Source organism: Camellia sinensis, chromosome 5, assembly GCF_055761805.1.
Source record: "Camellia sinensis isolate YWXY chromosome 5, ASM5576180v1, whole genome shotgun sequence".
Classification (NCBI taxonomy): domain Eukaryota; kingdom Viridiplantae; phylum Streptophyta; class Magnoliopsida; order Ericales; family Theaceae; genus Camellia; species Camellia sinensis.
In genome coordinates, this window is record NC_138965.1 from 11,006,564 (window position 1) to 11,078,652 (window position 72,089).

At 34.8% G+C, this 72,089-nt stretch overlaps 4 protein-coding genes across 5 annotated transcripts; 1 reads left to right on the plus strand and 3 right to left on the minus strand.

Annotated features, from left to right (window-relative positions):
- Positions 1 to 4,429: 4,429 nt before the first annotated feature.
- Positions 4,430 to 7,943, minus strand: HPR (hydroxypyruvate reductase). The gene is made up of 13 exons (XM_028200382.2): positions 7,532 to 7,943; positions 7,345 to 7,428; positions 7,114 to 7,254; positions 6,790 to 6,911; positions 6,594 to 6,675; positions 5,923 to 5,995; positions 5,756 to 5,847; positions 5,575 to 5,649; positions 5,372 to 5,479; positions 5,199 to 5,276; positions 5,010 to 5,054; positions 4,735 to 4,849; positions 4,430 to 4,645 (listed from the first exon to the last, which is right to left on the minus strand). Exons 1-13 carry the CDS (start codon positions 7,652 to 7,654, stop codon positions 4,623 to 4,625), a joined length of 1,161 nt encoding a protein of 386 aa, XP_028056183.1. The 5' UTR covers positions 7,655 to 7,943; the 3' UTR covers positions 4,430 to 4,622.
- A 14,523-nt stretch (positions 7,944 to 22,466) lies between these two features.
- LOC114260299 (chloroplast protein FOR GROWTH AND FERTILITY 2) lies at positions 22,467 to 32,317 on the plus strand. Its single transcript, XM_028200381.2, has 2 exons — positions 22,467 to 22,949; positions 31,240 to 32,317. Exons 1-2 carry the CDS (start codon positions 22,668 to 22,670, stop codon positions 32,080 to 32,082), a joined length of 1,125 nt encoding a protein of 374 aa, XP_028056182.1. The 5' UTR covers positions 22,467 to 22,667; the 3' UTR covers positions 32,083 to 32,317.
- A 1,642-nt stretch (positions 32,318 to 33,959) lies between these two features.
- On the minus strand, positions 33,960 to 46,637 carry LOC114260298 (CDP-diacylglycerol--inositol 3-phosphatidyltransferase 1). 2 transcript variants are annotated; one of them, XM_082868252.1, is made up of 11 exons: positions 45,349 to 46,637; positions 45,170 to 45,259; positions 44,164 to 44,248; positions 43,996 to 44,045; positions 43,363 to 43,402; positions 43,113 to 43,157; positions 42,962 to 43,027; positions 42,695 to 42,809; positions 42,548 to 42,604; positions 42,351 to 42,449; positions 33,960 to 34,340 (listed from the first exon to the last, which is right to left on the minus strand). In XM_082868252.1, the coding sequence occupies exons 2-11, from the start codon at positions 45,228 to 45,230 to the stop codon at positions 34,281 to 34,283; spliced, it is 678 nt and encodes a 225-aa protein (XP_082724378.1). In that variant the 5' UTR covers positions 45,231 to 45,259; positions 45,349 to 46,637; the 3' UTR covers positions 33,960 to 34,280. The 2 variants fall into 2 exon arrangements, with proteins under 2 accessions (XP_082724378.1, XP_082724377.1); XM_082868251.1 differs by having other exon boundaries at positions 45,415 to 46,633.
- Positions 46,638 to 68,138: 21,501 nt separating this feature from the next.
- On the minus strand, positions 68,139 to 69,847 carry LOC114260318 (putative BOI-related E3 ubiquitin-protein ligase 3). The gene is made up of 2 exons (XM_028200411.2): positions 69,016 to 69,847; positions 68,139 to 68,897 (listed from the first exon to the last, which is right to left on the minus strand). Exons 1-2 carry the CDS (start codon positions 69,286 to 69,288, stop codon positions 68,355 to 68,357), a joined length of 816 nt encoding a protein of 271 aa, XP_028056212.2. The 5' UTR covers positions 69,289 to 69,847; the 3' UTR covers positions 68,139 to 68,354.
- Between the last annotated feature and the right edge of the window lie 2,242 nt (positions 69,848 to 72,089).

A 72,089-nucleotide genomic window follows, 5' to 3' on the forward strand; every position in this document is an offset into this window, starting at 1 on the left:
TTAAAGCACTGATCAATAGACCGTGCTACAATTTAAAAACAAGGTATAAGAGCCCTACTTCGGCCTCAAAAAGCTGGTTCTATCTCGGTTCATCGAAAGGTTTGGAAGCTCGGTTTGGGCAGGTTGCTCGGTAGACCGGTTTAACGTCTAGGGGCAGCTTTCTGAGTTCGGTCTAAAAACTAAGAAAGTTGGTTTAGCCCCAAGGCCTAAATCGGTTGCAGAATGAATAAAGTTACTTCGGTTAAGCCTCTAGGGGCAGCTTTCTGAGTTCGGTTTAGGAACTAAGAAAGCTTGCATGACCCCAAAGAAAAGCTTAGTTCGGTTGAAAACCGAGGTTCCTAGTTTGGTATATTCAGATTTCGTTCTTATTTCGGCTAAAGTAAAACGGAAGGTTATTTTTTGAAGCTACTGTTGTCTCTACAAGTCCTAGTTCGGCTATTGACTGAAGTGTTTTACCAATATTAGACAAACAGTATCCTAGTTCGGTTGCTATGTGATTTTGGATCTAAGACTGGTTTTTCTACATAATAGTCCATACACGAGTTCTTACTAAATTTTTCAAAAGAGTACAAGAAGCAAAGCAGAAATGGAGGAAAACTGTTTTGCAAAAACATAGAAAGTAAGACACAAGAACATAGAACATATACGAAAGCAAAAACAAGGAAGGAAAAAAGATTTACTTACCAGATTGGAGAGAAGGGGACTAGAAATGAAGACAGTGACTGCAAGAGAAGAACAAAAACGCAGGTTGACAAGGCAGAGGCACGAAGAGAGAAGAATGTGAAGAGTGTGAGTGAATGATTCAAGATGAAGGGATGTTTTGTGAAAAGGACGAGCGGCAAAAAGTGGCGGGAACTGTACAAAATTTTCGTAGGGCGGCGTGACAGTTGGCCACGGCCTATCAGAGCTTGCCACGTGTCACTGGAAAAGGAAGCGTTACAGTCGCTGTGATTGAAGAGACGTTTTGACCGGACATAGTGAAGCCCGAAGTAAAATTAGCTCGGTTGGAGAGCCCGAGGGTTTTTCGCTCGGTTGGATAGGCTAAAGGGTTTTTAGCTCGGCTGGAAAGGCTCAATAAACTCTAGCTCAGCCCGTAGACTGATAATCCCAATCATGCTGAGCAGATGGAATTAAGGGGCAATTGAGAGGGTCTTTTTTGGTAAAAAATTGGGCCGAGCTATGTGATGGGCTTTGTGGCCCAAATTGCCAAGGGCTAGGTGAAAAAGGCTGCAATGTTACTCCAGCCCAGGAGAGGTGTAGTTACTCCGGCTCAAGAAGGGATAGTTGCTTCGGCCCAAGGAAGAGTAAAGCTACTCTGGTCCGGAGGCAACTTGGAGTTAGGCCGGTCTAAGAGTTAGTCCGGTCGCAGTATGTTATGGTTAGGCCGGTCTCAGAGTTAGTCCGGTCGCAGTATGTTCAGGTTAGGCCGGTTTCAGAATTAGTCCGGTGGCAGTTTGAAGTAAAGTCCGACCTTGCATTTAGTCCGGTCGTGACATACTATGGTTAGGTCGGTCAGAACTTGTTACTTGGAAGTTTGATCTAAACACACCAAGGTTGAATAGGGGCAGCCGAGGTAAGGAGTTAGAGGAGAAGACCGAGCTAAGGACAGTTCGGCCCTCTGTGGCTCGGCATAGCCAATTTTACTTCGGTCACATGGAACCTTACTTTTTGGAGAAAACCATCCCACTTGGTTTAAGCAGTGGGGGAGGGTGTAAGAGGATAAGCATTATCCTTTGGAGTATGAATCCTAGGAGGACTCTGCATGGAGAAATACAAGTCCTACCAGGATTGTGCCACGGGAAACTTATAAAAGCCCACAAACATCACTTTGGAGGAGGTAATTGAACACAATTCTTTCTGAGAACATAGAGCTTTATCTATTTGTCAAGTTTTCTGACTTAGGCATCGGAGAGGTTTCCGGCACACACCCGCCGGCTAGCTCACGTTTGTGTTTTCAGGTGATAAAGCGACGTCGTACGGAGGAGCGTGGACTTGGTCAACAGGATTATATTTTTTGGTTTTTAAATCTAACTCTAAAAATAATAAATAAAAAAGATGATATATGCTGGTTGGTTTTTGTTTTCAAAAACAAATATAGATATAACAATACAGAGGCATACAGACCATGTTTGGTTTGAATTTTTTGAGTGATTTTGGGAAAAAAATTCTAAAAAATTTGTTTGATTTGTAAATTTTTCTAAATAATTTCCAAAATCACTTTCTTTCTCTTACCTATCAATCAATCATTTTTTCTCTCTCCTCTCTCCTTCTCAATCACTTTTTCTCTCACACACATCTACTCAATTCTAACAAAAATATCAAATCATTCCAAATTTTCAAACTCCAAAACTACTTTCAAAATACACAACCAAACAAATCAAAAAAAATTATAAACTCTCTCCCCAAAACAATTTTTAAAAACTACTCTCCTAAAACCAAACAAAACACAATCTCTACTACTGCTCTATTCATGATTTTAGTAGTTTGAATTGTTTTTATATTTTAAGAATCACATATTGTAATACTTTATGTGGATGAGGCATACTATTATTATAATATGTGAATAAAGCATGCAGTAATATTCTAAAGTTTCAAACTTTCTTTCTTTGGATGAGACATGTAATGATTGTAATAATTTTTTAAGTCATTGACTATAATTTTTTTTTTTTTTTTTGAAGAAGAAATTCATAAATTGAATTATGTTAAAAAAAATTAAAATTTTAAACAAATACAAATTAATTTTATCTAATTCACCAATCTACCAAACAAATATCGAATTGAAAATGCCGTAGTCGCAACTACCTTGCGCCTACCCTACTGTATACAATTATTGCACGATACGGGCATTGAATGTCGAGATTGATTGTCGAATTCTGACTTCAGCATGACCACTTTGTAATTTTGAAAAAACAGCCATGCCACATCTCCACTTTGCGGGGATAGATAATTTTTCTTGAAAAATTTATTTGATATTCTCTTATGTGGGTAATATGTGGCATTATTTATAAAATATTTTTTATAAATGAGAAATCGCAATTTACACTATATGGATCATTTTTAATTTTCTAATTACTTAACAAAAATGACTCAGCATATTTTATACATAAAATCTTTCATTACATTAACTTAAAGTATCTCGTAAAATAATATATGGTACTGTAGAATTATTGAATAATTACCCTTAATTGTATACCATTCCTGAAAGATTGCTTTATGAGCGTCATGTGTCCTCAAAATGTTTGTTCAATTGTCCCAGATGCATTTTCAGTGACATAATTGTGCTTGGGTATTGTGGGAGCTAAAATGAAGCTTATAATCGACACAATAGCCAACCATAAATGTTGGGTGAAGGCACTCAGACATCAATGTCTCATAATCAATGTATATTAGTGAATGAACCTATTTATGAAATTTAAGACACACCATATTCTCTATAAATAAGAAGAGTTCTACAAATTTATCAACTACTTACAATACTTCTCATCTTCTTCCATTAAAGAAGAACCTCACTTTGGCATCGAAGTGTTTTCTCGGCCAGACAACCAGTCGAATCACTCTAGCTATTTGCCACGTGCAAAATATTCACTTCACATACAGGAAAAGAAGGAACCACATTCGTCCCACTACAAATATTAGTGTGTTTTGAAATTTTTATCACATCATGCGGTTAAGAATGCACTGGAAACAAATATTTTGAAAACAGAGGATCCCTACAACCTCACCAAACCCAGAGATGATATGCACCACTTGTGTTTCAGTAGATTAAAATGGAAGGCGCACATTTGACATAACCTCTGTGAATGAAAACATGCTTTGACATGGTTAGAGCATCCACCCAAGAATTATGTAACCATCAAAAAAGCATATCAGACTCACAGGACAGAGATCATACTTGGCTTCATAAACATGAAGACAGGTAAAGGGACCATTATATTTGCTTCAAAATCTCCTCATCAAGTAATTGACATATTTATTCAGAAAGAGAGGAAAATCAGTGATCTGAGAATTGAAAACTTAACATGCAGATGTCAGAGATTGAGTAGGATTGGGAAACCACTTCTAAAAGGGTGCTATATATTCTCAATAATTTTTTTTTCCAAGAGTAAAGGATCCACCTCTAAAATGCTGTGCTGCCAATTCTCCTCTCATCCATAGCCCAAATAACAATATTTCTCAAAATTTGCAAGAATGTTATTGCCAGATAACTTGTGAAGAAGATTAGAAGAAGAAAAAAAAAAAAAAGGGACTATGTCCCAGAAGCCATCTTTGTCTGACTAATGAATTATTGTGGTCACTGCCACAAATTTCTGTATATATATATATATTTTTTTTAGATCCAACTTTACCTCTGCAAGCTTATCATATCATTTCTAATTATTCTTACCGTTTATTAAATGTAAAACATCCATTTTATTGCTGTACCTTGACATGATCAAAAAGGCATTATGTATAAAAAGGTGCAACAAATACAGTGTTTCAACGTTCCTTGGATGCAAATATATATTATACTACTATCCGACTCCAGAAATAAAAACCCGTTAGAGCCTATACACCACCATAATTCTCAAAAGATGAGCATTATCTGCACCAAAGGCCCATACATCATTATTATGTATCCATGCTTACAGTTTCGAAACAGGTAAACCTGTAACAATAACAGTATCGGAGGATAAGTAAATCCGTTCATATATTGACAAAATTTTCACTTTTCATAGTTAAATTGATAAATATTACCTAAGGCTTTTGCATTGACAATGCTTGGGCATGCAGCAGGAGGTGGAGAGTTCTCATCCAAGAATGGTGCTACACGATTTGGATCGGACCAAATTGGGTATCCTTTAATCTTTCCCTATAATCGTATAGTTAAGATGGTCAATAGTTTCTAAGTGGTTCGAAATTCAAATCTTACCATAACACAAGCCAAACGAGATGGGAAAAATTAATAGAATTCAACTTGAACATAGGATTCACACTGCAAGAAATAAGCTTTTCAGCTCTAGATTGCATACCAGGACATTCAAAGCAGCCAGCGTTGCCATTCCTTCACGTGTCCACTGCATGAACAATTTGGAATTGTAAACATATTTATGACTGATTAATAATCAAAGAAACAGCTTAGTTTGGTAACTAGAAAATTCAATAGGCTGTTATTTAAAGAAAGCTCTTTTCACAATTTTATAAACTATAAAAGACCTTACCTTGGAAGCAGAAGCAATGTGAGGTACCACAATGGCATTTTTCATGTCGGCAAGTCCAGGTTTCATGTATGGCTCATCCTAATTCAACACCATTGATAAATGAAAAATATTGACTTGGAGGAAATTTTTACAAAATTAATGTAAACTCGAGACAAATAAATTGGTTCCTTTACCTCAAAGACGTCAAGACCCACTCGAAACATAGGATTCGCTTTCAGATGCTCCACAAGAGCTACTTCATCAACCACGGGCCCCCTACTGCAGTTTATAAGGATTGCTTCCTATAGACATAAATTGCATATTTTAAATGACAGGCACTTGTATCTATCTTCTTAACAAAATCATCAAGAACAACAAGTGTTCATTCAAGATTCACCTTCTTCATCATTGAGAGGCTTTCTTTATTTACCAGATGATAAGTGGTTTTGTCAAGGATTGGATGAAGACTTATCTAAAATGAATCATCAATAACCATCAATTCAAAAATTAAATATATATATATATATATATATGAAAGACTATTAACATGCAGAATAAATTCTCAGCATGGGTCTTACCACATCGGCCTCTTGGAGAACCTCATTCATGGATGATGCTCTTTTCCAAGTAACAGGTTGTTCACCATTGGCTTTTAGGAACTGACCATAAGCTGCAAAAAGGAAACAAATTAGCATCAAGATAAGAGTTAAAAGCTGATAAATTTTAACAGATGATCCAGACATGCCTGTGACAAACTTTTCGAGGCGGGTGGATTGGTACAAATCATAGTAAATTAAGTTCATTTTGAATCCTTCAACCTGTCACAAAAGCACAACATAAGTATTCAGCCCCAAATGTGTACATTCTGAAATCCTTTGAAGCCAAATGAATGGCTGTTGAGGATCATCTCACAAGTCATGGAACTTCACAGAAGGTCGACAATGATTGAACGAGACACGGCAATGATTGTCTATCAACAAAACATACATGAAATCTGAGATTTCAACTTTGGTACTAGCCCACCTTCCCCACCTAACTTCTGAAGCCTTCGTATCATGGTAGAAAGTGAAATCACGTGCCTACCAGCATCGAGTTGTATATCTACCCTTAATTTTGTTACATGCTTGCTTGATGGACATGCATTATCCCAATATGTTTATTTGCATGTGGGATAATGCATTAGAGTTGGGTGAAGTCCATTTGACACTCTAAAGTTTATTTGCAACAACTTGCATGCACTTTTAGCTGTGGTCAACTATGCATGTCTCAGCTCGTTTAATTATTAACTTCGAACTATTTTAAAAATATAGTTACCTATTTGAAATCAGGTTCATGAACAGCCACAAATGCATTAAAAAAGGAAAAAAGGAGGAGGGGGGGGGGGGGGGGGGGGGAAACGTGGCAACAAGAAATTACCATCATTCTAGCATAAGCAGATCCAATTCGACCAGCTCCAATCACGCCAACAGTCTGTCCTTTAAGCAAGTTCCCGACAAATCTATTAAAGAATACAAGCCATTCATGTAAATTTTCTTGCAAGGAACACACGAAACTATGATTAATTATAACATATACAAAAACAAGCAAAATAATCAAAGGCAATGGTGGTTACAGCTGAGGAAGCCATCCATCATATAAGCCTGCCCTCATGAACTCATCAGCTTCAACAATTCTTCTTGCTGCTGCTAAAGAAAGTGAAGCTGCTAACTCTGCCGTAGTCTCTGTGAGTACTCCCTAACCATATAACATTGCATTAATGTCAACATATTAATTCTTCGAATCACATAAAGTAAAAAAATTGAATTGTATATCTACAAACATACAATTCACTCTCTCTTGAACATTTTATCAAGCATAACATGTGCAACATTGGTATACCCAGTACAAAACACCAAAAACACAAACACAAAGACACATCAAAGGGAAATGAACATACAGGTGTGTTGCCAACAGCAACACCATACTTAGTGGCAGCATTGACATCAACATTGTTGTATCCAACAGCCATGTTACTGAAAGCCTTGCCGCCTGCTCTGCTCAATGCAGAGAACAATGTCTCTCCCCAATCTTCAGTCAACTAAAAGACACAAAACCCAAAAAAATTGAACCAACCCATTTGAAAAGAAAAAAAAAAAGAACGCAATTCAAGAATCAATATATTCCATACTTGTCCAATCACTCCATCACACTTATCGCCCATCAGAGCAATGATATCCTCAACAGACAATATGGTTTTCTTCTGTGTGCATATCTGAGCATGAAAATCAACAAAATTACTTCAATTTTGTTGATAATAAAAAGAGAAAGAACCAAAAAAAAAACAGAGTATTATTGAGATTGAAGAAGATTATTACTTCAACGCGACAATCCTGTTCGATCAAGAGATTGATCCATCTAGTACCAGGCATGGCCTTTGTGCTGACAACTCTGTATTTCCCATTGGGGTTCCAAACCTCGATCGAGACTGGCTTGGCCATGGAAGTTTTTGAGTTCAACTCTGTAGTCTCTGTATGTGTTTGAACTATAGGAACAGAGTGTTTTTAAATATCTGTTTGCTCTGTTTTTTTATTAGTTGGTGCTGTATATGGTGTGATAAGGACTACCGTATTGAATGAGGTTTACCCATTTGATTTGTTAAATCATGCTGATTGTTCAATTGAGGCCGTTGACTTTGATGATCTATAGGTGGTGCAGGGTATTATGGTATATTGGGTTGGATGATTGGGTGTGGTACTTGAAATTTTAGTGGTGAGAGTGTGAAGGGGTGGTTTGGACCTCTCATTTGGCATTAGATAAAAAAGGATATGGCTACATGGCTGAATGACACGTAAGAGGGTCCTATCCTTTTGTTCAAATTACAGAAATAGCCTCCCTCTACTTTCAATAGTATTGCAGTAATATTACAAATTTAGACTTAATTATTTAGAAATTATTCAAAATTATCATCTTGTAATTTAGATTTATTCTATACATAGATCTCATACCACACAAATTCAATAGCAACCACACAATCTCATTCGGGATTGATCAGGTGGGATACATAGAATTATTCATAGTATTGAGCTCAATTGGTTTGGAAGATTAGGGGCATTTTTGGTGATACAAATAGGGAACCGTACACCATATGCATCATACTACAAATTGGTGTAATTTTACCATAAAATTTCATAGCATCAACAAAAAGATGCATAATTACACCACAAATTGCCGTAACAAAAAAATCATAATAATTCAACGACAAATTTTTGTGACATGAACTATAAAAATTTAGATATTTTGTTACACTAGTTTGTGATTGATGTTACGAAATTTTATAATAAAATTACATTAATTTGTGATAAGATGCACACCGTAGGCTTTCCATGTAAATATGATTTATTTTATTTGAATTTACTTAATTTCATGTTTGTGAGGTTGTAAATATATAAAATAAGTTCAAAACTTGTGCAATTTGAAAAAGATGTTATCCAGGTTGAGTTTTAATGAAAAAGTAAAATAAATCAGGGCCTTTAACAGTTGGTATCAGAACGCTTCTTGTCAAATGCAGGCCTAATGTTGTGTCTAAAAAAAACCGACTCTTATAAGGAAGCTTCAATCCACGTCACAGGTAGACTTGTCCACAACTGCATACTTCATGACTTATGTCATTTCATAGCACCAAACTCACCTTTGAAGAAGATGCTCGGCAAACCAAGGCTTCATTTCAGTTAAGGTGTCTCATATCAATGTTATCCACAACTTACTCAACACACTGTGCACCAACATAGAACTCTCAACCTATTTGACAAACTTTTCATCTCATATATCAAGTCTCTTATTGTGTTGTAGCACTTTGTGGTATGAGATTTCTCTTACTAAATAAGAAGAAAATAAAATAATAAATTTTGGAGGAAAAAAAAGTTTCATTTTAACAAACGATTTAGTTATTAATGTGTAATTGAGAAAAAAAAATGTAAAATGGGCTAGGATGAACTGGGCTATAAAACCTATGAAAGCCTAGTGGGCTGAGCTTTTGGAGGCTATATGTTTGGGTTAATTACGTTAATATGTCCTAATTTATTTTACTTATTAAAATTATATGAATGTCTATTTCTTTCCGAGAATGATAAAGGCGGTAAAAATAATATATTTTTATAGTTAAAAAGATTAAAATATATAAATTTATAGATGATGAGAGTATATATAATAATATTTATAAATAGTTGAGAGAATTTTCGTACAATTAACCTTATAATATTATAAAATTGTTTGCTTCTCTTTTGTTTTGTCCACCCTTTTGTGAATGTGGAATCTAAAGCATAGGATCAAGCATCTATATATTTTAATTAATTATATTATATATTTTATATTATAAGCTGTTCACTTATCTCCAAAAGGAAAATGTCCAAAAAAAGTTATGTTACAATCTAGAAAAAAAAAAAAATTCCCACATATCAATAAAGGCACCAACTTTACCTACTTTATTTTATTCCCAACTGAGATGAGTGGACTTTTGGCTACTTTTCTCAACCAACCCAACAAAATCACTTTTTTTCCTCTTCTTTTTTAATTTTTTTTTTTTTTAAAGCTCTTATCAAAGCTACATTTGTTACCCTCTCCATACCAATATTACATTTATAAAATTAGAGGAGGGATAGGGTAATTTTACAAGTGGTGGACTTGTTAGATTAGGAGTTGATATTTTGTGTAATTGTCTCACGTATATGTGTGAGCTACTAAGGAGACATCCATACCGATGTGACAGAAAGGATACACTAGGCTTAAAATAGGAATTGATTTTAAAATGAGTTTTTTATTTTATTTTATTGTATATATATATATATATAAATCAATTGCATTGATTTTGAATGGTCATAAATAGTGACTCTAAGAGAGATTGGCCAAATAGTAAAATTTTGAGAAAAACGGTACCGAGTATAAATATTTGAAGAGATTAATGAAAGTTTGTCTGGTCATTAATTTTAAAATTTTTACAAATTAATTTTCTATTGTTCAGATACCAAATAGTTCCTGCCAAATTAAACTAGATTGGACAGGATAAATCTTAGATTATCAAATAAAATTGTGTTTGGATCGTGAATTTATATAGAAATTTGAAAAAAGAGGGGGAGAAAATAGGTGAAATATAAATAAAATATAATTATATTTTACTCATATTTTTACTTTTCTTTTCTCTTTTTAAATTTCTTTTTAAATTCATAATTTAAACACAACCTAAATAAATAGTGACTTTTACAAAAATAAGGTTGACTCTTGTCCAATTCATTTTTTAAATTTAGGCCAAGTTTGGCATGTCTAGGAAAAGCCAAAAAATTAAAAAGTTATTTAAAAAGTTAACACTATTCACCAAAAGTCAACAATTACGGCTGTACAACTCCCAATCCTAATTTTCTCCTACAAACTAATTTTTACAATTTTTTATTACACATTTTTTCATAAAAAGTAAAAAAGTTAACCCAAACATCTATATTTTCTTCCTCAATTTTTTAGTCTAAAAAGACAAAAATTACACTTATTTAAGACACCCCAAACAACCCCTTAATTTGTGCTTGAATTGACAAAATAGGATAAAATTATTGAGTAGTTGGGATATTCATTGATGAGTGATGTAAAGTATAGAACATAAAATATAAAGGTAAATCATAAATAAGTTTGTTTTTAAAATATAGATTATCTCTTATAGTTTAAAATATTATAAATTCGTCTTATCAAATTTTTTTATTTAACAAAATTAATTAAAAAAATAAATTTTTTAACTTTTCTCTTATACAAAGATAGAATTACATGAATTATTAATTGAAATAAATTTATGATATTATTAGAAAGTGTTAATTAAATTAATGATTTATTAATAAAATAAGTCATTTATTATGAAATTAAAAATTTCAAAGAATAAAATATAATTTTTAAAATTATATTTAAAGTAAACCGTATGTAATGTATATTTAGTTTATCCAAAATATAAAGTATAGAACATAAAATAACTTCTCGGGCACAGAGAGAGAAAGAGAGAGAGAGAGAGAGAGAGAGAGAGAGTTGGTTTGGGTCAATGTTCAATAATGGACCCTTGACACCAGCTTGTAATTGACCCACCAAATTGCACCAGGCCTAAATCAGGTGGAACAAGTCACAAAAACAGCTAGAGCTCATGCCCCACAAAATACCTATCAGCTTAATTGTCACTAGCTTTAACAAAAAGAAAGCACTAATTAAATAAATGAATAAATATAAAAATTTGCAAAGAACACATTCAACCCTTAGCATAATAAAAACCTGTACAATAGCCTCCACTTACCATTGCACTCGAAACATACCTCATTTAAACGGCAGTCTAGAGGGCTAATCCCTTTTATCTCTGTGTTTATGATTTCAACTGAAAAAAAAAAAAAAAAAAAGAAAGAAAACACACACCTCATTTATATTGATGTTTTGATTTTCAATAGTTTTAAATAACTTCATAACCGATTTTCAAAAACAATAATAATTGTACATCAAATGGTAAGATTCATTGCCAAAGTGTCTATCCACTTACTGTATTTTCTTTTATGCTATGTTTGGTTGGGGGATTTGAGCAGGGATTTGGAAAGGGAAAGAGAAAGGTGTGTGAAATTAGGTGAAATATAGGCATGTTTTGTTCACATTTCACCTTACTTTTCCATTTTCCTTTCCAATCCCTCTTCAAATTTTCCAACCAAACACAACATTAGGAAAATGCTCCGTAGCTCGAGCAAGTGAGGCTCGAATGGCCCGAAAAAGACTATTCTCTCTTATCTCTATCTTTCTCTCTCTCTTTAACCTAACCCAAGAAACAACCTAACCCAAGAAACGTGACCCAAAAACATACCTTTTCTCTTTTATCTCTCTCTCTCTCTCTCTCACTCCCCTGTTTTGCAGACAAACCCACATTAATCTCCATTACTCTCACCCTTCTCTGCAACTTTCAAATCTTTGCTTGAGTTTGATTTTGATTTTGGGTAGTGGGTGATTGAATTGTGGTGTCTTCGATTCCTCTTCCTTTTTTTTTTTCGAGTGAGTTTTCTGACCCCATTCTTTAATTATCTTCTTCTTCTATTAGATTATCCTTCTTGGATTCTTCTTTTTTTCTAATCTATAGTCTTATTTCTCCTTTATTTTCATTCTGATTTTTTAATTTGGGTTTGATTTTGACTCGGTTTGGTTTTGGATTTGATTTGATTTCATGTTCTGTTTGGTAAACAAAAATTGATTTTGATTTTGAAGAGGAAGAATAACATCTTCTCTCTTCCTCCCCCTCTGTTTTTTTCTTCTCTCTTCCTCCCTCTTTTCTCTTTCTCTCGCCTCTGTTACTAGTTTCAGAGACAAAAGAGAAGGAGAAGAAAAGAGAAAAAAAAAAAAAAAAGAGAACAAGTGAGATTATTCCTGGGTTACAAAGATTGGCCAAGAAAGATGATGGTGAAGATCAGGTGAAGCATGGGAGGTTTGGGAGAGAGAGAGAGGAGAGAATCCATTGATGAATCGGAGAGTGTAAGAGACAGGAAAGGAAAAAAAGAAAAAAAAAGGGGGGGTCAAAACGACGTCATTTTGACCCCTCGAGCCACTCGAGCCTTGTATATTTCGAGCTACATAGTGGGGTTGTTTCTTTTATACTTTCTATATCTGTATAGTTATTATTTAATTTTGGAGAGACATGTTTTCTGTAAACTAAAAACATCCTTTTAAATCGGAGTTTTTTTTTAATATTTTAAAAAAAATTAGAGAATTGATTCACTTTTCAAACTATTTAAAAAATTAACCTACTTTCAAGCTTGGTTTGGGGTACACTATATAATCCATCTTTTTATCTTTTTTCCATCACATCACCTCTCTACTTTTCTGCACATCTTTTCGTAAAAAGACAAAAAGTACATTTTTTTAGGACACCCCAAACCAACCCTTAAAATCATATTTTGAACATGCCATTTTAATCGCATGTTCAAAATGTGATTTCAGGTCGACATGAATAACGACGAGTTGACGTAGCAAGTTGAAATACCATTTCAAGTTGACATGGCTTCTATTGTGATGACGTGACAATTTGAAATTACATTTTGAACATGCGATTTCAATATAAACTCATATTTTGAAAATACGATTTTAAATTGTATAATTACAAAATTCATTCTGAAAATGACATTTAAAATTGAAATTCAATAATTCCTTGGCAAATTGAAATTTTTTTCTCTTCAACATTTTTTAACATACATAGCCAAATTATGCATATTATTTTAGTATATATAAATTTTTATTCATGTCAAATCATCACTCCTTGTATTTTTTTTTTTATTTCCTTCCAATATATTGAAGTGAATTTTGAGAAAAGATAAAACTCTTTTAACGTAATATAATAAACACTATAATTTTAACATAGCTACCTTGAATTCCCTTATTTTAATTTGTATAATATTTAATTTTCATCAATAATTTTTTTAGTTATATAGATGAAAAATAATATTGTCATCCTTTTTAAACAAAATTATATATTTTAAGTTATTTATTTTGTGCTTACACAATATCTGCATTAGTTTTGGTCCATTTTACTTTACTAAAAATGAGATTAGCACAATTATATGAAAAATGTGAGTATTTTTTTAAAAAATTTGTGCATTTATTATCTTTTAGGGTAAATTACACTGACCTCCTCTGAAATTAAAAAAAAATATATGCATTAAGTCTTACATTTTTTATATAATTACGCTAATCTCCTTTTTAGTAAAATTAAATGGACCAAACTAATGCAGATATTGTATAAGCACAAAATAAATAATCTAAAATATACAATTTGTTTAAAAAGAATGACAATATTATTTTTTCATCGATATAACTAAAAAAATTATTGATGAAAATTAAGTATTATATAAATTAAAATAAGGGAAATTAATGTAATTATATTAAAATTATAGCGTTTACTATATTACGTTAAGAGAGTCCTTATCTTTTTTCAAAATTCAGTTTAATATATACGAAGGGAAAAAAAAGACATACAAGGAGTGATAATTTGACATGAATAAAAATTTATATTTACTAAAATAATATGAATAGTTTGGCTATGTATGTTAAAAAATGTTGAAGCGAAAGAAATTTCAATTTGCCAAAGAATTGCTGAATTTCAATTTTAAATGTCATTTTCAAAACAGGTTTTGTAATTGCGTATCTTAAAATTGTATTTCAAAAATGTGAGTTTATGTTGAAATTTTATGTTCAAAATACAATTTTAATTTGCCACATCATCGCAACAGAAGCCATGTCAATTTGAAATTGCATTTTTAACACGCGATTTCAACTTGCTACATCAGCGCGTCGTAATGCATGTCGACTTGAAATCGCATTTTAAACACGTAATTTCTAATTGAAATAACTGTACAAAATGTTAAAATTACATGTTCAAAATGTAATTTTAAAATTGAGTTTTCTCAAATAATTTAAAAAGTGAGTAAATTTTCTAATTTATTTATTTATCAGAATATCTATCTATACTATTATAAAGTGAACACCACTTATGGTGTCCTGAAGCTTTATTTTCCTCATGCCATGTGGCAGTTTTTTTTATTTTTAAAAAAAAAAGTTAAACAAAGAGATGGCCAAGACTTGAACCCATAACCATGAGTTTAAGTACGAGGACTCAAACCACTTAAGCTAAGTACACATTATAATATTAATTTCATTACTATTTTTTTTATTCTTACTTATTTAAATTGCACACACATCGTGTGTGCCACACACTAGTTCTATAAAAAAAAAAAAAAAAACTCTGCAAACCACATCTACAAATTTTGCTTTTGTTTTTTTATTTTCTGTTGTCCAGAAATTTTGGTACCATGATAAAAAGAGAGACGTGAAAGCTACTATCATATGGTTAGGGAGCCTGATGTGGGCAGAACTAGGCCGCACACAACACATTGTTTCATTCACACTTAGCCTCCGTTTGGCAAGAGCTAAACGGGGCTTTTTTGGCTATTTTAGCCACAAAAAACAAAATAGGCTATTTTAGCCACAAAAAACAAAATATCACATCCAACCCATAATCATTACATTCTTCTCTCACAAAAAAAGCCAAAAAAGCCAAAAAGCCAAAAAGCCCTTCCCAAACCAAACTTTTTAGCCCAGGCTAAAATAGCCAAAAAAGCCAAAAAGCCAAAAAGCCAACCCACTTCCCAAACGGAGGCTTAAAAAGTCAAAAACAGACAGGTTCTTTGGTTTTGGTGGTGGTGGTGGTGGGTTTCATAAATGTCACTTATTTGTGTTCAGATTTTAAAATTAGCTTTTTTTAGGGATTTTTTTAAAAAGAATAATAACATTATCAATCAGGTAAATTATAGGAAAAATTATTGATAAATCTTATTTACAAATGTTTTAATTTAAAAAGTTCATCAAGGAATTTTTTAAGTCATTTAGTCTCATGTATGTATAGTTTTATTTCATAAAGTCTTTTTTCTTGATTTACACTATTTTCTTGGATATTTATACCCTTATATTTAATTTTAATACCCTTATAAATATTTTTTGAATGGTTAGTAATTTTATGATGTGAACATTCATATTTTAAAATTCACATTGGTAGGAATGTAAAATTGGCCAGTGGGCGACAAAAAATCCGCTCGCGAGCCGGGGCGGGCCCGGCCGGTTGACAATGTGAATATTCACATTGACATGTTAACATTCACATTAATAGGAGTGTAAAATTGGCCCACGTCTCGTGGCGGCGCGAAACCATTTCGCGGCCCATGGGCGGCCAGGGGCGGGCTCGGTCCGACCCGTTGATAATGTGAATATTCACATTGACATGTTAACATTCACATTGATAAGAGTATAAAATTGGCCCGCGGCCCATGGGTGGCAAAAAGCCGACCCGCCGCCCGGGGCGGGCCCGGCCCGACCCGTTGGCAATGTGAATATTCACATTGACATGTTAACATTCACATTGATAGGAGTGTAAAATTAGCCTGCGTCTCGTAGTTGCCCGAAACCCGCCCACGGCCCATGGGCAGCCCGGCCCGGCCTGGCCCGGCCCGGCCTGGCCTGTTGACAATGTGAATATTCACATTGAAATGTTAACATTCACATTGATAAGAGTATAAAATTGGCCAGCGGCCTAGGGCGGGCCCGACCCAGCCAGTTGACAATGTGAATGTTCACATTGACATGTTAACATTCATATTGATAGGAGTATAAAATTGACCAGTGGCCCAAGGCGGGTCCGACCCGGCCCATTGACAATGTGAATATTCACATTGACATGTTAACATTCACATTGATAGGAGTGTAAAATTAGCCCGCGCCTCGTGGCTGCCCGAAACCCGTGCCACGACCCATGGGCGGCCCGGGGCGGTCCTGGCCCGGCTTGTTGACAATGTGAATATTCACATTGACATGTTAACATTCACATTGATAAGAGTATAAAATTGGCTCGCGGCCCATGGACGGCCAAAAGCCTGCCCGCCGCCCGGGGTGGGCTCGGCCCGGTCGGTTGACAATGTAAATATTCACATTAACATGTTAACATTCACATTGATAGAAGTGTAAAATTAGTCTGCGCCCCGTGGCTGCCTAAAACCCGTCCACGGCCCATGGGCGGCCCCGGGCGAGCTTGACCCGGCCTATTAACAATGTGAATATTCACATTGGCATGTTAACATTCACATTGATAAGAGTATAAAATTTGCCAGCGGCCCAGGGGAGGCCCGACCCGCGCCCGTTGACAATGTGAATATTCACATTGACATGTTAACATTCACGTTGATAAAAGTGTAAAATTGGCCCGCAGCCCGTGGGCGGCACGAAGCTCGACCGCAGCCCGAAGTGGGCTTGGCCCGACCCGTGACAATGTGAATATTCACATTGACATGTTAACATTAACATTGATAGGAGTGTAAAATTGCCCGCTGCCCGAAGCTTGCCTGCGACCGGGGGTAGGCCTGGCCCGGTCCATTGACAATGTGAATATTCACATTAACATGTTCAAATGCACATTAACAAGAATGTAGAATTGGCCCGCGGCCCGTGGGCTGCCCGAAGCCCGCCTATGGCCCGGGGCAGGCTCGTTTCGGTCCGGGCCCGAGCATGTCCGAGACCCTAGGTTATGGCCTAGGTCATCACTTTGAGGCCCGGCCCAGCGGCCCGCTTAAGGCCCATTCAAGGCTCGGTCCGAGGCCCAGCCCGGGCGAGGCGCAATGTATTTTTTTGTGAAAAATAATAAAATTTTGGTAGAAAAAATTAAAAAGAATTAAAAAAACATGGCCAAGCCCAACCTAAGCTTGAGGCTAAGCTTAGGCCCACCGGCCCGACCCGAGGCTCGATCCATCGGCCCGTCCAAAGCTCGAATACCCTTGTGCCAGGGTTAGGGCCCGGGCCTAATTTTTTGGCCTATGGGCCGGTCCGGGAAAGGCTCTTTTGGGCCCAGGCTCGAGCCTAGTCCGAGACCCTAGGCTAGGGCCTGGGCCATCACTTTGAAGCCCGGCGCTGGCCCATCGGCCCGGTTAAGGCCCATTCAAGGCTCGGTCCGAGGCTCGTCCCGCGCCGAAGCCTAGTGTCTTTTTTTGTGAAAAATAATAAAATTTGGTAGAAAAAATTAAAAAGAAATAAAAAAAAAATGGCCAGGCCCGCCCCGAGCCGCCCATGGGTCATGGGCAAGTTTCGGGCAGCCACGAGGCACGGGCTAATTTTACACTCTTATCAATGTGAATGTTAACATGTCAATGTGAATATTCACATTGTCAACAGGCCGGGCCCGTTGGCCAATTTTATACTCTTATCAATGTGAATGTTAACATGTCAATGTGAATATTCATATTGTCAACAGGCTGGGTCGGGCCCGCCCTGGGCCGCCCACGGGCTGTGGGTTGGTTTCGAGCAGCCACGAGACGCGGGCTAATTTTACACTCCTATCAATGTGAATGTTAACATGTCAATGTGAATATTCGCATTGTCAACGGGCCGGGCCGGGCCCGCAACGGGCCATAAGCGGCCCATGGGCCGCGAGCCAATTTTATACGCTTATCAATGTGAATGTTAATGTGCCAATGTGAATATTCACATTGTCAACGGGCCGGACCGGGCCCGCGCCAGGCCACCCATAGGCCGTGGGCGGGTTTCGCGCCGCCACGGGACGCGGGCTAATTTTACACTCCTATTAATGTGGATGTTAACATGTCCATGTGAATATTCACATTGTCAATGGGCCGGGCCCGCCCCGGTCCAACTCGAATTTTTCCAGGCACCCACGAGGATCGACATGGGCCGAGCCCCTACACATTGACGATATGAACATTCACATTGACGGTGTGAACATTCACATTAAGGATATTTTGGTAATTATGTCACCCATAGGACTTATTGAAACATAAGAAAATAATGTGAACTAAATAGAACATAAGTAGATGAAAATGGTATTTTGGTCTTCTTATCTCAAATAGGACCTAATGGAATAGTCAAAAAGAATATGAGTTTGATGGAATAAAGCTCTTAGAAAGTGGATTTATCAAAAAAGTTTCCTAAATTATATTCATTTTTTTTTATAGTAAATTTTATAATTTTGACATATTTATATTGATTTTTTTTAGTAGAACTAAATAAATCAGAATTAATATGAACAGTGTGAATACACAAAGAAAATTAAGATAAAATATATATTTAAATGTAAAAGAAATGATGATATTATTTTTTCTTCCATATGGACAAGGAATTATTGATAAAAGAGAGTTTAGAATTATATGAATCAAGACTTTAAATGAACCCAATGTAATTATATTAATTTTCTGATATTTACTATGCTTGGTTATCATTTTTTAAAAATACTTTTCAGAAAATTCTACTTTCTTATTTTCAGTGTTTTTTTTTTGTTTTTACTGAATTTTTTTAATATTTTGAGCAAATTTTTTAATTTTTAGACATACTTAACATAAATATACCTAAAAAGTAAAAAAAAAATTGAAAAAAACTTTTAAAAATTCACTAAATACCAAAAATACAAAAAAAAAAACAAGAATTCAGTACATTTTTTGTATTTTTATGTATTTATTAATTTTTAAAAATATTTTTTCACAAATTTTTTACTTTTTAGATACATCTAAGTAAGATGCATCTAAAAACATAAAAAAATATTTAAAAATTTAAAAATATTCACTAAAAACAAAAAAACACGAAAATAAAAAAACTCAGTTTTCAAAAAATTTAATTCAAAAAACCCAAACCAAACACACTGATTGCATTTTTTTTTTTTTCAAATATCAAGGTGAGTGCAATTTACAACATTAATAAATATACCAATGTTATGTCAACTAGAGGTCTCTAATAGGTAAGCCTAGTGTCTAGGGAGCTATATTTATGTGTTGCGTGATGGGGAGACAACATGGGAGGCCATGATGTTTGTGATTGGTTGAAAGCACCATGTGGCATGCTACATGGTACCCTATCTGCACCTAAGAATTTTTCGAGATGGAGGGATAGAATGGAGAGATTGCAAAAATGCAAGTGCTATGAAATGACAAGAGATAAGCTGGGATGGTCGAAAGATGATGGGAATTGGATTGGTCACGATTGTAAAGGGTTGGAGAATAGGTGCTACAACTGTTGAAAGGAGGCACTAGTGAAAAATGAGGTTTACAAAAAGAAGACAAAGAGAACATAGGAATGAGGGAGAAGAGAGGAGAGAAAGGAAAATGATAATATTGTAATTTTATAATAGATTCCTTGTTATTTATGAGATAATTTTGTTTCCACACATTAAATCCTTCCAATGGGCATCTTTTTCTCAAGACACAAACTTAGGTCTCGTTTGGCAATTAACTGTTTTAGTCTAAAAGTCAAAAAATTACTAAAAAAAACTTCAAAGCCAACAATTTATACAAAAGGTTAAAGATTTCTTTTTTCTCTACCTTTTGCAAAAAATTTTTTTGTAAAAAATCAAACAGTCATTCTAAATATACTAATTTTTTTACCTCATATTTTAACCAAAAAATTAAAAAGTTATTAAAGTAGTATGTTCCCAAACGAGACCTTAATAAATTTGAAATTCTATGTTTTGTTCAGTACACATCTTAACGTACCAAAAGTACCGTCATCTTCTTCATCATTTAAACCCTAACCTTATCCACTAATCCTTATCTTCTTCATTTATCATCAGCCAACTACTAACTCCTCCTCTTGAAACTTGTACTATTGTTGCGACTTCCATCCTTCTACCATCATCAATCGCCATTACCAATCCATCTACTCCCTAACATCTAATTTCATTGCCCACCATTTCTTTCTAAACCCTAGGCACCATGCCCGATATCCACACTGCTCCATCATCTAAAAATATGGGATTTTGCAAGGTCAGAGTAAGAGAAGAATGATACTAGAAAAAGAAATTAGAAAAGATGGTGTCAAAGAAGGAGTAAGGCTAAGTTTGGCATCTTAAAAAAAAATCAAAAAGTCACTATCCTATTTAAGTCACATCATCTTATTTAAATCACATCACCTCTCTACCACATCACTTCAAACTCAACCCATATTTCATAAAAAGTCAAAAAGTGCACTTATTTAAAACATCCCAAACAACCTTTAAAGGAGGTCAGCACGACCAAGAGAATGGTAAGAAATTAAGCTTAGGAATTAAAGTTTTTTTTAGGGTAAATTACAAACAAATCTCCTGAAGTTTACTTAAATTACAAATTAAACCCTTGCAGTTTTAGAAATTACATTATGCCCCCTGAGATTTTTAATTTCATAACAAATATGTCATTTTATTAATAAATCATCAAGTTAATTAACAGTTTTTAATAATGTTAAAATTTTATTTCAATTAATAATTTAAATAATTTTATTATTGTATAGGTGTATAGTTAGAAATTTCACTTTTTCAATTAATTTTGTTAAATAAAAAATTCTGACATGGAGGTATTTGTAATTTTCCAAACCACAATCGCAATTCGTATTTTAAGCAAATATCGGGGAGTATATTTGTAATTTACCCTTTTTTTATTAGAGAGATAAAGTTATTTTGATAATTTTATTTTAGCATGAAATTATAATAAAAAAATATTTATTAACAATATGCACAGAAATGACCTAGATGTAAAAATAGAATTATTCATTTTTATGAATGGTTTGGGAAGTGGATTAGGTTTTTGACTTTTTTTGCTATTTTAACCTGGGACTAAAATGGTTGGTTTGGGAAAGGTTTTTGACTTTTTTGGATTTTTTGATTTTTTTGTGAGAAAAAGAATATAATGATTATGAATTGAATGTCATGTATTATCTTATTAGTTTAAAAAGCCTATTATATTTTTTTTATAACTATTTTAGCCAAAAATCCCCCAAACCCTCTTCCCAAACCATGTCATAATCACTTTTTTTCTTTCATTAAATTGTAAATTATTTTGGGTTGATTTTTTGTTTTTTTTGCAATTGTCCTAAAAAATATTTTTTGTTCAAAACCCCCGCCCTCCCCCAAAAAACAAATGGTAATTCACGGTTGAAAACTAGGGGTGGTCGGTTTGGTTGCAGTCAGAGAATCTTTAATCAGTCATTTGCCTGTTGAATTGACGTATTGAGATCTGTTTGTCAAATTGGCGAATATAGATTGAGTAGATTGGCAGATGGATGCGAATCGGTTGGAAAATTTAAACTTTACAAATTTTAAACATAATACAACAATTTGTTAATATTTTTTTTTTGATAACAATCCAACTCAAAATAACCAAAAAATTATCAAGTAAATTGTCAAATATCAATAATAAATAGATATAGGAAACTCATGCATTATCAAAATATTTTATTACTTTTTTATTCAAAAATTATTTAATTTGATTTTTTTTAAATGACAAAATTAAGCCTTATATTTTCTATATAAAAATATCAAATATCAACCATTGTCATTTGATAAAAGGATTTCTAAATCAAAAATAAATTGAAAATATAACAGAATATCTAAACTATTTTTTAATTAAAAATACAAATAAAATATTTAAATAAATTAAAAATATAAAATCTTACAAATTATTAAAAGACTCATGATTTGACGATTCAATTACAGTCAAATAAATCTTAAATTCACCATCCATTTAGCAAATTAAAAAAAGGAAAAATTACCAATAGGTCCTGCTTTTGAGATTTTACTACCTGTTAAGTCCTATTGATAAATTTATTATTTTTATAAATAAATTTATAATGATAAATTTATCAATTAAAACTTATAAATAAATAAATTTAATTAATGAAACTAATTGATAAATACCTTTTAAAAAAATCAATCCGTAACTATTTATCCCTCATCACACGTCTATTCAAAATACAACAGATCGATTGATTCGATCAATTTAAACGAATCGGAAACCACCACTATTAAAAAGTGCATAATACGGAGCTCTATCTATCCAGATTGCCTTGCCTCTCTCTCTCTCTCTCTCTCCTGTGTGAACTCCTCTTACCTACCTTCAAACCTTTCCAAGGCCGGAAAATCTCAGAGAGAGAGAGAGGGGGGAGAGAGAGACGATGGAGAGACTTATCTACTCAAACCCTATCCCATCCAAACTCCACCGAAAGCCCTTCTCTCCTAATCTCCCTCGACTCGCCCGAGTTGACGCCGCAAGACTTGATCTTCCGTCGCCGTCACGCACCGAGTCCCGGTGGGTCGCCTCGCTCTCTCGAAAAAACAAAACTAAATTCCCTGTTAAATACTTGATCTCATCTTCCCTCGTAGATTCACCAGATGGGTCGAAGCCTAAACCCCATTTTCTCAAACAAATTGTGGAAAGATCTTCTCAGCCACCAAAGGTATGAAATGTCATGCAATTGAATGTATTTTCTTGCATGTTGTTTTGTGGGTATTTTGTGTTACTGCTATGAAAATGAAATTGAGGGTTCTTGTTGTGTGTTGTTGAGGTGCATTTGTTTCAATTTGAATTTTTTGCTCTATTTTCTTACCATATATATATATATAGATACACTAGTGTATACCCTGAAGGGCACGGTATAAATAATGTTGGGATTAGAATATAATTGTAATCCAAACACTATTTAATAAATTATAAATTATCAATTATTAATTTAATATAATTGTAATCCCAGCACTTCTTGTCTTAAAAATAAATAATCAATTATAGAGATGAAATTATGCCTTCAACCTGAAAATTCCTGTTTCTATACCAAGAAAATGGCATAGGCAAACAACCATTATTGAGCTTTGGTGACCCACCATGAAACAAACTCAAAAACATCTATCTAAGTTCACAGAAGGTGTGGGAGTTTCCAATCAAATGAAGGGATTTAAAATTAAACTTTATAAGAACATAGGTAAGTTTTCAAATGAAATTCAATTAAGGCTCAAATAGTTTTATTTTAGTTTAATTACGTGTTTTTGCGATCTTTAAGTTGTTGTTTTGTTCTTTCATTTACAGTCAACAATAAAGCAAAAAGTTTTGCAAGCAAGTAAAGAACAAAGTTTTCCAACAATCAAAGCACATCCAAACTCAATGTTTGAACTTTCAAGGAAGGAGAAAAAAAGAAGCTTGAAAACAAAAACCTATTTGGTAAATTTTTGGCAAATTTTCTACAGACTTAAAAGTCTAGAAATAAAACGTCCACTGTTTAATTGAGATTGAGATGGGTTCAATTGCAAAATACATTATTATTAACTCCAAAATTGGACATATCTCTATAAAGTTACATGTCAAATAGAAGGCTGACTATTACAAAAGAGAAGTACTGTGTGATGTACATGAAATCTTAAATGTAATACAAAATATTATCAACCAACAAATCCTTCAGGATTCAGAATTCAAACAACAAATCCAAACAACATAATCAACCAACAACAGCGATCAAGAGCAGAGAAAGGGAAATTCAAGAGACAATGTAAAATACCTCTATTTTGGTGTTGAACAATGGGTCTTGAAGCCACTGTTGGGAAATTAAAAAACATCAAAAAAAATTTTGAGTTATTGACATAGAATGGTAAAGCTAAAGGAGTCTCAAAAAGGTCTATTAGTGTGTCTTCAATCTGGGACTCCTTTGCATTATATATTGGACAATCAGTAGTGATGGGTCATCACTCATGTCCATCTATGTGTGTCCGTCTCTCAACTCACCCTTTGCCTTCTTTTATGCAAACATTTCAACTGTCATATTTGTAATCTCTCAATCTCCTCTTCTGTGTATCTTTGCTATTTTCATCTTACCCCTTCAAATGCCAACCACCAATCTTATCATTCTCTGTAATAATTTTTAGCATAATAATTTTGTAATTTAAACATCTAATTGATTGTCTTTTGGGGTTTGAACTATCATTAAATCACCCATGCAAAATTATTATACATTTTTTGTGTGTGCATAGAATCCTAGTATCTATATATACACACACAGTGAATACATTGCTTGATTATTCACGATGACTTCAAATGAGGGCACGTCGAAAGATTGTTCACTAAATAATTTGACCATTTCTATAATGGAAGCGCGATAGGTTGTAAATTAGAGGATGATTAGTCAGTTGCAGATTTCTGCATGGCAAAGCATGGGGTTGCCGAACCAAAAAAAATATTGCATATGAAAGAGAGAAAAAAAGGTAAGTATGTGCATGTTTGATTAGCAAGCCACAAAATTAAATACAGAGACACAGTTAGCAGAATTACTATTAAAGGATTTTGACACATATGTATACAACTAAACAATGATGAGCTTGGAATGTGTCCTATGCATTCACAAATACTGGAATGTAGCCCATGCATTAATAGAGAGAGAAGACCATCAAGAAAAGTTTATGGGATGAAAAGTTTCTACAGCAAGAAAAGGTTCTGGGCTGATGAGAAAAAAATAAAATATTACCTGGGTTTCTTTGTAAGGCTATGTGCTTTGTTGCAGAGGAGGGGCTTTGTTTGGAGTTTCAAATCCTTAGACTATATCACATTTACACAAATAGATTATCGTATCAAAACCCAAATAAAAATGCTAGATTCTCCCACCCTCACATTTACACAAATCATATCACATTTTACACAAGTAGAACGCAAATAAAACTCCTTGATTCTCACACCCTCTTCCAAAAAAAACCTAACCCAACATGGTACAAATGAAAATACAACGGAACAATAACAAAAGAGGGGAAAAAAAAGTGAGAATTTAACCTTCTACCTTGGAGCTGTGTGAATTGAGCTGTATAAAGGAAAGTTGGATGGTGCTATTGTGGTAGAGAGAGTAAGCTTGGGAAGAGGAAGAGGTGTGGTGAGAATGAGAGGAAGAGGTGTGAGAGAGAATGAAGTTTCAAATTTTGAAATTAAAATGAAGGTGAAAGAGAGAAGATGACTGTGACATGTGAGAGTTGAGGTGTGTTTGAGATGTGAGAGACGTGAGAGTTGGGTGGGAACCCAAAAAGCTAAATCTAGACCATTCAAACTGAATAAAACTGATCTCAACCATTGAAATGTCCCAATAAAACTCTTCTCACCTGTATTTAGGCTCTATTTGAAAATTGCTAACTTAGTTAATTTTCTAATTTTTTAACCCAAAAAAAATCTATAAAAAAATGATAAAATATTTTATAGTGATTTTAAAATTTTTAATTAGAAATTATAATTCCGAAACAGACTTTAAATTTATTTTTTTTTTACACACCCACCCCAAAGAGCTAAAGGGCCGAGTCGACTCAATTTTTTTTCACTCTCATTCAAACCATAATTCCCAAACAGGTTGCAAATCATAATTCAATTAGAAGCGGGTGAGTTTTTTTTTCATCCAATCCTGTCAAGTCAATTGACCAATTGATGGTAAAATTGAGCCTCAACTTCTGAACTATACATAACACAATACTATCTTAATTAAAAAAATGTTACATGAATCATCCAAAAGCACACAACATAGAAGAACCAAAGTAATGAAACCTAAGAATCTCAAAACTCAAAAACAGGTTCTAATTGCTTCTTTGAAATCAATATTAATGGGAAAATCTAACTAAAATTAAACCCAAGGTTCATTAAATAAAATTAACTGTACTATTTTTTTAAACAAAGATTACAGCCAAATACTTAAGTATACATCCACATATATGAATGTTTCATAAGGGTAAAGTTTTGTCAAGATTTGGGGTTAGCAGTTCAGATTATACAAAATTAGAAGTGAGCAACCAAACAAATCCCTAAGAAGTGAGGCAGTGACTTGAAGAATAAAAAAAGGTATCTAACAAATTGCTATCAAAATGGTGGGTTTTCTTACCTATCAAAATGATGTTGAGGATTTCATTTTCTAGAGTTCCAAGAATTAAAAACTCATAATACCTTTTGTGGGTAACAAAACAGAGCAGAAAGAGAAGGAGAAAGAGATTACCTCGGTGAGAATTAGTTTAGTTCCTGTTCTGGAGTTGGAAATTTCTGTTTGGTAACTGGTAAAAATAATGAAATCAAAAATGAAAGAGGAGCGAGGAATTTCAGAAATTAACAATTGTATATTGCAATGAGAGGAAAGAAAAATTTATATAATATCTTAAAATAGGTAAAACAATTCACACCTTAATTAAAAAATAGAAAATAAATAAACCTCTATCATTAAAACAGGTAAAACAATCAAACAATAGATCATTGAAAAAGAAAACTCTTCTATCATTAAAACAGACATTGCAAAATCAATAAAACATTGTGAAGAGGAAATAATTTTTTTTATAATATCTCCTCTATGACATAAAAATATTACTTCAAACCCCAATGACAACATTTTGAGATTAATGTTGGAATGACAGTTGCTATAAAATTGATGCTGGGATTAATCCCAAGATTAATCCCAATATCTCCAAACATTTTGTCCCAAGATTAATCCCAAGATTAATGTTGGGATGTCACTGTATACCCGTAATAAAATTGGACAGGAGAAGATTGGATAGGAGAAGATTAATCCCAAGATTATTTCTCCTTTAGCAATGAGAGGAAAGAAAAAATTATATAATATCTTAAAACAGGTAAAACAATTCACACCTTAATTAAAAAAATAGAAAATAAATAAACTTCTATCATTAAAATAGGTAAAACAATCAAAAAATAGATCATTGAAAAAGAAAACTTTTCTATCATTAAAACAAACATTGCAAAATCAATAAAACATTGTGAAGAGGCAAAAAAAAAAAATTATATAATATTTCCTCTATGACATGAAAATATTACTTCAAACCCCAATGACAACATTTTGATTTTAATGTTGGGATGACAGTTACTATAAAATTGATGTTGAGATTAATCCCGAGATTAATCCCAATATCTCCAAACATTGTCCCAAGATTAATGTTGGGATGACAGTGTATACCCATAATAAAATTGGACAGGAGAAGATTAATCCCAAGATTATTTGTCCTTTATTTTGTACTTTTGTAATTTTTATTTATACCGTGCCTTTATTTTAAAAATGAATTTTCAGTTTATTTTATTTTATTTTATCCCAAGATTAATCCCAATATCTCCAAACATTTTGAGATGACAGTTACTATAAAATTGAAGATGCAATATTTTTGTCCAAGCATTATAATGCTATACACAATGGATGTCATCAAAATTTGATCACTTCTTCCCTGTGGTTTCGGTAGAGGCAAAAGTAAAAACAACGGATTAAGGCAAGAGCAGAGAAAAGGAAAAAAAAATGTAAACACAGTCTACACAGTTTAGACATTCAAAAATCAAAACACATTTAGAAATGAAACCCATTTCACATTTTAGAAATCAAAAATGTTTAATTTTTCCAACACAAACACAAATACAGTTTCAATTTAGAACTTTGTATATATTATTCTTCATTAAGCTAATAATATGTTACCTGTAGATTAATGAGGGAAAAAACATCTAAAATGCAGATATCAAAATCTAAAATCAAAATTGGAATTCGAAAATAACTTCATAATTGAAACAATAAACGATGGGGGAAAAAATTAAAAATTAAAAATCATACTAATGGAGAATTCTAAGAAAATAAAAAGGCTTTGCTCATGAGATTAATTAAAGTTTGAATAATATGATATTACAAATTCTAACCAATTAAGTCATGAATTTCAAAATCAATTAATTGAAAAAGATTCAAATCCTAACAATTAACAGAATAAAAATTTAAAGCCATGGTTGTCTAACTTGACTATACAAATCCTAACTATTAACACATTCATTCATCAAATGAATTTGTAGGTATGATTTTTTTTATTTCATCATTAACACATGACACATGGCCAAAAAAATAAAAAATAAAAAAAGTATTTTTATTATGTTCAATCATGTACTTACAAATCATACCTATAGCAAGCATGATGGATGATAATTTCCTACAAATCAAAATAGTTTATGGATGAAATCACAACCACTCCAACCACAGAGGATATCAATAATATACCTACAAATCAACAATTTTATGGGAAGAAGAATACCATGGTTGCAATAAGAGCAATGAATGTCTAGTTGAAAGTAGAAATCAAACACATAAGAATACTATGTAATCCTCTTTATCATCAAATATTGTTTCATATTTGTGTGGGTGTGTTTTGAGTTATTGACTCCTAATATTATTGTTTCATGCAAATTTAACTAAACCCATCAAATCCATTTCAAATTATTAGAAATCAAAACCCATCAAACCTATTTCAGAAATCACAACCACTCCAACCACTACAAATTAAAATAGTTTACACCAAATTAAAGTTAGAGACTTAAAGTTGCACCATCTCTCTGCGTTTACTTTGGGATGACAAATTATTAGAAATCCATTTAACTTCGAATTTCTATGAATTAAACCCATCAAATCCATTTCAAATTTCAGAAATCAAAACCCGTCAAACCCATTTCAGAAATCACAACCACTCCAACCACAACAAATTAAAATAGTTTACACCAAATTAAAGTTGGAGACTTATAGTTTCACCATCTCTCTGCGTTTGCTTTGGGAAGACATGGTGACGGCGGAGGACGATCTGAGATCTGGGAGGGAGAGGAGATGAAGAGTGGCTGTCGGTGGAGATCGGAGGCGGCGCAACGGTGGAAGCGAAGCAGCAGTGGAGAGGAGGGAGAGGAAGAGAGAGAGAGCTCTGAGTAGAGAGAGATTGAGACCTAAGAAGTTGGAGAGAGAGAGAGTGTGCAAATAATGTTTGGATGCAGGTGATAGAGGATTGTTTTGGGCGGGACGTAGAAAATATCACAAAGCATCTTAGCCCTTAATGGTTAAAAACAACTCATCTCAACCGTTAAATTGAAATGTATCTCTGATACATTTTCACACAAATTCAAAAACCTTTCTCCCTTATTATATAGATATATATATATATATATATTTGTTGTTGTGTTACTGATGGGGAATTGGGGGTTCTTGCTGTGTGTTGTTGGGTTGGGGTGCATTTGTTTCAATTTGAATTTATTGCTCTTTCCTCTTACAATTTACTGGTTTTCATCATTGGTTTTGCTATGGATGTATCAACATGAAACTTATTGAAATCCTAGCTTTGAGTCCTTGGATCTTTGTTCTTAGCTACCTCCAAAACATATAGAGACAATGGTTGTGGACTTGATAGCTGGCTTGTATGATCATTTTCTCCATAGTCTGTTTAGTAGGATATATGACTTTTAATCTGAACTGTTCTTTACAACTAGTGTTAGCGATCATACTCAATTGCAGTGGTTGGGAATACAAAATTTTATCACTTTAGCTGAAGTAGTTTGCAAGAGAAATAATTGAGCAAAGCCTAGCCATAATATTCTTCTTCCTTCATTCCCTGCAAACCTTCCCCTCTTTATTTTTCTTTTGATGTAAATATGGTGTCTTATAAATTTTTAGTTCAAATCGATTGGAATTCTTGTGCAGCTTCAAGCTCTGGAAGCCCATCTTTTAATTTGGCTGATTTGTTGTTCCGTTCATCTTCTGTGATCTCCTTGTTTGGAGGTTTCATGGCTGCAAATTGCAAAGTTTTGACTTTTGACCATCACCGTGACTTTAATTTGGTTTTTGGCGAGCTGCATTTGGTAGTATATCTTGGTCCTGTCCTCATGCTTATATATAAAGCTTTAGATTCAAACGACATATATATATATATATATATATATTTCACTTTTTCATCAATCTCTTCATCACGTTGTGGTATTATTGTTAGTAGAAACATTCTAGCATACTTAATACCAATGCTAAGGAAGCACTCATATTGGCTAGTTATTATGTTTTTGGTTTATGGGGGGTGGATCTTTTGGAAGGAAAAAAAAAATATTAGTAAGTAGTCATCGGATTCTGATGATCAGTTTGTTTTCAAGAACGCATTTAATCAATCAAAGATGTGCCACTTTGGCTTTTATAACTAGGAGTTAGGTTTGCATAAGTATAAAATTTTGACTAATTTTTTTTTTTAAATAAATAAATAATTGAAGAAGAAGAAGCCTCAATTACAATCATTCAGGTGTAGGCTACATGAAGGCTTTTTTTGCCAATCAACTCTATCGAGCACTGTGGCCCCTGTCAATCTTTGGTAATTGTATCCTTTCCCACAGCCTCATCCCACGCTCTTTTATTCACGTTTTTAGGAAAATGATTATGTTGCCTGAATTATCTTTTGCCGTCTTCAACATCAGATGTGCTTCTTTGTTTCCAGCAAAATTGGATGAAGAATATTTGTTTGTGGTTGTCTTTGGAAAATAGAATTGTGGGAAGACCTGCTTTTGGCTTTTCCTCCATCTTGAATCTGAACAACATTAAATTATGTGCATGGTTTTGTGCAACTCAATAAAACTTTCTTTTGATACCCATAGCTGGGGTCTAAGGTTCTTAGTGTCTCATTTTAGGCATAAAATTCAAAGGTGAATTGCTTGAATCATGAGCAGGTTGTCCATCTTTGTTACATTGATTTGGATAATACTCCTAAATTTCAATCAAATCCTTGATTACCCTATTGTCTGCAGCACGCTAATAGCCTTTCCTAGCACTCAATTACTCCAGCATTACATGATTTCATAATTTTGTTAATGATTATAGTTGACATATTTCACATGTATGTAATCATATGTTTTTTAATGATTGTAATTTTTTTTTTTTTATGTTCTCAGAGCATTTTTCACTTCCTAAAATGTTTCAGGCAGTTGCTGCTGGAACAGTTGTACTACTTTCAGCTCTCATTGTGATATTAATCCATCCAGTGATTGTGTCACCAGCTTTCGCCACATTTCAAACTGCAGTCAAGACGGGGGCTCCGGCTGCAGCCACAGCCGGTGGAAGGCTCATTCATAATGAACTACTAACTAGTGCATGGACCGGTTTCTTTGCCGGTTGCTTACACACGCTATCCGGACCCGACCACCTTGCTGCTTTGGCTCCACTCTCAATTGGCCGCTCTCGAATTGAGAGTGCTGCTGTTGGAGCCCTGTGGGGTTGTGGTCATGATGCCGGACAAGTCATTTTCGGCCTATTATTTCTAATACTAAAAGATCGGCTCCATATTGAAGTTCTAAGAACTTGGGGCACAAGAGTTGTCGGTTTCACTCTACTTGTTATCGGTGCTATGGGAATCAGAGAGGCCTCAGAGGTCCCAACCCCATGTGTTGCCCTAGAAAACGGCGAGTGCGATGTTAGTGTCTATGAATCTCTGGAAAACCCAACAATTGGGAAGAAAAAGAAGATTGGTTTTGCAACTTTTGCCACAGGGATCGTACACGGGCTCCAACCTGATGCACTGATGATGGTCTTGCCTGCACTAGCTCTGCCTTCTCGCTTGGCTGGCGCTGCATTTCTAGGTATGTTCTTGGTTGGGACAGTAATTGCAATGGGAAGTTATACCGTATTTATAGGCTCGTGTAGTCAGGCATTAAAAGAGAGAGTACCTAGAATAACCGAGAAGCTCACATGGGCTTCTTCGCTTGTAGCAATTGCTCTTGGACTAGCTATCATAATTAGCCAGTTTTTCGGGTTTAGCCTATATTGATTTAAGTTTGGCATAGTTTCACTAGTTTACTCGTTAGTGTTTAGGAAAGATTTGGAAAGGGGTTCGTGGATTTGGCTGCAGCTGTGGATCATTGTTACGGTATCTTATGTCGATGAGAATTATCATTGTTATTTATTTGCCTTTGATGGTTGTAATTTTATACACGATGGATCCTTGCATCTGAGGAACTCTTTGTAACTTCAATTTACAGTCTGAGTCCAGATTTGTTTACAAATTTGCTCTTATGATCTGGTTTGTGCTCAGCTCATGTATGGATTTAAACTTGCTTAGACTCCCACATAAACTGTGTTGAACTCAGTCAGACTTGATCGACAGTGACATGAACAGTCATAAACTCGATTATTTGGCCATTCTAGTCCTTGTTCCACACCTAGTGGGAGCACTGCTTTTTGAAGCGCTCTCATTGTTCATTGATATTGCAATACTAAACATTAGAGAAGTCAGTTGGATATTTGTTATGCTCTCTTTTCTTTTTCTTTTTTGGTTTAACTTTTAAATTTTGAATTATTGTTGTGATCCTGTGTTAGATTTCGTGTGTCACTTAAATGAAATTTCATGTTTATCTGAAACCAGAAATCCCTTTTTTTGTTTTTTTGTTGACAACAAAAAGAGTACTATTAATTAGGAAAATAAAAAGTAGATGATTGGGGGGGGTGGAGGATTTGTCTTTTTACTCTTTTTTTGGTATTAATTGCTCCTTTTAAAGGGGGTTTCTCATTTATTTTTATTATTATTATTTTTTAGGAATTGGAGAGCCATATGTAGGATATGAGCATGTGCTTCTTTTACTTTTCTTATTCGTTCTCTGTGGTGACTTCTTCTCCTCTTGTACTTTTTTTCCCCTCTTTTTAATTAAAATTTTGTTTTTTTTTTCCTTTTTCTGAGAACTCAAAGGCATAGATGAAAATTTTGTTGGTGCCGACCAAAAATAAAAAATAAAATTACAAGAAAGTGGAAGGAAAGAAGTGAAATCGATTCATAGATTTATATAGAAAATTGGAAAGGAAAATAAAAAATACCAGAGAAACTGAAAAAAAAAATTAATTCTGTGTGTTTGGTTTGAATTTTTTAGATTAAGTTTTTTATTTTTCGTGTTTTTTTGTTTTTAATAAATATTTTTAAAATTTTTAGTATTTTTTTTTTATTTTTTTAGATGATCTTTACTTAGATGTATCTAAAAAATAAAAAATTTGTAAAAAAATATTTTAAAAAATTAATAAATACATAAAAATACAAAAAATATACTAAATTATCATATTTATATATATATATATATTTTATATATTTAGTAAATTTTTAAAAGATTTTTTTCAAAATTATGTGTACTTATGTTATGTCTAAAAATAAATAAATAAATAAATATATATATATATATATATATTTAAAATATTAAAAAATTCAGTAAAAAAAAATTAAAAAAAATAAAATAAAAAAAATAAGAAAGTAGAATTTTCTAAAAAAATATTTTTGAAAAGCCATAAACAAGCAAGCTGATTTATATTCCATTCATATTTCCTTCCTTCAACTTTCACTTTCTAAACCCCTAATTAAATTCAAGAAACAAACCCAATTTCAAAGGATTAAAAAGGGGGTTAAAAACGGAAGAAGCTCAAAAAGAAGACCAATAGCACACTATTACACAAAGAATCAATAGCCCTCAGATTTGTCCCAAAAAAACCCTTAAAATTGTAAGCCAGAGAGATAGAAGCAACTAATAGAAGTTAAAAAAGAGGACAAATAGAACACTATTACATAATGAATCAACACCCTTGAATTTGTCCCCAAAAAAACCTTAAAATTGTAAGCCGGAGAGATAGAAGCAACTAATTCTTATCCGGAATCCAAAGCAACACAAATTAAATGATAAACCATCTTCATACTGTCTATGAGACAATGTACAATGGCCCTTCTAGTGCCAAATGACCTAGGCTTTAAAAAAGAAACACAAAACCACACTCCCATTGTGACTTATACAAAAAACCATACAGAGTTAAATCTCTTCCTTCCTGTAGCAAGTCAAAACCATTTAGTCACGAACCATAAAACTGAGGGACACAGACACTGCTTGAAGCATGTTCTCTGTTTAACCAGATGACAACTCAATGCAATCAGGATGATAAAACAGTCTGCATCTTTGTGGAAGCAACATTGCCGTGGGGACATTTTCTTTTTCAATATTATGGCTTCTGCTTTTTGTTGATGTCATAATCCACGCACGCATCTGCTGCTGTCTTTATCTGAGAACCATAAAAGGAGTTCCAAGTTAACTCAGTCAAAGTAACTACAGTTATGATACAATACAGTGGAAATAAGAATCCAGAAAAGAATGACTTGTCCACACCAAATTCACCAAATATGACTATAATCCCAAACAAATCTTCTCTATCCTGTCTTGAATCAATCATGAAAAATCAACTTGTGAAGTTCACTTGAAAATTGTAACAACAATCATCATCATAAAAAGAACACCTAACAATTAGACCAGTTTTTGTGAACCCAAGTCTCTATTAATGTAGAATGATATTATGACATTATCATTTTTTAAGTATAATGGACTCATAAGGATTTAGTGACTAATGTTGTTTTTGGATCATGGATTTGAATAGAGATTCAGAACGGGAAAGAAAAAGACGAGAGAAATAGAGAAAAATATTTCATTCACATTTTACTTTTTTTTTTCCAAATTCCTATCTAAATCTATGATCCAAACACAACCTAAGTAAATTCTTAATGAGACTCCCCATACCATAATCATGAGGAACTAAGATAAAATAAAAGGTTATTTTAGATTATCACATGCATCCCCTACATCGGCTGATAGTGTCGGATGCATCACTGTAAGAGTTTGTTACTCCGTGTTTCAAGATATGGCAATTTAGATGACACATCTCCTACGTTGGCTACTATTAATGCTGAACCAAGCTCTTACCCAACCAAAATCACAGCCATTCTGGAAATTCACAACCCAGTCTAAAAATTAAAAACAAAAAACCAAAAAACCAAAAAAAAAACAAACGAATGGTAGAAAATTAGATAAAAGCATATGATTAGTCAAAGTTTTAATGATTTTTTTTTTCTTTTTTTTTTTTGATAAATTAATGAAAAAATTTATTAAGTGTTATTAGAATCAAAAAGCCTATGAAGAAACAATATTCTACACAAGAAAGTGTGTTCTTTATTATCAACCAATTATTAGGCACTAAGAATTTGAGCCTAGTTCAAGTGGTCGTATCCTATGTTACTTGGAACGTAGATCGTTTCAGTACGTGGAATAGAAATGGGAAAGTAGTATGTTACATGCTCTAGATTGTATGTAAATTGTGGTACAATAGGGGTATACTTATATGGTTTGCACTATAAGAATTCAAGGTACTTCTAGTTTAGAGTAATTTTTTTTTTTTTTCGACAATTAGAAATCTAATAAAATGTAAGTTATTTTCCAAATTAATCATATAGTAACACATTTTTATTAGCATTATGACCCATTTTTTACAATTTTGTCATGTCAAAAGTTTACTCACCTTAGATTCAGTTCATTATATTTGATATTTTTTACTCCCAAGGAAACCTTAAGAAAATATTATTTGAAAAAAAAAAAATAAAAAAATTATCAATTGCTTTGGATCGCTAAATTAATCATTTTGGAATGAAAGTACACCATATTTCAGTATTTTCTGTTAACATGGGTTGTACCTCTAGGTTTCTAGAGGGAGGGGTATGCCGTTCGAGCTTATGGAGAAGTATCGAATGCCCAGTTGTGCTTAACCTAACTTCTTAACATTTTACCAAGGGTTTTGTAGGAAATGTAGTTGCGGTCATTAGGAAAGGCGATAGGATTATATTAGTTAAACTAGTTATTGAAAAAAATATAGTAAGGCCTTGTTTGGGGACTAGCCGATTTAGCCAAAAAGCCAAAAAGTTACTAACAAGCCAAAAAGCCAACTCCTCATACCAAAAAGTAAAGTTTTTCTTTTCTCTCTACTTTTTGCACATCTTTTCGTAGAAATTCAAAAAGTCATCCCAAACATACTAGTTTTTTTAGCTCATATTTTAACCAAATAGCCAAAAAGTTACTAAATTAGCCTGTTCCCAAACGAGGCCTAAATGTTATTAGTGCATACACCCCCCAAGTAAGGATTAGATGATCAGGCTAAGAGATTTTTTAGACCAAATGGAAGAGGTATTATAGGAGATACCCGTTGGAGAAAACCTAATTATAAGTGGAGATTTCAACGGCCATATAGGAATAGATAAACTAGGTTATGAGAAGACGCATGGTAGATATGGTTTTTGTTAGAATTTACCATAAACCTACCACCACTACCACCTCACCTAACCCACTACACCACTACCACCTCCACTTCACCTACTCTCCACCTACTCCCAAACACACTCCTATATAATAGGAATCCTTGTAATTGTAATATGACAACAATCAATATCAATCAAATACAATCAATAATAATACATCAGTTTGTTTTTATGGTATCAGAGCAAGGTTAAGAATTTAGTTTTTTTTTTTCGCTTCACCGGCGGGCGGCAACCTCGCCTTGGCCGCCCGCCGGACCGCACACTCTAGTCCTCTAACTCCCTTGGACTTACTAGAAAGAGCTGCTACCGTGTATGGGGACTGTCCTTCTGTGGTGTACAACAACACCACTTACACGTGGTCAGACACCCACCGTCGATGCCTCCTAGTCGTCCTCCTCATCCTTCCTCATCATCGGTCTTACCTCGGCAGCTACTTCAGGTCCAGCCGGTTTATGCTCCGACGCCGTCACCACAAAATTGACCTTGGCTTCCCTTTCCGGCGACGATCTCGACTGAGGAGATGGAGCCATCAGATCTATCTGAAATTTTTCTTCCCGTGGACTGCAATCTCTGGGATTGTTTGATTCGCTTTGTCGCTGTCGTGTCCTCACGATCATCTTCTGGTTTGACAACACCCGACTCCTTCTTCGGCGAGGTGACCATCGCCGCCGCCGAGTCCTTCGCCGGACCCATAATGAGCCACTCACCATTTGTAATATAGATCAATCAATAATACAATTCTCTCTATTTGTTTTAAAAAAAAAAAAAAAAAAAAAAAAAAAAAAAAAAAAAAAAAAAAAAAACGAATGAAGAAGCGGAAGAACTGCACACAAACCTTATTTTATTCATGTTTGGGCTCACCCCGATCACCATTTTACAACAACACTAAAAAAAAACAAAAAAAAAAAAAAAAAAAAAAAATACCCACACCCACAGTGGGGTTTTCTTCTCTACTCTGCTGCGGGTCTCTTCTTCTTGCCTCCGTCTTGGACAGTCCTTGACGGTGCTGCATCTGAGTTTTCCACGCCGCCCAGCACGTTCACTCCCCCATACTCTTCCACTGCAGCATATGGCGGCCCTCCAAATCGGAACATCACAGTGGCCTTCCGCTTCAGCTCCTTATTTTCTGCTTTCAGCACGCTTATCTCTGCTCGCGCATCCTTATACATGCGTTGGAGCAGAGCCAGTTGGGCGTTTACATGCTGCACCTCATTTGTCCTACTCTGCAGCCGGTTCGACAAATTTGTGACCGCCGTCATGCTTTCCACACATGCCTTCAAAGTATACTGATTGGCCTCCACATCTGACTGCACTGCCATTCTTTGCTCCACCGACCGCATCGGAAAGTTCAACGGAGCAAACTCCGGGGCGCTTGGTTGAGTTTCCAGTGCCACCGCACCAGTTCTCTCTCTCGTTGACTCGTTGAGGTCGGGAAAGAGGGTGAGTAGCCCGCGGGAAGACGATGAAGCCATTTTCTAGGCACCAGAGTGTTACACAGTATCTCTCTCAGAATTCTCTCTCAGAAAACAGAGTGTTACAGAATTTCTCTCAGAAATCTCTCTCAGAATATCTCTCGCAGGTTTTTTGCCTCAGCCTCAGCCTCTGTCTTATAGCCGAGGCAGCCACGCGCATCGCGCGCCTCTTACCACCAGCCGACAAACGGGCACGCAAGCCAAGGCGCCCACGTGCCTCGCCATCATGTCCGGCACACCTTTTGATGGATTGGGCACGCCTTTTGATGGCACGCCTTTTTATGGATTGGGCACGCCTTTTGATGGCACGCCTTTTGAAAGATTGGGCACACCTTTTGAGGGTGCGACTTTTTAAGGGTCCGACAAGACTCAGTAAATTGTCCCGACATTGATTCCGGTTAGCTCCTTTATGGGTCCGACAAGACTCTGTAAACTGTCCCGACATTGATTCCGGTTAGCTCCTTTATGGGTCCGACAAGACTCTGTAAACTGTCCCGACATTGATTCCGGTTAGTTTCTACAACGGTCCGACATGACCCCATAAACTGTCTTCTACAACGGTCCGACATGACCCCATAAACTGTCTTCTACATCGGTCTGACACCGCCATCCAGTGTCCTCTACACCGTTATGACACCACCATACAGTGTCCTCTACAACGTTATGACACCCCATACAGTGTCTTCACCAACGGTCTGACACGACCATTCAGTGTCTCCTATCCTTTTTTATTTTTATGTATTTTCTTGTTTTGTTCCTCTCTTCAAACTCAAGTTGGTTAGTTTCTATCCTCCTTGAGTTTGCGGGGGGCTGTTAGAATTTACCATAAACCTACCACCACTACCACCTCACCTACTCCACTAAACCTAACCCACTACACCACTACCACCTCCACTTCACCTACTCTCCACCTACTCCCAAACACACTCCTATATAATAGGAATCCTTGTAATTGTAATATGACAACAATCAATATCAATCAAATACAATCAATAATAATACATCAGTTTGTTTACAGTTTTGTTGATAGAAATGAGGCTGGAGAGAATATTTTAGATTTTGCGTTGAATTCTGACATGGTGGTGGCCAATACTATGCATAAGAAGAGAGAGAAGTATTTGATAACCTTTAAGAGTGTGTCAATTAGAAGCTAAATAGATTACTTTTTAGTAAAAAAAAATGGACTATCTAAAATGCAGCAACTATAAGGTGATTCTTGGAGAGAGTCTAACGTCTCAACATAAGATTTTGGTACTAGATTTATGCTTTAAAGGACAATACCAAGTTAGGAAGAATAGTGGGCGTCGTAGGACAAGATGGTGGGACCCAAATGAGACAAACTATAAATATTTAAGAATATAATGGATAAAGAAAGTACCTGGGACTTGGAAGATGATGCTAACACTATGTGGAACTCGATGGCCAATTATCGATGGCCAATTATATGAGGAGAATTTCAAGGGAAGTTCTTGGAGAGTCAAAAGGAAAGGGACCCAACTCTAAGGAAACTTGGTGGCAGGGGATAGGAATGGCAACGGGGCGGGGCGGGGCGGGGCCGGGGATCACACTCCCTGTCCCCGATCCCCGATGGTCAAAATTTCCCCGGCCCCGATACCCGACGGGGAGCCTATTACCACCCCCACCCCCGCCCCCGCCCCCGCCCCCTAACGGGGATCGGGGATCCCCGACCCCGAAGATTCCCCGGTCAAAAAAAAAAAAAAAAAAAAATTCAACATAGATCTGAAACATTCACACAAATCGCACCCATACATAGATCTGAAACATTCACAGATCTGAAACATAGATTTTCATCATCAACAACAACATTCACAGATTGCACAGATCGAAAAAATTAATACAGATCCAAAACCCAACAAATCGTACAGATGGGAAATCAGATGCAAAAAATAAAAAATAAAAAATCAGAAACATTCACAGAGAGAGAGAGAGAGAGAGAGAGAGAGAGAGGTCAAGAACAAACACAAGCATGACATCGGCGGGGAGAGAGAGAGGAGGAGGGAGATCGGCGGGGAGCCCAAACAGAGCCGCCGTGGCCAGCCTCTTAGGGTTGTGGTTGCGACAGTGTTTGGAGATGAGGGAGGGTCTCGTTCGCCGGTCGAACTGAGGAAGAGGAAGAGGGAGATCGGCGAGAGATCTGCGGGTAGAGAAGGGAGATCGGCGGGGAGAGAGAGAGGAGGAGGGAGATCGGCGAGATCAGCAGGGAGACGAGGGAGCTCGGCGGGGAGAGAGACAGAGAGGTGAGATGAGAGGTTATGTGTTTTAGGGTTTGATATATATATATATATATACGGATAGAATAGTAATTTTATATCGGAGAAACGGGGCCGGGGAACGGGGACGGGGCCGGGGCCGGGCCGAGTACGGGGCTGAGACACTTATCCCCGTCCCCGGCCCGAAACTGATCGGGGATTAATTTTTGAATACCATCCCCTCCCCGTTGGGGATATTTTTCGGGAAAAAACCAATCAAATCGGGGTCGGGAGGTCGGGTCCCCGTCGGGCCGGGTTTAAATTGCTATCCCTAGCGGGGGGAGGAGATTCAAACGGTAGTAAAAACGAAAAAAAAAATGCTTTAAAAGGTGACAATAGAACGAAGGAAAATCTTAAGAGCTACAGATTGGCTAATAAGGAGGTCAAAAAAGTAGTGAGAGAAACTAACTCGAAAGCTTATGATGATCTATACACTAAACTAGATAGTACGGAGAGAGAGAGAGAAAAATATACAAACTTGTTAAGATAAGAGAGGAAAACAAGAGATTTTAATCAAGTTAAGTGTATCAAAAGTGAGGACTTTAAGGTGTTGGTGAAAGATGAAGAGATTAAGGAGAAGTGGAAGAACTATTTTGAGAAGTTGTTAAATAAGGAACATAGGGGAAGGTCAAAAGGGGAGGAAGTAGCCAGTAATAAGGAAAATCAAGACTATAGGATCTATCGCAAGATTAAGAACTTTGAAGTGGAGATTGCACACTAAGAATATGAAATCAAATAAGGCTTGATATCCCTATTGAAGCTTGGAAATATTTGGGTAAAAATAGCGTTGCTTGGTTGACTAGGTTATTTAACAAGATTTTGTTGACTAGGAAAATGCCAGAGGAGTGGAGGAAGAGTATTTTAGTGACAAGCTATAAGAATAAAGGAGATGCCCAGAATTGCAACTATAGAGGAATTAAGCTGATGTGTCTTATAATAAAAGTGTGGGAGAGAGTGATGGAACGTTGATTGCGAGATATAACAGAGATGTCAAAGAATCAATTTGGATTTATGCCTATAGGTCAACAATAGAAGCGATCTATCTTTTGAGGAGAGTAATAGAAAAGTGTAAAGAAAAGAAAAGAGACACTCATATTGTTTTCATCGATCTTGAGAAAGTATATGATAAAGTGCCTTGAGATATAATATTGTGGGTGTTAGAGAAGAAATGGGTGACAAAAGGTTACATTGATGTGATTAGGGACATGTATGAAGGTGTGGTGACCACTATTAGATCGCCTGCTGAAGAGACAAGTGAATTTTCAATTATTGTAGGGTTACACCACGGATCAACCTTAAGTCCTTATATTTTTGCTTTAGCTATGGATAAGTTGATGAGAAATATTCAGGATAATGTGCCATGATGTATACTTTTTGCAGATGATATCGTATTAGTGAATGAGACTAAAGAATGAGTTAACATTAAGTTTGAGACTTGGGAGAGAAGTACTTGAATCTAAACAATTTTAGATAGGCAGAACTAAGACAGAGCACATGAAGTGTAATTGTAGTAACAGTAACAATAGAAACAGATGAGAAGTGAAGATTGAAAACTAAGAACTACCTAAGAGTGCATATTTTTATTATTTATGATCGATTATCACAACAGCTGGGGAGATTGGAATGGATATGGCCCATAGAATTAAGGCGGGGTGACTTAAACACTAGACTAAAAGAAAAGTTCTATAGAATGGCTATTAGATCAGGGATGTTGTATGGGACAGAATGTTAGCCAACTAAGAAATAACATGTAGATAAGATGAGTGTTACTGAGATGAAAATACTAAGGTATATGTATGGCAAGACTAGAAAAGACAGAGTTAAGAATAAGCATATTCGTGACTGGGTAGGAGTAATAAATAGAGATATGAATCTCCTTAATTTGACTAACCAAATAGCCGTTGATAGAGTCAAGTGAAGAAGAAGGATTCATGTAGATAGGACTTAAGGCTTAGTTTGGTTTGGTTACATTCCTTAATACTTACAACAGTCACTAGCAAATGTTTATTACAAAGAATCTTGACATAAACAAGCATCAAAAGCATATGCACAAATCTAACATATGAATACAAACTTACAAATTTATATACAAAATATAACATGAAAAATTAAGCTCACATCAGCCTATTGTAGGAATTTAAACTAATATGTGATACATTTAATTAGGTAGGTTAAGTAAAGCAGCACTTTTTACCTGTATAACATTTACTGCTTGCTTGATAGCCCATCCAACCACAAGTAAAACAAGTAGAACAGAAAGAACTGAGTTCTGTTTTGTAGCATCCATTATAACCTAAAACAACAGAATAAAACCAAATAACCCGGGTAAATCCTCACAAGTCACAACATTCACGCAGAAACATTAACACACTCAACCAAATGAAGCCTCACATTTTTCAGATTCTCATTCTGGTTCTTCGCAAGAAGAAATAGAATAATGTAAAGAACCTGCAGAGCAAAGCCACTCAGACTAAGAGAAAATAGCATAGACATGAAAGAATTGTCTTAACCATAAAGGTAATCCAAAGAAACATTCACCTCACAAGCAACACAACAGTAGCACATAAATATCCGATTGCCGTAGTATGCCTTGAATAGCCAATTAGTACTGTCTTTTACATCTTTATGACTCACTTTGCCTACCAAGAAAGTACTGCAATGAAGAAGTGGGGAAGGGGGAAAAAAATAATGATTCATCAGAAGTTCTCTCGAAAATAGACTTGTAACATCAAATTGCCAGATCCATTCAAGCTTATTCAGATATACAATATAACATGAAAAATATAAACTCATATGTCAAAATACCTGTACATCTGCAACCAATGGCTGGCAATATCCAAAGCAAGCAATGACAAGAAAACTAGGCCAGGCCTGGAAAATATCACGTAGACAACCTCAAAAACACATAATAAATCAAGGTGCAGTTACTACAAAAACAGGGTAGAGTAAATTCTACCTATATATTTGGGAGAGAATTACCAGTAGACAAGTAGTGCTAATCCTGAAACACAAGACATTGTGATCAAAACAGTCAAACTAGAAAATGGAATAATTGAGGATATTTATAATAAAAACACTACAGAAGATGATGAAGGAAAATTGTCCCCTTTTTTTTCTTCTTCTTCTTTTTTTTTTTTTTTTTTTTTTGTGTTTGTGTGTGTTGTTTGGGGGGGGGGGGGGGGGGGGGGAGTTTTATAGAAGATTACCTATCTGTAACCATGTCCAAAACTGCTCCAAAGGTCGAAACTGGAAATAAGAGGAGAAAGGGGGAAATGTAAATCAAATTACCCATTAATATTTATGAAATTGCAAAAAAAACCCTAAATTATAGCAGTTCAGCAATAGTATGCAACCTTGCTATCAAACAAGATGTATAGTCCAGCTGACAGTCATTTCAGTAACAACTTCAAATTCTCTAAAACAAGAAAATTTCTGTTAATTTACTAAGATTTCTAGAGAAAAACTCTTCTACTGCTTATCAATAACTAAAATGTGTATTGAGTACATTAGGTTTCAGGAAGGACACACACAGAGGAAGAGATCACATAGTCCATTCTAAAACATAGGCATTAGAATGAGGGGAGGGGAAAGAAACAAGCAAATAAAATTATTGGAGCAAAAATTTTAGAGTCGTATAGATAATAAATAGTTTTAGTGCTCCATTTCATATATAAAGTAACTAGTCATTCCTGTTTTGCTTCAAGCCATGCATCTTATGTAAATAAAGAAACCCAGCGTTTGCAACTCGTATTATCAGGAAGTTATCCCATCTAATTGGGACTAGACACTGAAGTAACGTATAGCTGATCCTGATAGAACTAACGAATTCAAATTCGTACCTTGATTGAATTTGCGAGCAAACCAACCATCCAAGGCATCACAGACAAAGCTGAAACCACACATTAAAGCATTCAACACTTTAACCTCTACACACAATTAGGGGCTACAAAAACCATTATGAACAAAAAATAATACATAATACATAAACAAATAAAATATGTTATCACCTAACAAAATAGAGAACCGAGAAAAGCTTTTTGTCTGAAAAGCAAATGTAGAAGGCAAAGCAGTTCATAAGAACTCTTATGTATCCTGCATACACATAGAAGTATAAAAGAATTAAATGAAGCAAATGGAAGAATATAATATGTGAGTAACCAACCATAGAAAATAATTCTAATGAATCATGCATTCCCATATAAAGGGCATCTCCAATCCTTGGCTGAAACCCATAACAAATTTAAATTTGGATGAAAATCACTCAAAAACACTCTCCACTCCATAACCCAAACTTATATCAAAACTAAGTTTTACTCGAATTTTCACTCAAAGACTCAAATGTTTACTCAAATTTTCAAGGCTATTTTTTGTGGCTCTCAAATTTACCTCTGTCATTAGTAAAGCTTTCACTCAAATGTATGCTTAAACCTGAGTTTGTCCATTGGAGTGGTTCATATATCAAATAAAGCCTTCAGAGTTGGCTTAACTATTAGGCTACTTAGGCGGTTGCCTAAGACCTTATAAAAAAAATTCAAAAAATTATATTATTGTCGAAAGCCCCAATTTTCCAAAGACTCATTTTAATGTTTGGTTTGACGCCTCTAGAAACCTCGAGCTGCTACTGAAAGCTTTTAAAGAAATTAGGATATGGCTTGAGCATGACTTGACATGAAAATGTGATATACCTACCCATCTAAGCATTAATAACCCAAAAGTGGCAAGATGCAAACCGAATATACAAGTAATAATATATTTGCAGAATAGCAACAAGAATAGAATTACATTTAATTTGTTGCATACCCATATAAGCATACCCATGAAATGATTCTATATAATTTGTTGCATACCCGTGAAATGAATTTATGGACACATAATACAAAATCAAATGGCAATGCTATACTGTAGTGTTATGCAATCAATACCAATTTTGAAAGGGAAGAGAAAAATAGCAATCTTAAAACACAATGCTGTGCCCTAACTGGTAAAGAAGAAGAGAGTAAACTGGAAACCCACCAATGATGTTGGGAATGTAAAGGTACACAGATAATTTTCTTGGTCTCGAATTCTTGGCCATTGAATAAATCTCTCTCCCACCGATCAAAACTGCATTGAACAACCCACAAAAACTCTCAAAATCTCAATCGATTTGCATATACGAAAGTCCCAAATCAATTTACCAATAATATACATACATATATATATGCGTAGAAAGAGAGAGAAGAGAGAGAGAAAGAGTGGCCGGTGACCCAAAGCCTTGCCTCACTGACGGGCAGATTGAGCTCCTGGCAACTTTGTTGCAGGGAGTTTTGGGGGCGTTTGTTTTTTCTTTTCAGCATTAACCCTGCAAGCCCCCGTTTGCTACAACTATGGGAAATTAATTATAGATTATAACTTAATAGATTATAATTTATAACTGTAAATATGAATTGATAACTTATTTAGTGTAGGGGTTATAAATTTAAGCAATAGAGTAGTATTTGATAAATAAATTATAAAATAACTTTTTATTGTGTAATTATTGTTTTCTCTTATGAATATAAAAATTATAAATTTGTCATTTTCTTCGCTCTAAATTTTGAAAAAGTTATTTCATTAATGGAAGCTGATATAATTAGTACCTAATTTGGTACATTTTTCCGTTACTTTGATTTTTTTATTTTTTTTAATATTGGGTTCACAAGAAAACAAAAAATGTCATTGCAATAAAAATGTCATTTTTTTTTTAACATTGAGTTCAGAAGAGAAGCCTAACCCTTACTCATAATTTTTTTAATTATACCTCATATTATATTTAATTATGATATTTTTTCTTTTTTTTCAATTATAATTTAAAAAATTAAAATTCATTTTTTTTAATTATAAGATACATAACATTTCCTCTTCTTATTTATACTTCATGAACACAACACAACACAACACAACACAACACACACATATCAGAAATGGGTCCTTACCAAAATCTGTAGAGAGAGAGATGAGAGAGAGAAAGAAACCTGAAGGGCGACCAATGGTAGCAAGCCAGGAAGTTCTACAGAGAGAGGCTTCAAAACCATCCCTAATAAGCCTCAGGACAATCCATGTTGATGCTAAGTCCAAAAACATGCAGCACCATTAACAGGTACCAAGCTATTATATCAATCAATGTTGTTATCCAGCAAGCTAGCAGATTGGGTTATGATAACAGCACAAGTCCAAAGTAGTGGTTGGATTTCAGATTTGATAACAGCACAAGTCCAAAAACACATTAACAACCCATTTTTTTTATAAATTTTTTCAGAGTTCTATAAGCAACTATAAGTTTTTTATTATACTTTTTACCTAACCTCAATCAATGAATATCACAACCCAGTTTTTTATTATACTTTTTACTTAACCTTAATGAATGAAAATCATAACCCAAGTCAACTCACATAATTATAAACTCTTTATTAGCAAGATTCTTATATGAAAACATAGCCAAAGTGAATAATAAAAAAAAGAACTTGCAAATTGGCACTACAATGTAAATGCCATATATCCAAATTCCTCTCTATCAAGAGACCTAAATGCCTTACTGTAAGTAAGGGTGCACTACATCATCTAAGCTAGGTTCTCTGTAAAGCTCCACAGAAATAAATTACAAAGTAGTCTCCAAAAATCCTCATACATGTCTTTAAACTTTTACTACTTGCCCAGCCAAGTGACATCACTCGAAGCAATTCTATTGCAAAAGAAATAGTGTCGCTCAGTTTTAGTTTCAATCTATCAAAGGTTCACTAAGCCAATTTAATTGATATATAGGCAACAATCAAAAAACAAAACACAATAAACACAAATTAGAAAATATAGCCATCCACAATTGGCATTTGGCCTACTTGAAAAAAATTATAATGCTTTCTCTGTGTGAGGAAGTGTCTCATCAAAGTCAAATTGTTTACCAACAAGACTTGTATTAGACTATTTAAGGATGCAATCTAAGACTTAAATTTACCTTGTTTGTGATGTCAGAAATTTTCTGCAGTGAACTAAAGCAACAATCACAACTCAAACAAAAGTACTTAAAGGAGAAACTAGTTAAACAACAATAATAAAGTCAAATCAAACTGAAAAATCAACCACAGAGGAGCATTATCGGAATCAAAGAAACCTATAGTAACATTAGACAATCAATCAAACCAACAAACCTCAAAAAATATCATTCTCTTAAAGATTTTCCCTTCAACTGAACTTTTAAACAAAGGAAAAATGCATTTGAAGAACAAATAATATGGTAACTGAAGTCTCTTTAAATGGAACAATAATAACATGGCATTAAAAGTGTTTCAGAGCATCTAGATTATCAAAGGTCACCAGCTCTTCACTAGAACTTGTTGACAGAGTCTCTCTCTCTCTCTCTTTGATAAATAAAGTTGTGAATTGAGTCTCAGAAATTAAATATCTTGGAAATTCAGCAACAGACTCACTTAAATAACATATTGAGCAACTCTTTCCATGGCACTTAATAACCTGAACTCGTATTTGATGACGTAACCTTAAGCAAAAACATAGTACTAGTGTTTTACCATTTCTTTATTCGATTTATTTTATTTTGTTTATATACTAGCATTTCAAGATTTCAGTCATTAGGATCTTATTTAGCATTTCAATATTTCATCCAAGTAAATTTTGATCATATCACAAGCCTTAAGTTAAGAAAAGTGTGAATACAAAGCCTTTCGCAAGCCTTGTTTGCCAACCAAACAAAAATTAAACAGAAATATTGTGGCCAACCAAACAGAAATTAAACAAAACAAAAATTAAATATTGTCACAAGCCTCGAAGATTAGGGTTTGTAGCTTGGTTGGTTGATTTTGAACATGGAATAGATCACCCAAAAATCAGAGAGAGAAGGGAAAGAGAGATAGAGACAGGGAGAAAGAGACAAACTGGATGCGTGTGTATATATATATGTATATATAACAAACAAAGGGTATGAAATCTTACATTTTTAGTGCAGATCAACGGAAAATAGGGAGGAAAGGAGTTCGATCTTCCAGATGTGGCGGAGTTCTTGTCGTCGTCGCTAAAGAGGAAACCAAAAAAGGAGAGCAGAGGTGTGAGAGAGAGAAGCTTGGTAGGGCAACAGATGGGGGTTTATATAGTGGCAATTTCGTAATATTTCAAGTTTTGAAGGGGCATTTTAGTCATTTCAGCCCCCAAACCCAGCTGCCTAAGCTGTTTGCATAAGCATCTCCCGAGTTGCTTCCCTCCAAAGCTGAAAATAGATTACAAATAAGCTATAATTTCATAATTTAAGTTATGCCAAACACATATTTATTGTCACGACCCAAACCCGCCCTTATAGGTTAAGGCCATAACCGGTCAGTAATCACGAGATTACCTACGGCCTCAAACCAAATAAGACAAAACTCATCAGAGTAAAGAGGCCAAACGGAAGCAAATTTAAAACTTTATCCATATAGCCGTGCTTATATGCACATCATAACATTCCACATTTACATATGTTAATAACTCACAACAGAAAGTATAGTAGCATAAGGTTCTGTACAGACAGGATCATTCAAATCTAAGTCAGCCAAACAAAACTATACACAGACGTATACTGAAGTCCTCGCCAACATGACAAAATACACAGAAAGGCAAAAGGGCGAAGACGTGTCTCGTTCGTGAGACGCAAGGGCTGACTCTTCAAAACTTTGGTTGTTCCATACAAACTTCACTGAGGTTGGGTCTGGACCTCTCTTGGCTCACCTACAAACACGTGAATGAGCGTGAGCGAAAGCCCAGTGAATAATATCAAATAAGGATATACATTGGAACAATATACGTCAAACGACATTGGGCCTAATTTATATTTCTAACTAATACATATATACATAGACATATGTAGGTTAAGTAACTGCGGTTCTAAACACATCATACAACTTCGGGCCCAATTCATTAGTATCATTCAGGTCAAACTAGCCTTTGGCCCATTCGTACTTTCGTTCACGTCGGACTGGCCTTTAGCCCATTTAAATGACAAACTGTCGTTCGTGTCAAGCTGCCATTCGTGTCAAACTATCATTCATGTTAAACTGTTATTCATGCCGAACTATCATTCGTGTCAGACTGTTATTCGTGTCAAACTATCATTCGTGTCAGACTGTTATTCGTGTCAAATTGTTACTCGTGTCGAACTGTTATTCGTAGCAAACTGGCCTTTAGCCCATTCATTTATTCATGTCGAAACGGCCTCTGGCCCATTAATTCACGTCAAAACGACCTCTAGCCCATTTATTCATGTCAAAACGGCCTCTGACCCATTCATTCGTGTCAAAACAGCCTCTGGCCCATCCATTCATTATTGTCAAAACGGCCTCCGGCCCATTCATTTGGTATAGCAAACATTGTCCACCAATCGGATCAATGAACTTATAAAACTTACATAGAAGTAAGCAATTGGACAACAACATATTTCAGATATCTCTGTTAAGATATTACTCACAGTGATCGGCTGATTGATTTGCTCTGGAGCTTAACCTTACACATCACATAACACATATGGGTCCCAACTGTAACAACTCTCATCACTGATCACTGATTGACCATTGATTACTGATACTGTCACTGATTACTGCTAAACTGAGACTGACTGAATTCTGAAACTGATCGATCGACGGTATCTGTTTAATTGCATGTCTATCTGTTTGACTGTTGAACTATCTGTTCATGTTTTAATGTTTAAAGTGCGAATTGAAGGCCTTATCGGCGGCCGAACCAGAAACCGATTAGTGTTTCATGATCATCATAATTTATGTGATCTTATAATGTAATTATCTGAAAACTGATTAAGTATGATTAAATTAGATTAAAATGAGTTAAATTACAATAGTTGCCTTATTTACCTTATTGCCATTGTTAGTGGGCCTTTTATTTATGACATGTTAGAGCCTTTGTATGCTTGAAACAAACATTTTGCTCAGCTCATTCCTTGCTCTTGCCGACTAGAGAGAGAGATAAGGGAGAGAGTTGGATTTCATCTCATTTTGCTTGGTCTTGCTTGGAAATTAAGGGGATTGAAGTATAGATTTCATATTTAAGCTTCTACACTTAATGTACAAGACTTAGGTAAGAATTTCATCTTTTCATTCTTGTATTCAAACTAGTTCTTGCATGCTCCATGTTAATTGAAGAGTTGAGTCAAGAATTGGCCTCTTAATGTTGAATTGAAGCTTAAGGCTTGCATGCATGTATGTATTTTGAAGTTTAGAGGTTGTAGTTCATAATTCCTCACATGCATGTTCATGTCTTGAGAGTAGATCATGAATTCATCATGTTTTTGGAAGTTTAGACTCATTTGAACTTACTTTGGAGCTTTGAAGTTGATTAAAGCCATGCATGTCACATTTGAGTTGTTGTTCTTGAACCTTGGTTTGAAATCATGTTTAATCGAACTACCTTTGGGCTTTGATTTCTCAAATTGATCTTTGAAACATGCTATACTATGAGTTTTGAAGTGTTTTCTAGAAAATTAGCCCAAAAGGATCGAATTTGATGCATTGGAACTTGATTTGAGCATTGGAGTTCAAATCTGGATTTTCCAGATTTTGGTCTCCCGCTCGAGCGGGGAAAGTGGCGCTCGAGCGGGGAATTCGAGCTCCCAGCATCTTGCACTGTTTTACAGTCCGCTCGAGCGGAGTAATGTACGCTCGAGCGGAGACCTTTGTTGCATGACCGCTCGAGCGGGGAAACTTGAGCTCGAGCGGGACTCTGTTTTTCTGAAAATGTTTTAAATGTGCATCTTTGCATCCTCATCCCATTCTAGGCGTTCTTAGGCCTAGTTTAAGACATCTTGTTGAGGATATAGATGTAGAACACGCCGAGGCATTAGGGATTAAGTTGTTAATCTTTCCCAACTGTGTAGCTTAGTGTGTGTTCAATCTGTTAACTGTGTAGGGTTGGCGACTGGGGAGACACGCTCTAGCTTACTATAGCCCAGAACTCTGTGAGTAACATTTGTGTAAAGATATGTTCAAAATGATTGTCTTCTGAACAATTAAACTGAACTGTTTCTGAACTGTTACTGTTAACTGAATGAATGAATGTATGACCTATATTCTGAACTGTATTGTGGCATCCTTAGCAACTACTGCTTACTGTTACTGTTACAGAGATCTCTGTCGGTTCCCATGTTGGAACCACTACTGTTTACTGATATGATGGCCATCATTCACTGTTTGGTCTATTAAGACCTGGTCTATTAAGACCTACTGTACTGTTTAGCTACTGGATGTACCACATATGACTGTTATAATCTGTGAAACTTGGAGCAAAGTGCTGTACAGAACTAAGTGCTACAGAGTGAGTCACCTCTAGAGTCTGTGCGAGACACCTCTTGAATCCATAAGAACTGTACTGTTTTCTGAAATGCTACTGTACTGTTACTGTTACTGTACTGCTACTGTACTGTTACTGTTATTGTACTGCTACTGCACTGTTACTGTTACTGTACCGCTACTGTACTGTTACTGTTACTGTACCGCTACTGTACTGTTACTGTTACTGTACTGCTACTGCACTGTTACTGTTACTGTACCGCTACTGTACTGTTACTGTTACTGTACTGCTACTGTACTGTTACTGTTACTGTACTGCTTGTACTGTTATTGTTACTGTTACTGCTACTGTACTGACACTGCTACTAGTACTGCTAACGGATGTGCCACGTACGATTACTATGATTTCTAAATGACTGTTACGGCATCAATATGAGCCACAAACCGACTGACCGATATACTGAATCAATGAACTGTTTAAATATTGAAAAGACATTCATCCTAAACCTCTTTACGTATTATGTTATTCACTGGGCTTTAGCTCACTGCTCATATATATATGTAGGTGTTCAGGCACTGGACCGCTGCTAGGAGCGTCAGGCAAGCTTTTGTTTTATCAGCCAACCACTGTGCCTCACTGTGAGGTTCTAAGCCGTTCAAGCTTCGGCTTTGGGGTGTTCTAATATTCCCCGTCTGTCCCTGTAACTGTTTTGTTTACTGTATAGACTGTATAGACTATTACTGTACCGTTTATTAGGGATTAGATCCCTGTTCTGAATGATTGTACTTGTATGTGTAGACTGTCACAGCTCATTGGACATTGTTTATTTACTGTATTGGCTTCCGCCAGGCCCTGTACTCTGTTTCACTGTGTTACTGTTCTGCAGGCCTTTGGTAATCTCGGATTACTGGCCGGTTACGGTGCTAAACCCATAGGGCCGGGTTTGGGTCGTGACAGAGTGGTATCAGAGCGATACTTAACCACGAGTTATACTGCACACACGTGTCCAAATGAGCTATAAGATGTCCTAGGAAAGTAATTAGGGCATTGCATGAACATGAGAAGTAGGTGTGGCCATGATTTGAATAAATGTGTTAATGTGTTTAAGTATGCAACTGTCTATTCTTATGATTACCGTACTGTCTATGGTGAAATGAACGCAACCTATATGCATACTTAAAGAAGTTAAGTGGTATAACATGTTATGTTAATACCGAATATGAAATCTATGTAATTATGGACGTGTGGTAGTAAAGGGTCATGTGACCGTACCTGAGTTGAATTGAAAGCATACACACGTCTGATATGAAATAAAACGTGAAGTCAGTAAGAACCTCTCCTAGATTGATAATCACCCTGTTGTGTGTAAACAAGGGAAAGGGCGAGGATTGTGAACGAAACTGAATCTTCTGATCTGAGGATTAATAGGATAGAATGAATGATTGAAGCCTTAATCGAAAATCTGAGATAATAAAGGCAGACATATGTGCCTGAACCAACTGAATATGAACTGATGACACTGATAGAGAAACCCAACGAACTGAAACCACCGAAATTTCTGGGAAGTACCGAACCACTGAAACTGAGGCTTGGGTTCAGAAACTGAGAAAATAGGTGAAGTGTTCTTCGAAAAAATACTTTCCCCCAATGCATTCAAGATAGGGAAGTATCTGAGTTTGAACAACTTGAGTAAGGTGATAAGACTGTGGTCGAATGCGAGGTGAAATTTACCCAGCTAATTTGATAGGCACCCCACATGTTAGATACTGTCTACAAAAGAATAGAAAAGAATTGAAGGTGGGCGTGACCTAGATGTGTTTGACTGAATTGACGTGCTAAAACCCATCAAAGCATGTAGATGCCCTGGATAGAGTATTAATGCCTGAGACAACGTAGCAGCATTGAAATATCCAAATCAACATCGTCGACCGAATCAGAAAGAATGAAACGGAAGTAACAGAAAGTGAAAATGACCACTGCGAATGGAAAACCTCGGGCAATAGCCTTGACCAATCTGTACCGATTGTGGGAAATAACATTAGGGCGTTGCCACAGCCTGTCGGAAACTCGCTTTAGACGAGGACAGGAAGGACACTTGCCTAAATCTTGCCCACGAACTCAACCGAACGACATTGAGTCTAAATCTAGACCCTAGTTCCAGAGAATGCTCAGAACACTGAAATGACTGACGCGGGTATTACCTCAATTATGTGTAATTGCCTATACGAACATTTGTGTGGGAATCGTACATTCCTTAATCCGATAAAGACTGTGAACATACTGACTGAACCAACTGAATTACTGAAATTATGAACCCTATACTATGAGAATTGTCAGGACTTGTGACCAACGAGAGTTTACTGAGTTAGGTCCTTGTATCATATGGCAATAACTGAATGTGAACTATTAAGCATGACCTTTTGAACTGTGCTAGAACTGTTGAACGTGGGAACACCTTATGACTGACTGTAAATCGAGAAGTCTGTACAGCTATGATTCGGACTGAACTGTTATATATTGACGGACCTCATTAAATGATCGGACCCTTGAACTCGAATTATATACGTGAACTGTTTGTGTGTGGGACTTCTGAAATTAAGAACCCATGTTAACTTGTAAAGATGAACTACTGCGTATGAATTTGCGAACGATTGCTCACATGCTAATTGATTTTAGACTCACACCTATACATATGTTCCCATGCTTGTGATACTATTAGGACTGTCAGGTATGGACTGTGGTTAATGAGTCTTTCGAGATCTACTAATTGATGCGGACTATGTACAACACCGTAACGCCTTATGTTAACAATTACCTATGCTATGAAAACTGTTTGGACTCATGTACATGTTCGCATACCTTTGCTTAAGAATGTTACTAGACTGGGTAGACTTATGACTGTACCTTTGCTCGAACTGATTGGTATATAATTTGTTGATAACTTAACCGTTGGGACCACGACTCCAAAATTGTGTGATTGCATAGACCCCGACTAATGAACTCTTGACTGTGAATCGTGATTGTGGAAAACTGACATGACTGTTTGAATAGACCTGCGAGCCTATGCTCTAGTGACTATATGACTGATTTGGAACCCTCGTAGGGCAACTCCCTATTATGTGTCCGAGAATCTCGCGTAATGTATTACTGTATGCCATATGCCTATAAGAAGGATTTATTTGGAAGTTGCTATACTGACTGTGATGTTTACCTCTCGATGTGACTAACTGCATTGCCTGTAAACTTAATGGGAGGAACACGTTGTATGTGACTTGTACTGCTTCGATATGAATTATAATGATACCAGACCCTGATGTAAGTTTGACAATAAATGGACTCAGACTAATTGTGAAACTACTGACTGTGTACTGAAATGACTGGAGTATGAACTTCTGTACCTCATCTGGAGATGATAAGAATGAAGCTGCTACCCGATCTGATCTGATAGAACTGTGGGTTGATGAAACCCTCTGTGTAACTAATAGAACTTCTGTTTGATGCTTATGCTTCGAACTCTTACTTATTATGATTGGGCAGAACTGGCATCTGAAATGACCTAGTCGAACTTTCATCGATTTGACTTGAGAAAACTCTTATTGAGAACTAGTACCTGATTTACTTACAATATGGGAAAACTGGGTACATGACATGTGATTACTTACCCGGTATTACCGTTATGATTATGAACTTGTTTGACTAGGGAATGATTGTTTTGGCGATTACCGTACTTCAGAACTGATGGTATTTGTTGACAGCAAACTAGTCTTGATTATAAACCCTCACTATCTGGAAGTATATGAAATCAGTATGACTGCTTCCGTATTGATACGTAGTATGATCGAATCTGTAAGAACTGAAACTGATGAATAGTATGTGAATGATTACTTCAGAACCCTGCCTACTGTAATGGGAGTAATGTACAAATTCGCCTTATGTTTCCACTAACTCCTGAATGAACTGGACTGACTGTGATGGATTACCGAATTGGGGACAAATTGAACAAAGACCAGATGAACGACTCAGAAGTGAATGAATTGAATCTCTGTAACTTAACTGGGGAAATTACTTATGAAATGAGGCCAGTGCAATCTATAACCCCAATAAGTACTTGATATAAGTAGTGTGATTACTACTACAGTAAAGTCGTGTGCAACTGTATCCATGTTCTGTGTCACGAAATAAGTTTTGTTTTCTGAAATGCTATATGCTGTATACTGATTAAGTGTTCAACCTCTGATATGTACTCGTGACTCTTAATATTATGTGGTATATGCTAGCTGCCTGGTATTGGAGGTTCCTTATGGAACTTATATTTGTCTGCACTCTGTTACCCGTACCGGAGGCCTCGTCACAAGGGCTCAGCTTCTGTTCTGTATATGAATCTGTTCCTGACTCTAAAACCTGACCAGGTATAAGACTCCATTATAATTCGGACCCTAATCTCTGTATGCGATTTATGATTCCGTTTCTGTGCACTGCTAAGATTTAGATTGGGTCATGAAACTGTTACGAATATGATTATGCTAAAGAGTGAAAGCTACTGTTATGTTAGGCATTATCTCTGCTGCCGTATGTTAATTCGAGTTTGGAGGACCAAACTCTTTTTAAGGAGGGGAGAATGTAACAACTCTCATCACTGATCACTGATTGACCATTGATTACTGATACTGTCACTGATTACTGCTAAACTGAGACTGACTGAATTCTGAAACTGATCGATCGACGGTATCTGTTTAATTGCATGTCTATCTGTTTGACTGTTGAACTATCTGTTCATGTTTTAATGTTTAAAGTGCGAATTGAAGGCCTTATCGGCGGCCGAACCAGAAACCGATTAGTGTTTCATGATCATCATAATTTATGTGATCTTATAATGTAATTATCTGAAAACTGATTAAGTATGATTAAATTAGATTAAAATGAGTTAAATTACAATAGTTGCCTTATTTACCTTATTGCCATTGTTAGTGGGCCTTTTATTTATGACATGTTAGAGCCTTTGTATGCTTGAAACAAACATTTTGCTCAGCTCATTCCTTGCTCTTGCCGACTAGAGAGAGAGATAAGGGAGAGAGTTGGATTTCATCTCATTTTGCTTGGTCTTGCTTGGAAATTAAGGGGATTGAAGTATAGATTTCATATTTAAGCTTCTACACTTAATGTACAAGACTTAGGTAAGAATTTCATCTTTTCATTCTTGTATTCAAACTAGTTCTTGCATGCTCCATGTTAATTGAAGAGTTGAGTCAAGAATTGGCCTCTTAATGTTGAATTGAAGCTTAAGGCTTGCATGCATGTATGTATTTTGAAGTTTAGAGGTTGTAGTTCATAATTCCTCACATGCATGTTCATGTCTTGAGAGTAGATCATGAATTCATCATGTTTTGGAAGTTTAGACTCATTTGAACTTACTTTGGAGCTTTGAAGTTGATTAAAGCCATGCATGTCACATTTGAGTTGTTGTTCTTGAACCTTGGTTTGAAATCATGTTTAATCGAACTACCTTTGGGCTTTGATTTCTCAAATTGATCTTTGAAACATGCTATACTATGAGTTTTGAAGTGTTTTCTAGAAAATTAGCCCAAAAGGATCGAATTTGATGCATTGGAACTTGATTTGAGCATTGGAGTTCAAATCTGGATTTTCCAGATTTTGGTCTCCCGCTCGAGCGGGGAAAGTGGCGCTCGAGCGGGGAATTCGAGCTCCCAGCATCTTGCACTGTTTTACAGTCCGCTCGAGCGGAGTAATGTACGCTCGAGCGGAGACCTTTGTTGCATGACCGCTCGAGCGGGGAAACTTGAGCTCGAGCGGGACTCTGTTTTTCTGAAAATGTTTTAAATGTGCATCTTTGCATCCTCATCCCATTCTAGGCGTTCTTAGGCCTAGTTTAAGACATCTTGTTGAGGATATAGATGTAGAACACGCCGAGGCATTAGGGATTAAGTTGTTAATCTTTCCCAACTGTGTAGCTTAGTGTGTGTTCAATCTGTTAACTGTGTAGGGTTGGCGACTGGGGAGACACGCTCTAGCTTACTATAGCCCAGAACTCTGTGAGTAACATTTGTGTAAAGATATGTTCAAAATGATTATCTTCTGAACAATTAAACTGAACTGTTTCTGAACTGTTACTGTTAACTGAATGAATGAATGTATGACCTATATTCTGAACTGTATTGTGGCATCCTTAGCAACTACTGCTTACTGTTACTGTTACAGAGATCTCTGTCGGTTCCCATGTTGGAACCACTACTGTTTACTGATATGATGGCCATCATTCACTGTTTGGTCTATTAAGACCTGGTCTATTAAGACCTACTGTACTGTTTAGCTACTGGATGTACCACATATGACTGTTATAATCTGTGAAACTTGGAGCAAAGTGCTGTACAGAACTAAGTGCTACAGAGTGAGTCACCTCTAGAGTATGTGCGAGACACCTCTTGAATCCATAAGAACTGTACTGTTTTCTGAAATGCTACTGTACTGTTACTGTTACTGTACTGCTACTGTACTGTTACTGTTATTGTACTGCTACTGCACTGTTACTGTTACTGTACCGCTACTGTACTGTTACTGTTACTGTACCGCTACTGTACTGTTACTGTTACTGTACTGCTACTGCACTGTTACTGTTACTGTACCGCTACTGTACTGTTACTGTTACTGTACTGCTACTGTACTGTTACTGTTACTGTACTGCTTGTACTGTTATTGTTACTGTTACTGCTACTGTACTGACACTGCTACTAGTACTGCTAACGGATGTGCCACGTACGATTACTATGATTTCTAAATGACTGTTACGGCATCAATATGAGCCACAAACCGACTGACCGATATACTGAATCAATGAACTGTTTAAATATTGAAAAGACATTCATCCTAAACCTCTTTACGTATTATGTTATTCACTGGGCTTTAGCTCACTGCTCATATATATATGTAGGTGTTCAGGCACTGGACCGCTGCTAGGAGCGTCAGGCAAGCTTTTGTTTTATCAGCCAACCACTGTGCCTCACTGTGAGGTTCTAAGCCGTTCAAGCTTCGGCTTTGGGGTGTTCTAATATTCCCCGTCTGTCCCTGTAACTGTTTTGTTTACTGTATAGACTGTATAGACTATTACTGTACCGTTTATTAGGGATTAGATCCCTGTTCTGAATGATTGTACTTGTATGTGTAGACTGTCACAGCTCATTGGACATTGTTTATTTACTGTATTGGCTTCCGCCAGGCCCTGTACTCTGTTTCACTGTGTTACTGTTCTGCAGGCCTTTGGTAATCTCGGATTACTGGCCGGTTACGGTGCTAAACCCATAGGGCCGGGTTTGGGTCGTGACACCAACCAATTCAATCCATTCTTAATTCACATATTCCTTTTTAGGCTTAATTCTTATTCTTCTAACTCATTTACAATGCTCAATGTATGCCTAAGAGTACTTAGAAGTGAAAGGGAACAGAAAACGGAACACAATGCATTTTCAAAATTTCAGAAAACAGGGTCCCCGCTCGAGTGTGGACTTCCCCGCTCGAGCGGACCCATGAGGCCTGCAAAAGTACTAGCTATGCCAAATTTACGCTCGAGCATGAAGTCGGGCGCTCGAGCTGAAGGCCTCACTACATGGCTCCCCGCTCGAGCGTGAACTTCCCCGCTCGAGCGGACATCCAAGTCTGCAAAAATACTGGGAGCACGAATTTCACGCTCGAGCGGCGATTTCCCTGCTCGAGCGGACATCTAATTTTCTGGGTTTTCCAGAACATGTTCTTGAGTTCCAATTCGGCATTCAATGGTTCTAGATGCATGCTTTTGGCTCAAACTTCACATAATCATATACTAACATGGTACCAACATCAAATTACAACACAATGAAGCTCAATTTCACAAATTAATCACATGCATGTCTCAAATTAACCCAAATTCATCACCAACACACTAGATTCAAACATGCAAGACTCAAACTCCCATGATTTGCACTTGCATGTGAAATATACACAATATCCTCAACTTAATTGGTGAAGAGATGATCAAATATATGGACTTAAACCAAAAACCCAACATAGATCATGCACATTGTGCTCAACACATGGAAATTCATAGTAATTTCTTACATGCATGCATCTATTGACTTTAAATTCAACAAATACAACTCAATTTCCTTATAATCAAACTAATTCATATTCTTGACCATCAATCAAACTTGAATTCACAATATTACACACTAAACTCATGAATTCTCTTACCTAGGAGCTCAATCTTCCAAACTATAGCAAATTCTTGAGTTTAATCTTCAAATTCCCCAACCTTGAGCCAAGATTACACAATTCTTACCCTCTCTCTCTCTATAGCTGGCCCTCTTTCTTCTTTGGGTTCAAAATCAGCCAAAATGAAGCTAAAGAGGGAATTTGAGGGTGTAGTGCCTCATTACAACAAATCCCACTAATGCCAATATAATAATAATAAAGTAATTGGGCACTAATTCACCAATTTAATCAATTTAATCTGATCCGAATTAATTTTCAATTAAATTTCACTGTAGGCTCTAAAAGTTACGCCAATCACAATGGCGTAGTCAATTTCAGGTTTTGTGGCCAATAAGGGCTTCAATTTAAATTCCAAAGCAGACGATCAAATAGATATTCCTACGGTGAACAGATAGAAATTCAAAACTACATATATTCATATAAATGGCATTCAAAATTATATCAAACACATAATCATATGCATAAGGAGGATCAATTAGCATAATACGGAACAGTGGTATTACATTTATAGTTTAAATTAAGTTAAAAGTTGAAATAAGCAGTTTATAAACTGTACCAAATAGATACGATGTATTGCAAAAAAGGACCTGATTGCTTCAGAATCTCCTTTGGACCAGTATGGATTTCAAAAGGGTCAGTTCAACTTCAACTCTGTCAAATATTACTCAATTTGTTAAAATAACACGTATCGCTCTATTTTCTATTTGAGAGGGTAATTTGTAAACAAATTGGACCGAGCTAGGAAAAGTCTTCTTTGGGAACTAGGCTGCGCAATGGACCGAGATAAGGGTTGGTGTAGCTCGGTCTTAGGCTAAGAAGACATCTCATATTACGGATTTGGGCCGAACTATGGGCCGAGGTGTTTGGGCTTCGCAAGTTGGATCTCGTCCTTGTTAGTTCGGTCGGAGACTGCTGCAGTTAGCTCGGTCTAAATAGACAAAATCGAGGTATCAGTGGGGGGAGAACCGAGCTAAATAATAGCTCTGCAGGGCGTCATCTTAGAGTCAAGACTGACAGTGGTGCTTAAAGCATCACCGAGCTGAAATAACCTGGTCGACCGCAATGTCAGCCGAGGTAAAGATGTCAGCCGAGGTAAATGAGGTAACATCAATGGCGAGGGTCGAGCTGTGTATAGCTCAGCAGCGTGGCATTCGATAGATTGGCTTTCGATCACACGGTCCAAATGGCAGGGGACCGAGATAAGGCAGTTCGGTCAGAAATGTACAACCGAGGTAAAGGGTTCAGCCATCTCACTTGGCTTGCAGTGATGAGCCTCCTAGTAGGACTCTGCTAAGGAGAGTTAAAGTCCTACTGGGATTGTACAAACCATCTCACTTGGTTGGTAGTGAGTAGGAGTATGACTCCTAGGAGGACTCTGCTAAGGAGAGTAAAGTCCTACTATGATTGTGCAAAACCATCTCACTTGGTTGGTAGTGAGTAGGGTGTGTGATTCCTAGGAGGACTCTCATAGGAAGAGTTGGAATCCTACTAGGATTGTGCCAAAGTAAAGTCTATAAAAGCTCATGACCAGACCTTTGTACAGGTATCCCAATTCTTACTCTAGAATACACAGAACCTATTGTCTATTGTCTAGTTGCTGACTTAGGCATCGGAGGGGTTTCCAGCACACACTCGCCGGTTAGCTCACGTTTGTGTTTTCAGGTAGCAAAGCAACATTGTTTGGAGGAGCGCAAACTTGATCAATAGGATCATACGAGAAGAATTATTTCGTGCTCTTACAATTGGCGCCGTCAGTGGGAATTTCATAAAGAGAAAAACCTCTTGATCAAATTTTCCTCTCTAGTTGAAAGCAATGGTGCACAATGAAGACTTGCCGCAATCTGCTATTAATGGGCAAAAATCTCTTGATCATAGTTTAAACTTTAAAATTTATAATTCGTATTCGAAACAGTTCCGCTTTATTATAGTTAATGCATATATATATTTAAAATTATAATGAAATATCAAAGTAAAAATGAGTATGAGAGCGATTTAATATATGAAATTTATTTCAATTTAGTAGTAATGTATATGAAAAATATTATACAAATTAGTGCTATATATTATGCAAAGACTTGATAATTTGTTAAAATATTCTTTAATACGCTAATTCGTCCAAAACCACTCAAATCGTAATTTGTTAATCCGCCATTCGATTTATAATATACTCTCCAACCACACGAACGGCACTGCGCACACCCCTAATTTTAATAATATATAGCTGAACAAAGGCAACGGTGATGGTACCGGCAGTGATGGCAACAGTAATAGAGATTAGGGTGGTGGTAGTGGTGTATAGGTATTGCTAAAATTTTAATCTAAAAAATATTTTTTGTTTTTTAAAAATATAAAATATTTTTTTATCTATATAGACTTGTTTTTCATTGATTATGAAAATATTTTTAATTGATTTTTATTTTTTATTGTACCAAACATCAAAATATGAAAAACATAACAAAAGACTAATTTATTTGATAATTATAATTAATATCACTTAAAATTTAAATGACTCTTAAAATATAAATTAATAATTAATAATTTTTTTAAGTGATTAATATTATCTAAATTTATAAATTTTTATGTATAAACGCCGATATGTATTGTTATAATCTCACTACCGCAATCATCTTTTAACACCACTTGACTATTGCTACCACTGGTACCATCATATCACCACTATATGTACTGTCATTGTTGTCACCTCTCCACCACCACCACCATCACCATTAGTATCACCGCTGCCATTATTATTACCATTGCCATATATACCAACATCATTTCACTATTACTTTCATAGTTGCTAAAGTTACTATCACCACTACTACAATAACTCTAATAACCCCTACATTTACAATCATTGCTCAGTAATTACTCTTTCATCACCACAACTACTATCGTTTTAGTTCCATCATCATTGCCACAATGATGAATAAATTTTACTTGTTTTTTTGGTCAATCAAACAATAAAAAATAAGTAAAATATTTTTGAAAAAATATTTTACAGCAAAATAAACGGGCTTAATAAATTCAATTTCAAGTGCTACATTGTTATCAAACACCACTAGTTCTGTTTCATATTTTAGGTTCATCTAAAAAGCTAGCTTGCCTCTTTTGGCAAGGTAAAAAAAGCCAATTTATTAATTTATTTAACTTATATAATTTTTTTTTTTGCACATTTTTTTCATAATAAGCCAATAAATCAAAAGAAAAGTCATTTCCCAAAATAAACCTAAATAAGCTCATAGAAAAAATAATACTAAAGATATTAGTTTATTTGGTGCAATTCTAACTTTTTTTAAACTTTTCTAATGTTATTTTAGAGTGATTATAGTGATTTTTTTTTTGAGAAATTAATTTTCCAAATGAAATAAGAATTTTTTAGTAAAATAATTTTTTTTTAGCCAATAAATTAATTTTTTAATTCCAACCAAACAATAGTTTTAAAAGAACGGATAAAAGCAATTCTAACTGTGTTACACTTCATGCCAATTTTAAAATAATTTCAAAATTCACCTTCAATAGTGTGTCATATTTCATATTAAACTAAATTATAGCAATGTTAATACATGTGCTAAAGTTGAAACATTTGGACAAAATACAAACGACAATGCTACGTAGTTCAAATTTTGTGGCTCAAAAGTGGCTCAAATGGCCAAAACGACGTCGTTTTGAGTACAGAACAACATAAAAATGGTCAAAACGGCGTCGTTTTGGCCATTTGAGCCACTTTTGAGCCACAAAATTTGAGATACGACACATTTTCCAAATACAAATTTTGCAAAAGTTATTCCCTATCTCTTCCGTGATGAGATTTACAAAAGATATTTATGTTTAGTTTTTTTGCGATTTTTTAAATATATATATATATATATATAATATTACAAAAGATATTTATGTTTAGTTTTTTTGCGATTTTTTAAATATATATATATATATATATATAATATTTGTAATCTATGTAATTTTTTTTTTTTGGGTATCAATTTAGTTTCTATAATTCTAATTATATCAATTTATAAATCTTTTTCACATTAGTCTAATTAACATTTAGTAAAACATTGAATGAAAATTAGGTATAAGTAATCAACTCAAAAAGGTATGTACCATTTCAAATTAGAAGTCAACTTTTTTTTTTTTAACTTTAAAGAGAATAAGTGAACTATTTTATACTTTGATTTTAGTCCTATTTTTAAAGTGCTACTTTATCAATTGAGTTAAATTAACATAATATAAAAAATATAAGGTAAAATTGATGTGATTAAGGGTTGGTTTAGAATACTAAAAAAATTTAAAAAGTCAAAAAGTTACTAAAAAAGTTAAAAAGTTATTACTATTCACAAAAAAAAAATAATTTTACACACAAATTATTACAACACAGTCTGAACCGTCCCACAGACGGTTGCTGAGTTGCTGAAATGATTTGGAAAAATTACACAGGCGGGGTGCACAAACAAGGTGCGCAAAAACAACACAGTGATGTTTGGCCCGTGGAGGCCCATCATAGGTCCCGTTTTGATAATTTGAACCGTTAATATGTAGAACTCGTTGAGTACTATAGATTTGTAAAAAATCACGTTGATCGGATACCGCTAAATACATGATTAAATTAGTTTTGTATGAAAAAATGGATAGTGTCACGGTTAACGATTGAAAAAAAACTAATCCGATCAGATAGTTATCGATATCCGATCAAGGTGATTTTTTACAGGTATATAGGACTCGACGAGTTTTATACATTGACGGTTTAGAATATCAAAACGGGACTCGCGATGGCCCCAACGGACCGAACAACACTGTCCAATGCAATGCCTGAAAAGTAGGCAACCATTTCTTATCATCAATTCACTCCGGTCTATCCTTTATCTTTTCCTACACACTAATTTATGAGCAATGCTATAGACCTCTAATTTATCATCACTAATACCACCACTAGTGAGGTGGCAATTGAAAAAAAAAAGAAAAAAAGAAAAAACAAGGCACAAAACACATGTGGCAGTGGATGGGACCCACTGCCACATCATTAGAGCCACCACTAATTAGTGGTCTAAAGCATTTTTGCTAATTTATATAATCTTTTAATACACATTTTTTGATAAAAATTCAAAAAGTTAACCCAAACAATTATATTTTTTTCCTCAACTTTTTAATTTAAAAAGTCAAAAAATATATTTATTTATGACACCCTAAACAACCCCTAAAACTATAATGATCAAATTGATCCCAATGACAAAGTATGAATATAATTTATCATATATATGCATATATAAATCATTTAAATAAGTTTGGGTGCTTTATCTATATGTGGTTTCATTGCATGGTGTTTTTGTTGGTTCAGCTTCCGTTTGAAAAGTGGGTTGGCTTTTTAATTTTTTAGCTTTTTAGTTATTTTAGTCTGGACTATTTTAGCCTAGTTTGGAAATGACTTTTTGACTTTTTGGCTTTTTTGACTTTTTTTGTGAGAGAGAATTGTAATAATTATGGGTTGGATTTGATGTTTTATTTTTTGTGACTAAAATAGCCTATTTTATTTTTTGTGGCTATTTTAGCCAAAAAAACCTGACTTTTTTCTTCCCAAACGGAACCCAATAATAATGTTTATCCGAGTGAGTTTTATAGGACTAGAAACTTACCTAGTTCAAATATTTACTTTTCTAGCTAGAGTCAAATTATGAGATAGCATTGCCAAAGGCAACCAACATCTATAGTGAATAGCAACATATAACTTGGAGCTGCCTTAGCAACCCAATTGTAGTAGATTTATCTTGGATTAAATTGCCCAACTCATGCAAAAATGATGATTAATGAGTAAAGAATTCTATGATAAGGAACTCTATTAAAATTTATCCAAAAAATATTCATAATTTATAATCTAAGAACACGACTCATTGCCTCAGAATAATTTTAAATCTATATCATGGTACTTTTTTTTGTTAGAGAGCCCCCTCATTTGTATGCTTGCATTGTATTGTCTAATTTACAGATCAAAATTGATTACATTCAAAATTATACAGAATTAACATTTAAGGTTATGCATGATTATATACAAAATACTTTTTTTTTATTCTCTTTAACCTTATATCTCTTATCCAATAGACGTTTTATTTTACTAATACTGTTTTTGGTTGGAAAACTTAGGAATAGATTGGAAAAGGAAAAGGCAAAGGAAAAATATAGGTGAAATGTGAATAAAATATGCATATATCCCATATAGTTTCATATATTTTTTTCTTTTTTCTTTTGATTTTCAATCCCTTTTCAAATCCCTCAACTTTTTTCTCTTTTATTTTTTAAATTCTTCAATCAAGTACAACATATAAAATATTTTTTTCAAAAAACTCTATTTATTTTGGTATGAACAGCAAACATGTCGGCCATGTAAATTTTTACTTGATATTGAGAATAATTTGCTTTATGATGATGGTCAGTAAGAGTCCGCTTTCAATTTTCGATACCATTTTTGAATGACATGGCAAGAAAAAGGGGGGCCAATGTTGATAGGGCTCTAGTTGAAGAGGCCTATTTTGGCTGCTTTAGGAATGTGTTGACTTTATTTTTTATTTTTTATTTATTGATTATAGAATAATTATAAATATAAAAAATATTTTATTATCAAATAAATTATTAGTTGATAATAGTAATTGTGTTTGTTTAGATAATAATTGTTATTATAGGGATTGCTAAATTATTTTTATATAAAATAATAAAAAAATTAAACATTAATGTTTAAAAAAAATGCCCAACATGTAAAATTTTTTAAAAAAATAAAAAAATTTTAGAAAAAAATAAAACAAATAAAACAATGATTTTTATTTAACAAAAAATATAAAAAATTAAACACTAATGTTCAAAAAAAATGCCCAACATGTAAAAAATAAAAAAATAAAAAATTTCTAGTCTTTGGGACTATTATTCTAATACCATATCTACATCCTCCATCCCAATCCCTCTTTCAAGGCCTATCCTAATACCAGAGGATTAGGAGTCTTCTCCCCATCTCTCAAAATAAACACCCCACATAGTGGGTCCCACTTCACCATCAATCTCAATCCCTTCCCTACAACCCCAAACAAACAGGGCCTAAAAGATATCAAACTCCTTTTTATAGTAATTGAATTCGAAATCTCACATTACAGAGGGTGTTACACAACCATTAGGTTAAATGTCCTGATTTGTTTTAGTTTTTATAATAAAGGGTTTAAATGTTTTTTTTAATGGTTAATGTTCTAGATTTTCACCAAGGATCCTCTAGAGTGAAATTTTCCTAAAGTTTCCTAGAGTGCTACATTGTGTGGTTGAGATTTACTGGCAACTCACATCAATTTTTCTGATGTGACTTGCCAGTAAATCTCAACCACACAATGTAGGACTCTAGGAAACTTTAAGGAAAAACCACTTTAGAGGATCCTTGCTCCTAGATTTTAAGCATATAGTTCAAATTTAATGTTGTTTAAGGAAAATGTTGCATAGTAATCACTACATAAGCATATAGAAACTACATTTTTACCAATAGTTTATAAAGTGTCTTCAAAATTACCCTACTTAGAATGTGAAAATTATTAAATTTCACCCATGTTTTAGAAGGCATTTAAAATTTGACATTCCCTTCCCCATTTTTTAATTCTTGGTTTTTATTTCCCCCTTTCTCTATTTCCTTTATAATTTAGTAAAAACTTTTCCATAAGATTTCAAAATAAAAATCACAACTCTATAACAATTGTGAGTTGAACCATTGACTCAAAATCGAAAAAACAATTATTTGGTGAGTAACATTGTTGTATTAATTTTTTAAAAATAACGTGATAATTGTCATGTAATGAATGGTATAAAAAATTGCTCAAAAATCTATTAATTACCTCTCCTCAAAATTGATGGAGTTTCTTTTTTTTTTTCCTTTTTTTGTTTTTTGGTTTCACAAGCAATTTTTGTAATTTTTTAATAAATAAGGCCATATTTGATTTCATTTTTTAATTTTTTTTAAATTAAAAAAATAAATATCAAAAAGCTATTTTTAAATTTTTAAAAATTATTTTTACCCTCTCAAAAGATAAAATTATATAAAAATAGAGTATTAAGTATTTTTTATTTTTTTTCACCAAATTAATTTTCCACTTTTTTTTCTTCTAAATTTTAGAAAAATGAACAGAGTATTTGGTGGAGTAATAAAATTCCAAACTTTTGAAGTCCCAAACACCTGCACAAATTGATGTAATTATTAATTCTTGTGCCAAATGTGAACTCAAAATCAGTCCCTGACATTGCTTTCAATCCCTTCTGTTTCACTGTAAAATTTCAAACTGCCAAAAGGAAAGAAAAGAAGAACTGGTAGTATCAACATGACTAATCAAATCAATCTAATAACTAACAATGAAAAAATTAAAATCCCCAAAAGGAAAAGCAAAGAAAATCAAGAAAGGAAAATATGCTATTGTCATGTAATCCTGTTCAATTGGTTAGTGGAGGAGTTGTTTAAAAGTACAAATCAAATCCCAAAGCAGAGCCTCAAAGAAAAAAGGAAAATGTAAAAGAGAAAAAAAGTAGAACTGCATGATCAAAAATGGGTTCTGTTCAGTCACCCTCGCCCCGACCAAAATCAATTCATTATCTTCACTTTTTCCGGGGAAAATATGACTTTCCTAGAAAATCACAGCAGGGCCTCTATGCTAGCTTTCTTTACCATCCCACAAACTGGGCAAGAATCCAAGAAAGGCTGGCAAGCATTGCATGAACAAAGGTGCCTACAAGGTAGGAAAACAACACACGAATTCCGAGAATTGCAGCTTTTGCAGACCAAGTTTCTCGGTCTCTGTTCTTGATTTTCTTGCTCATTTTCGAGTCCCCTGTTTTCCCCTGTTTTGTCCTCTCTCTCTCCTCTGTCAATCACATCACAGCAAGACTCTGCATCGTCAGCTCCATTGGCCAAACATGCATTTTCTCTGAGTTGTTCGATTGTGTTGCTCAGAGATTCAACTATGGCTTCGTTTTCTTTGGCCAACCTCTGCCATGTCTCGTTCTCGATCTCCATATTTCTCAAGAATTCTTCGAGCTCTGTTTTTCTGTTCATAGCTTTTGCAATTTCATCATCTTTTTGATTCAGCAAAACTCTACTCTTCGCTTCGCATTTCCTTAAAAGCAATGCGAGTTGTTGATTTCTCTGCTCTTGCAGAGCCAATCTCAATCTCTCATTCTGTAAATTAAAAATAAAAAATAAAAAACCCATAATCAGATCATTATATATAATAAAAAGCCAAATCAAATTGAAAAACACAGAAATCCAATCTATGAAGAATGCTCTGTTTTCTTACCTGTAAACTGATAAACCGATCAACCTCTTGTCTCTCCTTCTCAATCTGAACCGCTATGCTCTGAGAAAAACTCATTGATTGATGATGATGATGATTGTTGGTTTTAGAAAACAACCCGTTGTTTTCAAAACACCGATTTTGTGTTTTCTGTTGTAGATTCAGCAATTGCTGTTGCTGTTGAAGATTGAAATAAGCATTGTCCATCCAATTCTGTGAACCTCCCAAAGAAAACCCAAAATTATCTGAATACAACTGCGCTTGAATCGCCATCATAAAGAGTTTTTTCACTTTCTCTCTGTATTGTAATGGCTTTTAAGAGACGTTTTGTTTTGGTATTTGGGTATTATTGCTATATATTGGTTTTTGGAAGCATAAAAAACAAAAGGTGGTGGTGGGGGTGTGCAGAGATATATTGAAAGTGATGTGAATTTTAATATAATGAGGGATTGTTTGGTTGAATGATATTAAAAGTATGCTGAAAAAACTGAAAAGGAAAACAGAGGAGGTGGTGGTGGTGGTGGTTGTGGGGCCTAGGATTCTTTTTCTTTGTTTCTGTTTTTCTCTCTCACTTTCTTTCTCTTTCTCTCACGTACACATGCAGATTTTGTGACTAAACTATCGGGTCAGAGGTTTCAGAAGCGTTTGTTGTTGAATGAGATTTATATGAGGGAGAAAATTTTAATTCAATTCAATTCCAAGTGGGTGAGGTAAGGGTTTATCCGTATTTACATGTATGCATATATGTATGTGTTTGAGATAGATATAGATATATAGAGAGAGAGAGAGAGAGAGGAGAGAGAGAGGGTCTGTTTTGTTTTGTTTTGATTTGTTTGGAGAGAGAAAAAGGGGTAGAATCAAGAGGTTTGTCAGTTTTGTCATGTGGAAAGGCTGTACTGTGTTTAATTCTGAATTTTTTCTGTCTATTTTTAACATTAATTTTTTATTATATTAATTAGTTTTGTGTTTTAAGACGTTTTTACCCTTTCTTGAGCTATTATTTTCCTCCTAATTAAGGGTAGTTTTGACATTTCATTCACTTATAACAATCCTTTTAGGAAATTCTGAAAAAAGATAGGAAATTCACGTATACTAGTAATTATATAAAATGTATGTAAAAATAGAAATTATACAAAATTTATTAAAAATAAATATAAAAATTATATTATATAAAAATTTATATTTTATAAAATTATATGTAAAAATTTATTAAAAGTAATTCTAACTATTTAGTTTCTTTTTTGTTCATTTAGAAAATAAAAATATGTAAAAATATAAATTATATATAATATATTAAAAAAATGAAATATAAATATGTTGTAATTGAATTAGCATATAATAATTTTATACGAAATATATATATATATATATATTGAATTATAAGATTCACATAATAACATATAAACTTAAAAAGAAAAAATAATGAAAATATCTAAATGATAAATACATCTCAATGTGTAAAATTATTAATCAGCAAATCTAAACTTTAGAGATTCTTCGAGAGTATCATTGTTATACGAGATAGGACAAATCTATAATTTCATATATGAAATCACTATAATAAAATTTAAACAACTAATATCTAATATAGAATAATATAGAATTTGTATTTTGGATAAAGAGTCCATATAATTTAAATTAGGTTTTAATTTTTGTATAATTTTATATGCAATTAAAAAATACATGCTGACATGATTCTCTTAAAAAAAAAAAACAGTAAATCTTTATAGCACACTACTTTTAATAATATATACTTAAACATGGAAAAAAGAAAATAGTATTTTTAATATAATATAATTTACCACCGAGGGTGGTGGCCTAATAGAGAAGGCATCATTCTCCTTCTCCATAGGTGTGACTCAGGTTCGACTCCTGGGGGGGAGTGAAATACTAGTCTTTCTAGTGGCTCACTCCGGTGATCTCACTCTGTATTCTGATCGAAACTTGGATTCGTCTGTGGCGTATGGTTAAACTCCGCTGGTGTCTCAGTGGTGGGTCCCTTCCTATAAGTTGAGTTAAATTAGGCTGGCAACCAATTATTCCGAAATCTGGGCCTACGGATGCTGTGATGACACTTCAAAACATTCTTTTTTTCTAATCAAAAAATAAAAAATAATATAATTTAACTAATGATTTTGTTCTAATTTTACCACATAATATAATTTAACTACTTAAGTTTAAAAACGTAAAGCAAAATTATCTTAAAATACCGTATTCTTAATATTACACTCTAAACATTATTTAACTTTAACTTTCAATTTTGAACCCTTTGATTAACACAACAAAATCATTTATGTAGATATAAATCTTCGACTCTTATTAATAACCTAAATTACCAATTCAAACCTCTTGCAAATGTTATAAGAGAATTAAATAAAATAAAATAAAATTATAAGATGTCTAATATGCCACGTCATTGCGCCCCCCCCCCCTCTCTGTCTAATATGCCACATCATTGGCCCCCCTCTCTCTCTCTTTCTCTCTCTCTAATACGCCACATCATTGGCCCCTCTCTGTCTCTCTCTCAATGCCTTGCAAGTTCTTTAACGTAACTGAAAGACATATGAGATAAGCATGAACAACCAAACGAGCTTGATACAATTGACTAAAGGAAAGGGCAGCCCCATCTTCATCATCAATATATAATATTAGATCCGACATTAATGGCAATTTTATGTTTCTTAACCATATTAGGAGATCCCTTGATCACGACTTTGTATGAGCAAGATGTCAAAATAACAATAAAAAAAAATTCTCAATTTCTTAAAGTACCAAAAAAACATGATAACCGAGTTTATTTGGTAGCTAGGTATAGTTAAGAAACATGACATTGCCATTAATATTGCTATTAATGCACAGCATTGCAAGTTATTGCTTAATGGCCTTTGCCTTCCTTCCTCATAGGGTCACATAACCTTTATTAATTATAAATATATATGTTCTTTATTATTTTTTAAACATCTAACAAGATGTCTCATATGACCTTCTATCAATCACAATAGTAGAAGGAACTGCACGAATATACATACCCTATCTGATACAAATCTCTCTCCTCTAGGCCATGGCTGTTTGGATAA

Coding starts and splice junctions, on each gene's coding strand:
- HPR (XM_028200382.2), bottom strand. CDS start 7,654: ATGGCCAAGCCAGTCTCGATCGAGGTTTGGAACCCCAATGGGAAATAC. Junction 7,255..7,344: donor GTGATGGAGTGATTGGACAA/GTATGGAATATA, acceptor TGTGTCTTTTAG/TTGACTGAAGATTGGGGAGA. Junction 5,848..5,922: donor CCTCGAAAAGTTTGTCACAG/GCATGTCTGGAT, acceptor TCCTTTTTGCAG/CTTATGGTCAGTTCCTAAAA.
- LOC114260299 (XM_028200381.2), top strand. CDS start 22,668: ATGGAGAGACTTATCTACTCAAACCCTATCCCATCCAAACTCCACCGA. Junction 22,950..31,239: donor GATCTTCTCAGCCACCAAAG/GTATGAAATGTC, acceptor AAAATGTTTCAG/GCAGTTGCTGCTGGAACAGT.
- LOC114260298 (XM_082868252.1), bottom strand. CDS start 45,230: ATGGCCAAGAATTCGAGACCAAGAAAATTATCTGTGTACCTTTACATT. Junction 43,158..43,362: donor TTGGACATGGTTACAGATAG/GTAATCTTCTAT, acceptor CTTGTGTTTCAG/GATTAGCACTACTTGTCTAC. Junction 42,605..42,694: donor ACTGTTGTGTTGCTTGTGAG/GTGAATGTTTCT, acceptor TTTGCTCTGCAG/GTTCTTTACATTATTCTATT.
- LOC114260318 (XM_028200411.2), bottom strand. CDS start 69,288: ATGATGGCGATTCAAGCGCAGTTGTATTCAGATAATTTTGGGTTTTCT. Junction 68,898..69,015: donor ATCGGTTTATCAGTTTACAG/GTAAGAAAACAG, acceptor TTTAATTTACAG/AATGAGAGATTGAGATTGGC.